The following is a 72,089-nucleotide window of genomic DNA, read 5'->3' as shown; positions in this document are numbered from 1 at the left end:
AAAGCTGAGTGCTTATAAAAGTGGCAGTTTGAGAGATAAATTACCAAAAAGGACAATGTATATATAAGGAAGTTTATTTCATACTTAAATCAATATTGTGAAATTATTTTTTTCTCACCAATATTAGCTAATAATAATAGAAAATTATTAGGTACTCCCGGAGTACCATAAATTGTACTCCCTCCTCTCACATAAATGGTGGGTCCCACCATGAATTTAATAAGGAGATCCACCATTTATGTGAGAGGAGGGAGTACGCATTTATGGTACTCCGAGAGTACACAATAATTTCCCAATAATAACCTATCACGTAAGATTTATTGTGAAAGTATTGTGATAATTTATACTGATTTTATTGTAAAAGTCTTGTGAAAATATTGTGATAAAAATTGATACTGATTTTAATTTGAACGTACTATTAAAATTATTTTTTTCTCTTTCTTAAAAAATTATTTTTTTCTCACTATTATTAGCTAATAATAACCTACCACTTAAAATTTATTGTGAAAATATTGTGATACCATTTCCTCATTCTTCTTCTTTTTTCCCTATTTTTTTATCCTCCACACACTACCGCATTTCTTTCTTCTTTTTTTCCTTCTTTTTTCCCCCTCTTTTTTTCTCCTCCACACATGTACCCTTACACTTTTCTTTTTTTACTTCTTTCCATTTTTTATCCCTACCACTTCCTCCAAACTCTAGAACGTTCCAGCTTTCCTTCTTCCTCTCTTCATTTTTTTTTTCTCTCAGCACTTCGTCTGCAACACCCATGCAATTCTTCACCCTGATCTTCTTGATTCTTTTCTTTTTCTCTAAATTCAACCACTTACAAACGGGATGATTCAGAGCAAAGCAGAGCAGATCGGGAAGATTGGATCGAAGCAAAGCAAATGCAAATGGGTACAAACTCCATTTGAAAGATTTTGCTATATTCTGATTTTTTTTTTTTTTTGTTTTGCATTTTGAGGAATTCTAATTTGCAAGGGATTGATTTTTTTTTTCCTTAGCTGATTTGGGAATTTATTATAGATTTTTTTGTATTTGGATTTGGAAATTTGTTATTGAGAGGAATATTTTGATGTTTTTTTTTTTGTTTTGCATTTTGAGGAATCCTAATTTGCAAGGGATTGATTTTTTTTTTTCCTTAGCTGATTTGGGAATTTGATATAGATTTTTTTGTATTTGGATTTGGAAATTTGTTATTGAGAGGAATGAGGAACTGTGTGTAGACGAAGACATGAGCATCCTTTATTCTTTGGGTTAATTTGGTAATTGCCCAACTCACCCAACGGATATATCAAAACGTGCATAGACTTTTGGCAAAAATGGAATTCTGAGACTCCAAAATGGAATTGTGCGTTCTCTTCACAAGTATAAAATGCAACTTTTTGGAAAAAGTTGCGTTTTATACTAACCAAATGCACTTAAAGGGCTGGCTTATTTCAAAATGTGACTTTTGGGCTGAAAAAGTTGAAACAAACGGGCATTTAAGCAGAAAGGCAACTTCTTGGAAGGTACACATAAAATACCATTCCATCCTTACTTTTATTATTTTATACCCAAAAAAAAAAATTTACTAAATTTGTTTCATTTATTTATTTCATCTTTCACTTGGGCTTTGGTTTCCAACTACCTCCCAATAGTGTTATTAGAATATTTGTGTTATGTGACTTTATCAGTTAGATCTACACAGTTTCCTTTTAAATTGGTATGGGCATATAATATACTACAAAGACTAAAGTAATACTTAGACGTGTATACTGTATAGATTTTTGTACATTGCTAATTCAATATTAATCACAAAATATTTTTTAAAAAAATGATAATTTAAAATTTTATTTATGCAGTTAGTTTTTTAGGCCAAAATTTATTATGTTCTTGATATCAATTAATTACTTTCTATAAAAAAATTGTAATTAACTATGAATATATATTTAAAATATTAAGTCATTTTCTTATGTCCTTTTATTTATTTTTTTTAGTTATACAGTGTTATTTATTACCTATTTATGATTACATTTTTTTTAAATGATTCCAACGCCTGTTGTGGATAGTTATAGCCATCGACCCATCTCCTCACAAGCATTCCATGCATCTATGCTACATTGCTAACTGTTTTTCTTTTTAAAGTCTTAATAGTAACTATATAAACTCAAATATAATGCTTTTTTTTTCCTTCCAAACTCATTCAGTAATTTAACCCATGCATCACACTGGTTAAATGACTAGTGTGTATATATATATGTGTGTGTGTGTGTGTGTGTGTTTCAAATAAAAATTACCTATTCTTTACAAGATATCCGGCAAGATCGGCCACATGACTCAAAACAGCTTTCCATGTTTCCATCTTCTCCTTGAAATGTTTTTCATGTTTGACAAGTGAAAAAGTTCCTATTTGTTTTCGCACATCAGATGGATCCACATTGTAAAAAATAGGGAAAACTGTTATTTCCTTTTTTGTCTCGCAGTCAATGATCTCTACAAGTACATCTAAGCACCAAGTGGAAAATGCATAATTTTCTGAGAGAATGACTATGGCAAATTTGGATTCTTTGATCGCTCTAAGGAGTTCTGGTTTAATAGTTTTTCCTTTCTCAAGTTTTTGATCGTCCTTAAAAGTGTTAATGCCCTTCTCTACTAATGCATAATATATAAAGTCCGTAGCAGTATTGCGAGTGTCCTCACCACTGAAACTCAGGAAAACATCATACGTCCATTTGCTAGTAGAAAAATAGAAGAACTTGGGAAAGATGATGAACTTGAAGCCATTGAATCAAGGAATAGATCTACATGGAAAAAAAAATCAATTAGAATTGAAGAAAAATTGAAAAGAAAATAAATTATGAAAGAAGAAAAACTATTTGATGCAATGGTTTGAATCTTTCCCTTTATCAGATGAGTCAAACATTACCCCTTTTTTTTGTTCCTTATGAGAAAGAGAAACCACAAATAAAGTCACACTGTTCAGAACTCAGGGGCAAGTGTTGGGTATGTAGGGCAAAGATGGTCTAGGTACAGATAATTTTTTTTCCCAAGCCAACAGCAGAGCAAAGTAGACATTGTTCATAAAACCATGGCTATAACAAAGGAACAAGACAGAGAAACTTCTAAAATAAAAAAAAAAATAAAAACAAAAAAAGTAGCATTAAAGCTATACTTGAGTAGAGAGTAAAAAAAGAGGCATAAATAAACAAGCATTCACAGCCAAGTGAGCCAAGGTCTCAGTAAACACAATACAAAAAATGGAGGAACATGGAAAAAACAAAAAATATCAAAATAAAACCCAACAAATGGAGGGGCTGATTTTGGGTCTCACTGGAAACAAAAATCGGTGAACGGAGCTGTGTATATCTTGGGCTGAAGGTGCTAATCAGCGGAATTGGAGCTCTGCTTCAGTTATTGAAGTGTGCTGTGGGTTTGGGAGAAGGAAAAGGGAAAGTGAGATGAAAGTAGTGAACAAGCATGGGTAGTTGAGGAAGTTCTTACAAAATATTCGTTAAAACCTTTTATATTATGTTTAGTTGCACTAGATGAGAGGAAGTAGAAAATGGGAAAATTGATAGAAGCTGGGGATTCCTCACATTTTTCCAAATTTTGTTTCTATCCGATTTGAAAGAAAAAAGAGAAATGATTAACCTTTTATACAAGATTACTCTTGTACCCTCGTAAAAGTATAAAAAAGTTATGAATATTTTTGTAAAATTACTTTTAATTCTTCCTAATGAATTATTCATTTATAATTTACAAAAAATAAAATAATAAAATAATTTTTTAGCATTATTTTTTCCTTGGGTTTTTTTTCTTTTTCAAATCTATTCCCTTAATTTTTTTTCCCTTTCTTTAAACATAGTGTTAATTTTAGAGACTAATTGAAAATTTCACACCCCCTTCGTAATATTGTATTGTGGTGGACCTCACACAGATTCACGAGTCTTATAACTGAATATTGCAAAAAATTGAGTTTATTGGTGATATAGGTACTGTTCAAAGTTATTTGGAAAAATGAGAAAAGAGAGTGAATTTCGGCAACGGTGTTGCCGAAATTGCAAGAAAAAGTATGAGAGAGAGTAAAGATAGGTGATGTGATGGAGGAGGGAGAAAAAATTGGATTTCGGTAATGAGATAACCGAAATTCTTGCTGCCCAAGTGAGTGTGAAGTGCCCGAAGTGCTAGTGCTATGTGGAGTGCCCAAAGGGAAACCAATTGTGGCAACCAAGTTGCCAAAATTGTAGGGAAGGGAGGAGAGAGAAAATATGAATTGTGGCAACCAAGTTGCTAAAAATGGGAGGGGGAAAAATAAAAAAGAATTGTGGCAACCAAGTTGCCGAAATCTTGGGGAGGAATTTTAAAAAAAAATTGTGGCAATTGATTTGTGACGATGGCATTGCCAAAATGGAGGGAAAAAAATTTGTGGTTGATTTGTGGCATTTTATATAACTAAAATTGATTCCCTAATTATTATAACACATAATAAATAATTAGGCGTAAATGCATTTTTAATCCCTACATTTTGATTTTTTTTTTACATTTTAGTCCCTACATTTTATTTTTACCACTTTTAATCTCTAAACCAATTAACGTGGGACATTTAAGTCCTTAAAGCACCATTCCGTTACTATCCAACTCACAAATTCTCCTCACACAAATGCATACGTGGAAGCCCTACTAAAAAACAAATTTGAATGACAATTGAAATCCACAACTTAGACGCAGAGTTTCCTTGTATGGATTGTGTTACAAAGGCCCTGTTTGGCAGGTGTGTTCTAACACACATTTTCACATTTTAAACAACATTACACACATTTTTATATACTTTTTCACCCGCACGTATATCAAAAACACTCAAACAACATTACTCAAACTCCTCTATACATTTGTTCACGCGCATTCTACTGTTTACATGCCTAAATTTACTGTTCAGGTCTGATGAAAAAAAAAAAAGAGAGAGAGAGAGACATGTGAAGCACAAAATGCCCTTCCCAAATGCTCACTTTACGTCACTTTGCTTCTTTTGTTAGCTTGCGTCAGCCAAATAAGATGGGTAGGTCAGGTCATAGGTGTAAGTAATTACTTGGTGTGAAAAGTTTTCTTTCTCATAAAAAAAAAAAAATCAATTGTCCCTTCAAAGCGTTAATGTCTCAAAAACACTCAAACAACATTACTCAAACTACTCTATACACTTGTTTACGCGCATTCCACCGTTCACATACCTAAATTTACTGTTTATTTCTCATGAAAAAATAAAAAAAAAGAGAAGAGAGACATGTGAAGCACAGAATGCGCTTCCCAAATGCTCACCTTATGTCACTTTGCTTCTTTTGTTAGCTTGCGTCAGCCAAATAAGATGGGTAGGTCAGGTCATAGGTGTAAGTAATTACTAGGTGTGAAAAGTTTTCTTTCTCAAAAAAAAAAAAAAAAGATCAATTGTCCCGTCAAAGCGTTAATGTCTCAAAGTCTCAGGCGACTCTTTTTAATCCATGAAATAGTGACTATGCAACTTTTCTATCATCTATGATATGTAGTGCAAAGTGACATAATGGGTCTCAAAATGCAAATTTCCTATAACGGATATTATTTTTACCTATTAAATTATTGTTTCCCAAACTAGGAAATGGCACTTTGGAATTTAGATGGACTCCACATGGTACTCATGATAGCATGTGATAGTTGATTGTATTAGGACCCAATATGTGACAAGTTTCACATCAACTTTTCTGCCCCATCAATATGTGGCATTAGCAAGAACAAAGAGCGAGGGAGAGGGAGAAAAGCTCAGATTTTTATAGAGAAGAGATAAGTATCAATAGAAAATGTCAGCAAAGGATAGAGATAAGATTCACTGAGATTTCAAGAGAGAGAGAGAGAGAAGATTATGTTATAATAAAAAATAGGCGAAAAACTCATTTTCGTCCCTACATTTTCACGCGATTTCCACTTTGATCTCTATTTTTTTTTTCCATTGCTTTTAATTCTTATCCTGAAAAATGCGTCTCGTTTTAGTCATTTCCATTAGTGCCCTAACGGCCCCGTCTTACGTGGTAGACAGAACTATTAAAATAATAATAATAAATTTTATTTTGACATTAAAAATGCCACATCAGCATTTAAATTAAAAAAATTAATTTATTAATTTTAATTAAATAAAAAAATAAAAAACAGAATTAAAAATAAGAAATCACATGAATTGATATCTAAGTGTGTCTTGAACGAGAACAACAAGAACATAATCCCAGATCTAAAAATACAAACCCAAAAATTAAAATCCAGAAATTAAAATCTTCAAAATCACCATTTTCTCAACCTAGCAAAATCATCAAATCCTAAAGCCCCAAAGTACCAAATCAATCCAAAAATACAACAAATCCAAACAAAAAAAAAAAAAATCTCAAACTCAGAAAAACCCATCAACCACCACGTCTGAAGCAAGCCATGAACCTAGGGACAATCACAGTGACCAAACCCACCAATAAATCACAAACCCATACATTCCGAGCAAGAATCAGAAGCACAAGCACTAGAAGAAGCAAAGGTTGAGACTTTAGCTGAGGATGAAGATGAAGAAGAGTCACTGTTTGGGACGCCTGGGGAAGACGAAGAGACAGTGACCCATGAAAGATTCAAACCCGAAGAAGAAGAAGACGACCCGAATACCCACGAGAAGGAGCCGGGTATGGAAGAGTCAAAGTTTCGAGAAAGTCAACAACGAAAGCCTGAGAGAGAAAGACAAAGCTCAGTGTTACTAGATTGCTTGGTTCTAATGATGTGTGAGCCAAAGATTTCCATGGAGGTATCCAAAGAAACCTGGGTTTGGTCACTGTGATTGTCCCTGGGTTCGTGGCTTGCTTCAGACGTGGTGGTTGATGGGTTTTTCTGAGACTTTTTTTGTTTAGATTTGTTGTGTTGTATTTTTGGATTTATTTGGTACTTTGGGTATTTAGGATTTGGTGATTTTGCTGGGTTTGAGAAAATGGTGGTTTTGAAATTTTTAATTTTTGGATTTTAATTTCTGGGTTTGTGTTCTTAGATCTAGGTTTGTGTTCTTGTTGTTCTTGTTCAAAACACACTTAGATCTCAAATTATATGATTTTTTATTTTTCATTCTGTTTTTATTTCTTTATTTAATTAAAATTAATAAATTAATTTTTTTAATTTAAATGCTGATGTGGCATTTTTTAATGCCAAAATAAAATTTTTTATTATTATTTTAATAGTTCCATCTGCCACATAGGACGGGGCCGTTAGGGCACTAACGGAAAGGACTAAAACGAGATGCGTTTTTCAAGATAAGGACTAAAGACGGTGGAAAAAAAAGATAGGGACCAAAATGGAAATTTCGTGAAAATGTAGAGACGAAAATGAGTTTTTTGCCTAAAAAATATTTAAATAATATGTTGGTCATAGACTCGCGGGTACAATGAGAAAAATGGAACAGGTGAAACAAGAAAGATTAAAAATATAAAATAAAGTTGGATTTTTGTTTTTATGATTTTTGTTTTAATGTTTTAGAAATCAGAGGTGTGGCTGTCGTTAGAGAACTTAATGGGCAGGCGGGCTAATGGGAAAAGAGAAAAATTAAAATTGATGGTCTGTACTTTGTTTGACCATGGTGAAATTTATTAAACATCAGAGGTTGAAAACTATCTCTAAAAAAAAGTTTATTGTGGTTTGTAAGATATGTTTATTTGACTTTTTGTTTTGGACTAACCTAATTTTTGTGAGGCATGTTGTGGATTCAACTATGTAGTTGGCACCCCTTTCTCTCTCCCTTGTGTGTGTGTTTGTTTCTCAAAAAAAGAAAAAAAAATTGGGTAGTTGGATGTATCCCTAGCATTATTCATAAGCTAATATTGATGATTTATTATTGCTAACCTCTAATGTTGATGTCATAATTTATAAAAATCTTAAAATTAAAATTTGAAAAATCACCAAAATTAGTATTAGTTTATTGCAAATCTCAAATTGCATCTACAGATATAAGATTACGATGCGAATAAATGTGATGAAATTTTATGAGCATTACGTTAAGCATTGTCCCCCTTTTTAGGTTTGTACCCTGACTCCGTCCCTGTGCATTGATACACAGTTCAAGATGTATTGTCGGATGCTAATGATTTTGTGTGGTACGCCAAGAGTTATTCGTTGAAAGTACAACAATTTAGTATTGTCGGATACCAAACCAAATGATCGTATCAAAACTTAAAAGCAAATCAAATTCACGAAGTGAGAAAGAAAATATTGTTAGATAAGAGAATTGAAACAAGATATACGGCTTGTTCATACTGAGGAGAGTCAGATTGGTTTTCAAAGTTGGGTCACTAATGCATGTGACCAGGTCACATCAACTCGAATGCGTGGCAAGCAATGAAAATGTTAGATGTTTGAATAAAAGACAATAAAGAAACCTTTCTAAACGTGGTGAGGCTTTTGATTAACCTTCACTATAGAAACTGGTGAAAAGTCTTTTGAAGAAAATTGAACTCTGAGCATAGGATAAACATTATAGTTTAAACCAGTACGTGCATGCCAAACTAGTATGGTATTAACATCATCCAAATTCTTAAGCACTAATCTTATGGGAAATTAACTTCAATAAAAGTTGCTATTGTCTATGGTTCACATGGATGCTCAGTTGTTCTGCTTGTGCAGTCAAAATGCTTGAAAATTAAAGGCTCTCTAGTCTAGTCTATGAAAATTGATTAGGGCTCCTTCATCCATGTAACCTTGTCTGAGAGGAATAAATACTTACATGGAAAAAGAAGGAAATAAAAAAGGACGAGATAAACTGAAAGATAAAAGAACAAATCATTTTCATGCAAAATTCAATCAGTTGTCACATCTACAAAGTAGAGAGAGAACATCAATCATATGGGACTCTTCTTTGTTCTTTGCATGGGAACCGAACCAATTGTCACCAACCACAGTACAAGAGTGTTGGATTTAAACCAAATCTACTCATTATTCAAGTCTTTAAGGGCAAATATGTAATTAAAGCCCTCATTATGAAAAGACGTTAACACCCTTCCTTCGCAAACCAATTTTCTATCTCATCAAACCAATTCGCCAAGCTCACCACTCACACGTTAGCATTTACAATAAGAATCTATATTTCTATCTCCTCACTCGTGTAAAATTTTTGGTATATTTTATAATAAGAATCTTTTTTTTTTTTTTACACGGAAATTTTTTCAAAAATGCCACATTAAATTATTTATTCTACAGTATATTTCAATAAAATATTTATTCGTTATTTATATTTTATTATTTTTTCTAATGGTTAGTGTGCTACATTGATGTATGAGTTAAAAAAAAAATATAGGATAACAATTGAATAATATAAATCATATGATAGAAAGATGAGGTATACACTATTACTATAACACACTTATACTTTTTATACAATTATGCAAAGATTGATGAAACAAACTTCATCAAACTTGCATATAGGTCAATTTTTGTAAATTTTTTCACTTTTTGTATTTTAGCTTCGTTGATGGAATTGCTTTCGCTGGGCACCTAAGCAGTGAAATCACACTTAATCTGTATTCACAACCAAAAAAAAACCAATTGTACCACTTAGCAAAAACAAAAATTGCTAATATTCAACTTGAGCATTGATTTTTTTTTTCCCAACTATGTTAGAAATTTCTTCATAGGAATACAATGGATTGAATAATGAATGTGGCCATGTGTGACTTGCAAGACTTGTCAATCCGTCAAGCACGTCACAAAGGAACGTTGAATGTGGCCATGTAGAAAAAAAAACAATTGATGACTATCTGAGACACTCTTCATTACGCTTTTCCAAGTAATTGTATTGGCGGGTTCATGATAGTGACAAGGGTCACTTGCATGTGGAGTGTGGACCTTGGTTACAAAGTCTAGCAATCGTTTAATTCACTCAATATCTATCTTAGACATAAAAATCAAATAAATATGAATAATGTTAGAGACACTTACAAATTGCTAATGTAATGAGTAATTATTGATAAAAGAAAAAAAAATGATATTAATAGTATGTCTAGATGAATACCAATAAGAGTTCCTCCAAAAAAAAGAGATGAATACCAATAAGAAATTAATCACATTAATATTTTGTAGAAATATTGTAAAATAGTTTATAACTGTAACATTACTCAATAAATATATCTCATGCAAAAACTTCGTTTATTTTAATATAAAATTTTATTTCTTTTTTGACCATTTTTCAAAAACATTCACATAATAATATATTTTTTATTTTTTTAAAATTTAAAAATTTTTTAATTATTTCTCTCTCATTTTGTACATCCATCAAACAGCATTCCACAACTAAAAATTAAAACCTTATCAACACCAATATTCTTAAACAATAACGTGGGTTTTGGTCTTTTGGGTGTAGATTACGAATTTATTAATCTTAAAAAAAAAAAAAATCTGTCCTTGCTGATAATAATCAATTGAATTAAGCATTAATTTCTTTTTTTCCTACTATGTTAAAAATTTCTTCATAGGAATAAGATGGATTGGACTATAGTTGGCAATGGAAATTTAGAAAAAAATGAATGTGGTCATGTAGAGACTGGAGACCCATGGCCGAATGGCCTTTCCTTTTATTTCACACTTTTTTCTTCTTTTCTTCCTTCCACACTCTTCACATCAAGTCACTATAAATGCAAGCACACAAGCTTTGACTTTGTACAGCCAACTTCTACTAGTACTGCTCCTAAATACAATTTGAGATTTCGGTTTAAGATCTCCAATGCAATAATTAGGACATCCCTTTGACTCAAGTTGAAAATTTGTAGTAATAATCCCAAGTTCAACGACAAATTAATAAGAGACTGTTTTACTGTTCATGCATAATCATGATACCTTTTGGATGCCATAGAATATCAGTTTGATGAACTGTCCAAAATGATCACTGTATGAGTCACATGCCTTCTTGATTTCTGGGTCATTGCGTTAAGCCATTCGGAGTGCCATGATTGTCATCACCCAACACATTAAATCTGTTACCAAACCCTCTGTTCCGAATGTAATAAATATGCATCCTTTTTTCCACCTCAATAGGGACCTCAATCCCCGTGCCATGATTGTCCCTCCTAAAAGATAAAATTCTTATTAAACCCATAGTTTTGACAATCTGATCGACCGGTCAAATTGGATTGGAATTAAGAATAGTATTAGATTATTAGCACAACAATTTCGCAAAAACACTTATTTTTTTGATGAACAACTTCGCAAAAAAAAAAAAAAACCTTAGTAAGTTGATATATGTATTATTTAAACAAAGTCACATAACTCGTTCAAAAAGTCATATGATCAAAACTATATGTGGATGGTTTTAATTGCCACAAAGTAGGTTAAAGGAATATAGCTCTAAACTAGTTTGGAACTGAATGTTTTCCATCATTAAAGTAATTGGTGGAGCATTGTTTGGTTATAGATTCTGATGACTAGTTCAAGTATATGATATCCCTCTTTTGGGTTTATTTATACATATTTATGTTTTTTTTAAATAAATTTTGTATAATATCTTTATGGGTTAGGTTTAAATTACACATGATATAACTGGATGTAATGTTACACAACTCCAAAACTTTTATTGCAAAAGCATTTTGATGAATCAATTGTTGGATTACAAGATCTCCTTATACCTTTTATGGTTGCAAAATATCGAGATTATCAAAGAATTATAACTATCTAATTATAAAGTGTTTAAATTTAAAGTTATGTTTTCTACATTTAAATTTATATACAAAACATGAATATGTGGATTAGATAGTTAACATATGATTAACACAAAATTTGAAATACGGAAAAATAGTAATGGAAACATGTAATCCAACTATCATATTTTTAAAATATTTTTATAAAAGTTATGGAATGTAATATCTCAAAGAATTACATTGGGTGTAATATCATCCCAAACCTATCAGTATTTACTATCTACACTTTATCACTATTTTCTATCTACCTTATAAAAGTTTTGAAAGTTGCTTACTTTTTAAAAATTTTATTATTTTAATTAATTATTAAATTAAGCATGACATCATCATATTTCAATCTTCGATCCAATCCCAGTCTAACCTTAAAACTTTTTTTTTTAACCCAACACTAGCCTCAAAACCTTGAAACTCTTCATTTTTTTATTCTTCTAACGGTTCAGTTTTCAAAACTGTATTCAAACCCTTCTAGGTTGAACACTTGAACATAAAAGAATAATGCTAGAGACAAAATTGTTTTCATCATTTTTTCAAAACTTGCTAAAATGACAAGTTGGAAGCAATGTCACTTATACACGAATCTACCATTAACATTGTTTCTTTTTTACCCAATTAACATCAATTTTATGATGCATCAATCATAATAATTAAGTCAATAGTTGTAAAAAAAAGCTATGAAAACATTTGTGTTCCTGAAGTCATTAATGGAACAAATATTTATCCTTTTCCATATTGCAAGGACCTCAATCCTTCTCCTTCCTAACAATTTGAAGAGAGTAGAATTAACATTTTTATTTAATTATAAATCTAACAAATCTTTATCCAAAAATTGATTTTCTCAATTTCAAAGTTAATGTTCGTGGTTCCTTTTTCATCCCCCATACATTGGATAATTATAAAGATGAATTTTTTAGGAGTGACCGCAAGGTGTTAGCTAAAAGATTTGAACTAAAACCTTATGAATGACACGGGATCTAAAACCACAAGACTAATTCCATGAAATTTCATAGTTTCTCTTTGTTCGAGGGAATAGGGTTTTTTTTTTTTTTCCAATGAATGGGCAAATTTTATTTCTACGAGATAAGTCATCTCCAAGGAAGGAAAACAAAGTCACCTAAATGATAGCAATCCACGCCAACTTACAAATAATTACTTTAAAACTTCTTTGTAAATATTAATATCCAATATAATTCTTCATTCCACTCATTATAATAAAGGTTTTTTTTTTTTTTTTTGGAAAATATTTTATTCATCAACTTTGGATTACATTAGAAATAAAATGTTCTCCAAAAAAGCTAGTGTGACTTCTTCAATCCACACCTCTGTTTCTTTCTTCTACCCATTTTTCACTCCTTGCTAGTCTACGTAGTGCCATATTCCCCTCTTTCAACATGAGAAAGCTTTCATAATCCATATTCTAAAAGCTCTCAAATCCAGCTTTGATTTGCTTTGCTTCATCAATAAGATACTCTCTAATAGGTTTTAAAATTTGTATATATTCACAATAGACTTCCAACTCACCCTAATAAATAAGCAATAAAAAAACTGACGATCTCAAGTGAATTATTGAGCCCACCCCAGGTAAAAAATTGTGATGATGATCACAAATGCGCAGTTACTAACCAAAAGCTTTTTTCCTCTATTTTCTCTTTGCTTGTTCCACTTCACATTTATCTTAGCATGACTAAAATTTACAGGATTCCCTGACTTGATTTTGACATTCCAAAGTTACAAATCGTACAATAACAGTAGTAATAAGATGATCTCAAGTGAATTATTGATCCCACCCCAAGTAAAACAGTGTGAAGATGACCACAAATGGGCGATTACTTAACCAGAAGTTTTCTCTCATTTGTTGTTTCACTTCAAATTTTATGTTTGCATGACTTCTGCTTTATGGTTAATGGATTCTATGACTTGATTAATTAATTCTGACATTCCAAGTTACCAATTGTACAATAACAATTGTAGTTAGCACCAGCCCAACCCAAGACCTGGTGAAATGTGGGCCCAATTTGCTCAACTTGATAAATAGATCAGGATTTGAGCAAGGTTAAAATAAAAACACACAAAATTTCATAATATTTTTAACAACTTGTTTGGAGAAAAGCTGTTATTTATGTTAACATAACTTTTATATAGGATTATCATTGACATCACAAAAAATTAATTTTATAATATTTTGAACAATTTGATGGGAAAAACAGTGATTTATGTTAACATGACTTTCATATGGGATTACCACTGACATCATATAAACCAATTACTATATGACAAACTTTAAAAACAAATTGTAAATCTTTTTTGTCACTAGATTATTATTTGAATTTCAAACCAGTCCCCATAATAAAGGTCTAGTTACTAACATTGTTATCAATCAAATTGTAATACCAGATCAGAATTACCACATGTAAATAAGTCCAGCGGTACATATGGAGGTAATGTTCAATTTGGAAAAATATCGTTTATATTTATTTGTCTGACAAACAACTAAACATGTTTAAATTTGGACTTGACAATTAAACAATTCAAAATTAAAATATAATAGTTTGTTTCTTAACACGCTTATAAATATGATCCTGATTTAAGATTGGGGTTATCTAAGTTTGCTAATAAATGTATAAGATATCAAAATATTACCTTTAATTTATTGATAGTATAAACCATCCATATTGTAGTAAAAATGACATGTGATTAACAACACACGGTTGATAAATATAATTTTTGTAAGTCATTATGAAAATCAATCTATTTAATTAACTAAAATAATATATCCTTAATTATAATTCAATTATTATAATTTTCATAAATTAGTGAAGGGGGTAAGAAATTTTATTCATGCTATTTCTTTTATAAGAGAAAAGAATGGCATAATTTTCCTCAAATCAAAAGATTATCAAGAGTAATTGTAGTGACATGACTTACTTAATAGTCATGTGTCTTACTTAAATAATTTTATCAATCATATGATTTAATATAGGTGAATGGTCTTATGAACCATAACGGATACTTTGAAAGAGACACCTCAAATCCATTTTGGAGGAAAACTTTATCCATAAATTAATAAGTTAACAAAGAAATTTCATAACAAGTTATTGTTCAACCAAAAACAAAAATCAAACCAAAAGATGTTATCTAATATCTAGTTTAATCAACTCTTGCTTGATATAAAGTTAAATTAACTAATCTTAATCTTATAATAGGTTTAACTTCTGCATACACTTATGTTGACAATGTGAAAATTACTCTTCAGTATTGCATATTTGCATATGTTTATTCGAACATTATATTTGTAAGAGAACTTAAGTTTTTAGCTTCAAGAAGTGGAAAACACAGCGGCCTTGTCATGTTACTTGGGTGATATTTATGGTGAAATCATCAATCCAAGGAAATAGCCCACAAAAGTTGAGAATAGATTTGCTTGTCTAAGAAATAATTGCTATTCTCATGAATGCTACATATACAAAAAATTTTACAACTATTAAGGTAACAAGTTGTTCTTAGTAGGTAAAAAAAAAAGTTAATAATAAACTCAAATGAGATACAATAAAAAATTTGTCAACTCAATTGTTAGAAAATATTGTTGTGAAAATTGTTATTTATAGCATTGCTGTTTTCTCGTAAAGATTTTGTCCTTGTGAAAAATTTCACTATTAATTAATGGGATGATTAGTTGTCATTTTGAATTTAAAGCCATCCATGGGATTTGAGGCATGTTTGTTGACTACATAGCCATAGTAACTGTAGGTTGTCTTTGTCTAATGGCGAAAATATTACCGAAGTAATTTCCTTTGTAAAAGTTTGGAAGAATATCACAGGTTTAGTTTCATTATTTCACAATGAACATGTCCAACATGTTTGACCAGCATGTTTTCCAATGTTGGGTGTGCTCATATTCACTTGTGTTAAGAGAGAGAGAGAGAGAGAGGGACTTATCATACGTTCATCTTTCTGCAAAGTTTTTAAAATTTTTTTTTTTTTTGGGGACTTTCCACCAACCTGTGGATACATATAGATGAAGAAGACAATATAGAACATTAGGGAATCAATAGGGCATAAGATATGCCTTGTAAGACAGTAATGTTATCTACTCTCCTTTATGAAGAGAACTGGGGTTTGAATTCCTCCCCTGTTGTTATAACTTATACTTATCAAATTAAAAAATAATAATAATAATAATAGTACATAAGATATTGCAAATAAACAGTGAATAACAAAAATTTCCATAAATATATTATGAAGTGCAGATCAAATATTTTATAAGTGTAGCAAATCATGGTGTTAAACAACACAATCTACACATTTTTCAGTTTCCCTCAAATAGGAATGATTTTTCAGTCAGGGAAGAAATAATCACACAAGACCACTTCCAATTGGAGCTAATGAATCCCAGCAGTAGTTTGAGAGACTAACATTCGGGAAAGTTTGACCAATCTGCAGAAAAATTACTAGAAAGAAATCCATACTCAACTAGAGTTTAGACCAGCTCTATAAAACAGGTGTCACCAGCATCATCACGAACTAAGCTGATGTTCCATCCATGAGATGGAAAATCATCATTGCAATCTCATTAGATGATCCTTTTCTAAATTTTTAACTAGCACTCCAAACCAATTTCCAACCCATTGCTGGTGGGGCTAATCCTGGAATATCCCGGATGTCCTTGTTGTTTGGGTTCACGAGCTGAAATAAAAAAAATAAACAAAATCATTTAACCAAATGGAAAGAAATGGGCAATGCACTCTTATAAAGCCAGCAGTTTCTCAAGTTATTAATGGCTTTTGACAGTCACATGAGACTTGCAAAACATGGAATGTTTTTGGTGACTTAAGAAACCCTCTCACTATACAAGGTTTAAGACATGTTGAAATGAATAACATAGAAGCAGTAAAAGGTTCTTAAATGATCTAAGAGGCCGTGAAACAAATTTTCTGGACAATGCAGTTATGAAAACAACCAAAAGATTCATCCTCAAACTCAAACTTATATGCAACTTAAGTAGTTAAGTTCCAAAAGAATCTGTAAGCTCCAACTTCTCCTCCCCCCCCCCCCCCCTGCGCCCCCCCCTCCCTTTTCTTCCTCTGTAAGTATAACCTGTTTTCAAATAAAAAAGATCACCAATTTTATGATCCAAGTCTGTAGAATCCATCAAACTATTCAAATGATATACAAAAATTCAAATTATTATTTCCCTCTATCTATTTGGTGGTAAAGCCATCTATTCAGAAAAGAAAGGGAATTGAGCTTCTCCTCAAGATGACATCAAGTTGCAATCAGCGCATTACCAATGGACATGAAAATGTGACAACTATTAGATTAACTCTTTTACTCACTCATGCACTTGTGTTTGTCTTCTTTTTTTAGTGAAGTTATTATTATTTAATAATAATAAAAATAAAAATAAAAGAAAAAAGAAAAAAAGAGGATATACTGAATTAGATTCTTTTATTTTTTATTAAGGTAAGCAAAAAATCACTAAGAATAACTATGTTTAACTACAACATTTGGCATTATAAAAGTATCTTCCTGCAACTTTTAAGCAAATAAGGGTTAACCAAACAAGGTCAATCTGAGATCAACTTATTTATAAAAGGTCCACTTAAAGCATAAAACAAGATTATGCAATACCATATACAGTTATATACATTTAAAAACAATAGGCCGGAGAAACTCCACAGCCAAAAGAAGAAGAAGAAGAAGAAAAAGGCCTAGTATTCATAATTTTGAAGCTACATCTATATAATAAAGGGATGTCAAGGATTTGGTTCCAATTTGTAATCAGATGGCAAAAGCAAAATCAAGTATTTAGAAAATTAAATTTTGTTAATGGCAAAGAAAATGGATGATAAGCTATCTTACCTTTACAATAATGATAGCTATGACTCCAATGGCAATAATTAGGAAGAGTAATGCCATAATACACCTATCAGTTGCAACCTAAAGAAATAAATGAGGTAAGTAAAACAATTAACAACTAATAGTCCATATATGACAAGAACAGGAGGAAGATAATTTCAGAGATTGACCTGCCTACCAAGTTCCTTCACAAGTTGAGAAGCTTTCTTGATCGAGAAATGGATAGTCCAGCTCATTAACACTTAACAGCCTGACTCATTTGTTCAGTCTAAACATAAATATAATTGATTTCTTTAGTTTCCATGCCATTGAAATTTTTTGAAAGATTAAACGAAACAAGAGAGAAACAGTAGGGGAGAGAGAGAGAGAGAGACAGAGAGAGACAGAGTTTTTAATTCAATGTGAAATATTAAACTGCTGTGAAATCCAATTTTTTAAAAGCTGACAAATTACACACCTGATCCTTGAGTGCAGCTGCAGTTTCTGTTCCAACGTTGATGGTGTCTTGAACAGTCTACCACAAACAAGGAGATACTAAATTTATTTTTCTTTTGCGATGATTCCATACTTTTTTGAACAGTAAAACTACTTTTATGTTCAGGTCTTGATACAAAATAGTGCAAGTGATACTCAAGGCAGAGCTAAAAAGACTAGTAAGTTTTAGACATACAAGATACAATTCCACCTATAACCTTCTACAAGGAAATAGAGAAGAATGAAAGGAAATAATGATCACACTTCAAAATAAACATTCCATAATTGTTCAGGTCTTGATGCAAACTAGTGCAAGTGATGTTCAAGGCAGAGCTAAAAAAAACTAGTACGTTTTAGAAATACAAGATACGATTCCACCTGTAACCTTCTATAAGGAAATAGAGAAGAATGAGAGGAAATAATGATCACACTTCAAAATAGCCTACGAAACTTATCCCTTTTCAACTCACCAAAATAAATAAAACTAATTTCCTCACAAAATGATCATGAGAGATAATCCAACCTTTTATGACCTCCAATGGCTTGATCAGTCTTGTCCATCATCCGGTTTCCACTATCTGTTAGCTGTTGATTTGTCATGGCAGCATGCATATAGCAACTGCCTTAGCATTAAATATACTTCATAACTGAGAAACATTTAACATAAAAACTATAAAGTACTTGAAACAACATATATTGATATGAAATATATCAAACATAGGGCATGATTCCAGATTAAACTTAAAGGTATGAATTGGTTACTTTAGAAGCAGCAATTTACAATTTCTGAACCATAAAAAAGGTAGATGTTAACAAAGATACTTTAGACACAATACTACTGTGACACTGATTTCACGATGTCAATGGGAGTGGTTTTTTCATATTATCATTTCTATCTTAACTTATCATGTGTGTGTTTATGCACTCGCTAAATTGCATAAAAGAATTCTCAAAAAGAAAAATTAAAAAAACTATAAAATCATCAAAATATCATTAAAGCCATCAATTTGGCTAAGTACTTAGGGTTTTAAAGAGTTACTTGCACCAGCAAATAGCAGCCATCCACGATAACTTCATCTGTAACATACATTACATCAAACACAACCACTAAAGTAGCTACCCAAACCAACTTCACTGTGAGGCATATGAAGCGGGCATCTTTTCAGCTGATACAGACTATTTTAACTATTTCTATTAGACAAAATTCCAGGACAAATCCACAACCAAATAGAAATGTCTTTATCAGGTATCCAAGAATTACGACAAAAATGCATGAGCCATAGGTTTGTATGACTATTTAATCCCATAATTAACTCTTATTTTAGCATGAAAGACAGCCAAGAGTAGTAGACACATTAGCGAAAACTAGCACATGGGTGAAAAACGTGTACACTTACACGATGCTAGCAAGACATTAAACACCCAAGGTTATAGGCAAATTTTAATTATATCTAGATCTTAACACTGCATAAGTCCTTAAGCATATTATTTACTGAGTTTTAAAGGATGTTCGGTATTGGAATTGGAAATAGCTTAAATGGGGTGTAGATCCAGAACCTCTGTCCTATATTATAATATATAACATCTATGTATAAGATTTAATGTCTCACTGTGAGTGACAGTGAATCTATAGTTGATACAACAAACATAAGCGAAACGCAATAGCTCACCTTTTAACAAGGCCTATTAAGAGTTAAAACCATATACCGCAAACATTTAAACTCTACTGAATTACAAGCCTCATGAGTCATGACATGTCATGACAGGTTAAGAAATATGTCTACCAGTGAGACAGTTGATCTGTCTGCAGGGTAGTTCACATTATGGATGCTGGTTGTGGGGTTGCTAGTTTCTGCATACTATCCGCTGGGATATACAAACACATGTCCTTTGCACCAAAAGATGATATGATGAAAACCCAAAGGAAGTGTTGGTGTGTGCTAAATACGGCATATTCATTGTACAAATTATAACACAATACCATTAAAAAATTGTAATATTTATTCACTTCTCATTCTTTGATTACCAAACAGAAAAAATGTTTTGCAAACATCAATTCACTTTTTCATTACTATTCTTTATCTAACTTCAATTACATGTAAGTGTGCAAATCATAGAGCAAAATCAACATCTAAGGAGCCGAGATAGGTGCCTTTTGTAAATCAACATGAATCATAGTCCCAAATGCCAGTAAGGAAAAAAGAAAACATTATTATATATGTCGGACTGTTGGAGAAAAAGAAAAACAAGAATTACAACAAACCGTTAACAGAGAAATAAGAAATCTCAATATGCATTTGTATAGTGGTAGAAGTTTAACAGAAAAAGAAATGTTAGTAAATGTCCAGGGAAAAAAAAAAAAAAAGGAAGGAAACAACTAGATTATATAATGGTAGGAAGAAGATGATAACTCACAGGTAAAAGAAGAGAAAAAAAAAAAAATCTCCTTGACTGGATTCCTCACATTCTATGTCTCTTTGATGTCTTGCTTGTTTAACAAACGGAACCCTACTGTCTCCACCTCAATGCTCCAGGTATTGCTATTGTGCACTCACTCCATTGCATACAAAGAATTCTCAAAAATAAAAAATTATAAAATCATCAATATAGCGTCCACAAAGATTAAAGCCATCAAATTGGCCAAGTTCTAAGGGTTTTGAATAGTTACTTGCGCCAACAGACAGCAGCCATCCACGGTAACTTCATCTGTCATATGCATTACATCAAACTCAATCACTAAAGTAGCTACCCAAACCAACTTCACTGGGATGTATATGAATCTGGTATCTTTTCATTATATACAGAAACTACTATAATATTTTCTATTAGACAAAATTCTTTGACAAATCCACAACCAAATAGACGTGTGTTTATCAGGTATCCTTAATCATCCAAGCATTACAACAAAAATGCATGAGCCATAAGGTTGTATGAAAATATAAACTCATAATTAACTCTAATTTTAGCATGAAAGGCTGACAAGAGTAGTAGACACATCAGTGAAAATTAGCACATTGGTGAAAAAGATGTAGCAAGGCATTATTTATATTCTTTGGTGCCCCCTTCAAAGAGATCGATTCTCTTGTTTTCAAAGAATTGATGCATTTCTGCATCCAATACAAATTGAAAGTAAATCCTAAGAAAAGAATAAGAAGCATTCAAGTAATTATTCAATGATGCAAAAGATTTGAAAACAAAGAAATGATATTATGACACACAAGAACTCAATGAGTTTCAGATGAATGTCATACAAAAATACAATTGTTATTTATAACTTCCAAATAAATATATGATCACTTCACAATTATCAACATTTTTCAGATTAGGCAACACTGACCAGAAGATAATCCAAGCATTGGTCCCAACCGATTGGGGCCAACTCCATTAATCCCCTTCTTTTTTTCTTTTCTCGTTTTTGGTAGCCTTCCTATATAGTTTGAAGTTTTGATGCACATAAGTGTTAAACAGAGAAGGTGATTCAAATTGAATTTACTTAAGGAGATGAGGAGCAGGACAGGTAAAAAAATGATGCTGTGGTTGACTACAATAAGAGAACCAAAAAAAAAAAAAATGCACAACTTCACCATTAAAATTCAGCTGAACCAGGCGTCTGAGGGAAAGGGATTGTGTCTCTTATATTCTCTATTCCTGTAGCAAATTGCACAAGCCTTTCAAAGCCCAATCCAAATCCCGCATGAGGAACTGACAAACAAGAGATAAAAGTACACCATTACAACAAAGCATAGAAGTAATTTCTTGGTTATCACATAGCTACCTTTTAAAAAGAAATAACATATATTCTTCTTTAACCATTTTTTAACCCTATAAAATTTAAGTCTGTCAACACAGTAATGAATAAGAGCTTTAACTACAATATTATTCTCACTCTTCAACTACACTAGTTAGTTGAGATTTCTTATGAAAAGAGCTCAGATTGTCTGCTCATGTGATCCAAATAAAAATGTACTTGCTTATATGGACTACATGAGGTGTATGTCTGTAGCAAAGTGACAAACATTATAAAAAGCAGCCTACTCGCGCTTCTCTTAATTTTCTATTGCAGTCAAAAAGTGAATTACAAGACTCATGAGTCATGATATGTGTTTGTATTTATTACTTTGAATTTTGTGTCAGGCTCAATGTTTTCTTGTTTTTAGTAACACAATTTAAACTTCACTTAATTTTGTGGTAAATTCAGGTTAAGAAGTATGACTACCAGTGAGACAGTTGATCTACGTTCTGCAGGGTAGTTCATGTTTTGGATGTTCGCTGTGGGGTTGCTAGTTTCCGCATACCATCCCTTGGCATATATAATATTTTGGGATAATATTAGCTCCTCACACGTGAATAGTATAAATATTGAATAGTTACCCATTTATTAACTTCTCATTCTTTGACTACCAAACAAGAAAAAAAATAAAATTTTTGCAAACTTCAATTCACTTTTTGATTACTTTTGTTTTTCTAACTTCAATTATACGTAGGTGTGCAAATCATAGAGCAAAATCAACATCTGAAGCAGGCAAGGTGTCTTTTGTAAATTTCTTCAGCATGAACCGCAGACCCAAATGTCTTTTGTAAATTGAATATTAGTTGAAGTTTAACAGAGCATTACACATATGCTTAGCCAAAAAAAAAAAAAAAGAAGAAGAAGAAAGTTGATAACTCACAGGTAAAAGAAGTGAAGAAAAGAATTCCCCATCATCCTCATCATGGGCTTCGCATATTTTGGTTGGGATCTTCAAACCCTAGATTTCATCACCAACTGAAGAAAGCATCTCAATTGGGATCTTCAATGTCTTGCTTTTATACCACACGAAGCCCAATTTTCTCCACCTCCATGCGCCCGGTCTCTATTCCACCTCAACTTCATGGAATCGCTTATTATCAATCTCTGTTGGAAGTAAACATTCCTTGGACAGACTATGCAGCCAAAGATGATGCGATTCCACTTTAACATATTCTGACGTATAATATGTACGAGACCATTCCCCTCCATATTCTGCCGTAATTTTAATAAAAAAAAGTAGGGTCTCCAAGTCCAAATGCGTAATAAGTCATTAGGCATTCATCCACTTCAAAGAGATAGTCCAGTTGGTAATCATGATGACGCTCCTCGGTGGGTTTAAAAACAATGCACAAAACAATTCCCCACCACTCATCACACCCTGACCCAGACCCAGGCAATTGTATCTTCACTTTTTTTATTATAGTGGGTCCCACAGATGAATAATAACGAGAGGCCACTAAAGTATCAGATATGTTTGCTTTTTCAAACCACTTCGGAATTTCCCTTCCAGGAATAATATAACCTTTTGGAACTTGTTGACTACTTTGTAACTGTGGGTCCCACAGATGAATAATAACGAGAGGCCACTAAAGTATCAGATATGTTTGCTTTTTCAAACCACTTCGGAATTTCCCTTCCAGGAATAATATAACCTTTTGGAACTTGTTGACTACTTTGTCCCTGAAATATACAAACCATGATCTTGGGGCTAAATAAATAAAACCCAACACATAGACAGAGACAGAGATAGGTGATATTTAGAAAACACACAGAGATTAGAGAGAGAGAGAGAGAGAGAGATACCTGAAACGTGTTACTTAAGTTTTGAATATTGTTAGCCAATTCGAAGCAGTTGAAACACTGGACAGTGAAATTCCTATAAGATGACCAGTGGAAATGATTTGGTGATCCTGGCAATCTCCCCAGTGAGGTACAATTGTCTAGGCATATAAATTCAACTTTGGATGGAATATTTGGTATTGATTGGAGGTCTTTGCATTTTAATAAAAAAAGTAGGGTCTCCAAGTCCAAATGCGTAATAAGTCATTAGGCATTCATCCACTTCAAAGAGATAGTCCAGTTGGTAATCATGATGACGCTCCTCGGTGGGTTTAAAAACAATGCACAAAACAATTCCCCACCACTCATCACACCCTGACCCAGACCCAGGCAATTGTATCTTCACTTTTTTTTATTATAGTGGGTCCCACAGATGAATAATAACGAGAGGCCACTAAAGTATCAGATATGTTTGCTTTTTCAAACCACTTCGGAATTTCCCTTCCAGGAATAATATAACCTTTTGGAACTTGTTGACTACTTTGTCCCTGAAATATACAAACCATGATCTTGGGGCTAAATAAATAAAACCCAACACATAGACAGAGACAGAGATAGGTGATATTTAGAAAACACACAGAGATTAGAGAGAGAGAGAGAGAGAGAGATACCTGAAACGTGTTACTTAAGTTTTGAATATTGTTAGCCAATTCGAAGCAGTTGAAACACTGGACAGTGAAATTCCTATAAGATGACCAGTGGAAATGATTTGGTGATCCTGGCAATCTCCCCAGTGAGGTACAATTGTCTAGGCATATAAATTCAACTTTGGATGGAATATTTGGTATTGATTGGAGGTCTTTGCAACCATCCAAGTAAAGATGTGTTAGCCTAGAGAATTGGGAGATGCTTTCAGGAAGGGAAATGAAATCATTTCCCCTTAGATATAACTCCGTCATAGAGATGCAGTCAATACCGCTTGGAATTTCCGAAAGCTGGCAGTCACTGAGATCTATCTCGCGACTTCTTGGCATAGAAGTCAATGAAGATGATGACAAATGACATCCTTTGAAAGATACTCTCCAGACCTTTTCAAGGTGAATGGTGGAGGAAGGTAACTCTTTTATAGGAGTTTCACCCAAAAAAAGCCACTTTAGGCTTTCCATATTCCCCAGGTTCTCTGGCAAGTTGGCAATTTTTGAGCATCCAATAAGATCAAGACACTCTACCTTCTTCAAATTACAAACGGTGCTTGGAAGAAACACAAGATTTTTGCAATCTTCTAGTTTTAAATACTTAAGGGCAGCCATACATTCAATAGATGATGGCAAAACTGCTATTGCTGTTCCTTGCAAACAAAGCCAATTCAGATGTTTGAGATTCCCTAAGTTCTTTGGCAAGTTGACAAATTTTGGGCATCCATCTAGATGCAATCTACCAAGGCCAATCAAAAATTCGATTGACAAAGGTAGCTCCGTTATAGCTGTTCCACTCAAATCAAGCATCTCTAGACTTACAACATTCCCCAAGTCCTTTGGCAATTTGTCAATTTTTTTGCAATCTCTTAGATGCAATGAAGTAAGGCCAATCAAGCATTCAATTGATGAAGGCAGCTCTTTTATAGTTGTTCCACTCAAATGAAGCTTCTTTAGACTTACGATATTCCCCAAGTCCTCTGGCAATTTGTCAAATTTTGAGCATCTAGAAAGATAAAGATTGTTAAGCGATGTCAAGCTACAAATGGTGTCAGGAATTTTCTTGACTTTTAAACAATGAGTAAGATTAAGAGTCACAAGAGATTCCATTTCAAACTTCTCTGGAAGACTAGTAAGTTCTAGGCACCCTTTTAGATCAAGAAGTTTAAGCTTTTTCAATTTGCCAATGGATGGATGAAGCCTGCGTAAATTTGAACATCGGGCAAGAATTAACTCCTCAAGATTTGGTACTCCATTGAAGTCAGGGCTGATAATTAGCTCCAAGGAGCCATCCATATTGATGGACTTTAAATTTTCAAAAATCTAATAAAAGAAAAGAAAAAATTTAGAATAATTAACTTTATAGTGTCTATTTATTGAAATTTAAAAGCAAATTTGTATGAAGATACTTATTAACAATCTTACCTTCATCCCTACCCAAAGTAGTTTAAGTTTGCTACGCAGCAAACGAAGTTCTCCAAGCCCAGCTGGCAAAGAATGCAATGATTTTAAAGGATAATCATTGCATTCCAAATAGCTTAAACCATTAGGTAAATGTGAAGTGTCAAGTTGCAACGAAACACTATGAATTCTCAGAAATTTAAGATTATACATCTTCAAAAAGGTGTTAGGGTCCCTAAGTAGCCCTTCTGGTTTTTTTGATGATGTGAAACCTTCCCAAGATAAGGTCCTTTGTACCCATCCCCAAAGAGTAACCAATAGAGCTAACCCTTGCCAAGATAGAGCGTTTAGGACCCACCCCTGAAGTGTCACCAATGGAGCTAACCCTTGTGGCCTCCAACATGCGTCTTTTTCTTCATGATAAATACTGTATCCTTGGCTCCCTTTATATCCATGGCTTGAACGTTTTTTGTTCCCTGATAATAAAAAAGGAATTTGTGAAATGCAAAATATATTATTAGCATAATTATTCATATTTCAACTTGCTAAATAAGAAGATATGGTATGAGCTCAAGTAAATAACCTCTTACCGTATTGTTTTTCAACACATGATCAATATCCTTATAAAGCCACAGTCTACTGCGCTCCCCAGGCTCAAGGGACTCTTGACGAACTATGTCCCTACCCATATTTTCTACTAAATCATGCATCCACAATTCATTATTTTTAGAAATTTTCAAGAGAGATTTGTCAATGAGATTGGATAATCCAAGATAGCGGCCAAGATGATTTTTTAGTATTTGTACTACATAATCTTCCTTCTCGTGATTAAGGAAGCATGCAGTATCTTTGAATATTTCTTGATCTTGCCTTTCAAGTCCATCATAACTTATTTTTAGTACTCGGATAACATCTAGCTTGGGTTGTTCTTTGAGCTTCTCAAACTCATTTTCCCATTCAACAGCACTTCTTTTATACAAAAATGAACCCAAAACTATAAGAGCTAAAGGATGACCGGCAACATAATTCAAAAAACCTTTGGACAGTTTTAAATATTCATCTGGGACAAGTTTGTTTTTAAAAGCTTTTGAACAAAAAAGATGAAGAGCATCTTCATTTTTCAATGCTTTAACTTCATACATTTGATCTATTAAATGTGTCAAGTGCTTATCTCTTGTTGTTATGATAATTCTACTACCCCGACCAAACCAATCACGCTTCCTAGCTAACTTTTGTAATTGGTTTAAATCATTTACATCATCAAGAACAAGAAGAATCCTTTTACCATGTAACATATTCTTGATCATGTGTTCTCCTTCACAATTATTTTTTATATTCAAATTTGTGTCATTTAATATTTGAGAAATAAGATTTTTCTACAATGATAGGTAACCTTTTTTTTCAGATTTTTCCCTAACATTATCAATAAAACAACTAACTTCAAATTCTTTAGAATACATCTTATAGGCAACTTCGGCGAGGGTTGTCTTCCCCATTCCCCCCATCGCCCAAATCCCTATAAAGCGAACTTCATTCTTTAACCAAAAAGCTAAATATGACTCCAATTCCAACAATGAAGACTCTATTCCAATCAAGCCCTCAGTAACTTCTGAGAATTCACGACACAATTTTCGTGATATTAGTCCCGCAATGCTTTTGATAGCTGTAGAGAGAGGACTGCAATGAAGAGAGAACAAGATATGATGACCAATTAATAGGTCCCATGAAAAATATGGTAGATATTAGGTGTTCGAATCTGCTGACTAAATAAAAATATTTAAATAGATAGGCTATGACAAAAATTAAATGAGATCTGATGAAGGTTTATTTATTTCAAAAAATAATAAATAAAAAAAGATATGTCAATTAAAGGTTTAAATGAAGTTAGATATATAAAAGTGGATTAGCTGAATATCTATATCTATATGATAAGTAGTAGTCGAAACATTTGACCTTTTGTTGACCTTATCTCATTGCGCCATGTGGCTACATAAATTTATGCCACACAACTACATTTAAAAACCAAATAATTGTGTCTTTTCGTTTTGCAAAATAAGACACTGAACAATTGTATCTTTTGGAATTTTAAATAACTAACCACAACCAAAAGAAACAAATCATTACACTGTATCATACTATTGTTTTCCCTCGGTACATATAAATATAACCGGACAGCAAAAAAACTGCAATTTGCAAGCACTTTTTCTTTTCCAACTGCACACCTGTGTCTTTAAAAAAAATCGTTGACAATCTCAACACCAATACAGCAAGTGATCAACATGTTCATGAAAATCACTGGCGCTTTCGAGTCATTACCACTAAGTAAACTGGAAGTGCATTTTCGTGGTCTGCCATTTTTGTCCTTATTTATCACTTCATTTTGATCTACCTTTGTTTTTCTACTATTTCTTTTATATTTTGGCAATTAATTATGTTGTTTTTCAAGGAGTACTCTTGAATCATTGTTGAAGAAAATGGAACAATTACCGTCGGCAGCGATGATGGTACACCACATTATTTATATTTATTAACCTCAAAATTGTCTAACACTAACAGAAGTTGACTTCTCTTTAAAAAATTGTATTGTTTCACTGGGTACAAGTACCACAAAATTGTAAAACAAAGACACAAAAAACATAGAAGAAAAAAAAAATAGAAAGGACAAAATAATAAAAGCTTAATTTCATGATCTGATGTGTCTCCCTACTTCTCAACTTTACAGGTCCAAACTCCACCAAACCCAACAGTTTCCCATTTTTCAACTTTTACAGCATTTGACAGAAGAAGAGGAAGAAGAAGATGAGAATGAAAGCAATGGATGATCTTATTGTGGGGGAAAAGAAACATAAATAAAATTAAAAATTAAAAACATAGGAGAGAGTTACAGAAGCACTATGAGAGAAAAAGAGATTAAAAAAAAAAAAGGAGACAAGGGAATGTCATAGAAAAGATAAGAATGAAGAGAATTAAGAAAGGGAAAGAAATAAAAAGATAAAGAAAAAGTGGCGTTGTAGAAGAGGAGATGATAGTCACGTGAGGGAGTTGAGTTTTGCTACTTCTAAGTTGTAGAGTTTGGTTCAACTTTTTGAAGTTGAGCTTTTTGAAAAAGTTGAATTTTCAAGAAGTGCATAATGAAAAAGTGTTTTTTCAAAAAACTAAGTGTTTGGTAAAAACTGTTAAAAAATGTTTTTTTTGAAAAAGCTGAGTGCTTATAAAAGTGGCAGTTTGAGAGATAAATTACCAAAAAGGACAATGTATATATAAGGAAGTTTATTTCATACTTAAATCAATATTGTGAAATTATTTTTTTCTCACCAATATTAGCTAATAATAATGGAAAATTATTAGGTACTCCCAGAGTACCATAAATTGTACTCCCTCCTCTCACATAAATGGTGGGTCCCACCATGAATTTAATTAGTGAGATCCACCATTTATGTGAGAGGAGAGAGTACGCATTTATGGTACTCCGAGAGTACACAATATTTTCCCAATAATAACCTATCACTTTAGATTTATTGTGATAAAAATTGATACTGATTTTAATTTGAACGTACTATTAAAATTATTTTTTTCTCTTTCTAAAAAAATTATTTTTTTCTCACTATTATTAGCTAATAATAACCTACCACTTAAAATTTATTGTGAAAATATTGTGATACCATTTCCTCATTCTTCTTCTTTTTTCCCTATTTTTTTATCCTCCACACACTACCGCATTTCTTTCTTCTTTTTTTTCCTTCTTTTTTCCCCCTCTTTTTTTCTTCTCCACACATGTACCCTTACACTTTTCTTTTTTTACTTCTTTCCATTTTTTATCCCTACCACTTCCTCCAAACTCTAGAACGTTCCAGCTTTCCTTCTTCCTCTCTTCATTTTTTTTTTCTCTCAGCACTTCGTCTGCAACACCCATGCAATTCTTCACCCTGATCTTCTTGATTCTTTTCTTTTTCTCTAAATTCAACCACTTACAAACGGGATGATTCAGAGCAAAGCAGAGCAGATCGGGAAGATTGGATCAAAGCAAAGCAAACGCAAATGGGTACAAACTCCATTTGAAAGATTTTGCTATATTCTGATTTTTTTTTTTTTTGTTTTGCATTTTGAGGAATTCTAATTTGCAAGGGATTGATTTTTTTTTCCTTAGCTGATTTGGGAATTTATTATAGATTTTTTAGTATTTGGATTTGGAAATTTGTTATTGAGAGGAATATTTTGATGTTTTTTTTTTTGTTTTGCATTTTGAGGAATCCTAATTTGCAAGGGATTGATTTTTTTTTTTCCTTAGCTGATTTGGGAATTTGTTATAGATTTTTTTGTGTTTGGATTTGGAAATTTGTTATTGAGAGGAATGAGGAACTGTGCGTAGACGAAGACATGAGCATCCTTTATTCTTTGGGTTAATTTGGTAATTGCCCAACTCACCCAACGGATATATCAAAACGTGCATAGACTTTTGGCAAAAATGAAATTCTGAGACTCCAAAATGGAATTGTGCGTTCTCTTCACAAGTATAAAATGCAACTTTTTGGAAAAAGTTGCGTTTTATACTAACCAAATGCACTTAAAGGGCTGGCTTATTTCAAAATGTGACTTTTGGGCTGAAAAAGTTGAAACAAACGGGCATTTAAGCAGAAAGGAAACTTCTTGGAAGGTACACATAAAATACCATTCCATCCTTACTTTTATTATTTTATACCCAAAAAAAAAAATTTACTAAATTTGTTTCATTTATTTATTTCATCTTTCACTTGGGCTTTGGTTTCCAACTACCTCCCAATAGTGTTATTAGAATATTTGTGTTACGTGACTCTATCAGTTAGATCTACACAGTTTCCTTTTAAATTGGTATGGGCATATAATATACTACAAAGACTAAAGTAATACTTAGATGTGTATACTGTATAGATTTTTGTACATTGCTAATTCAATATTAATCACAAAATATTTTTAAAAAAATGATAATTTAAAATTTTATTTATGCAGTTAGTTTTTTAGGCCTAAATTTATTATGTTCTTGATATCAATTAATTACTTTCTATAAAAAAATTCTAATTAACTATGAATATATATTTAAAATATTAAGTCATTTTCTTATGTCCTTTTATTTATTTTTTTTAGTTATACAGTGTTATTTATTACCTATTTATGATTACATTTTTTTTAAATGATTCCAATGCCTGTTGTGGATAGTTATAGCCATCGACCCATCTCCTCACAAGCATTCCATGCATCTATGCTACGTTGCTAACTATTTTTCTTTTTAAAGTCTTAATAGTAACTATATAAACTCAAATATAATGCTTTTTTTTTCCTTCCAAACTCATTCAGTAATTTAACCCATGCATCACACTGGTTAAATGACTAGTGTGTATATATATATGTGTGTGTGTGTGTGTGTGTGTGTGTTTCAAATAAAAATTACCTATTCTTTACATGATATCCGGCAAGATCGGCCACATGACTCAAAGCAGCTTTCCATGTTTCCACCTTCTCCTTGAAATGTTTTTCATGTTTAACAAGTGAAAAAGTTCCTATTTGTTTTCGCACATCAGATGGATCCACATTGTAAAAAATAGGGAAAACTGTTATTTCCTTTTTTGTCTCGCAGTCAATGATCTCTACAAGTTCATCTAAGCACCAAGTGGAAAATGCATAATTTTCTGAGAGAATGACTATGGCAAATTTGGATTCTTTGATCGCTCTAAGGAGTTCTGGTTTAATAGTTTTTCCTTTCTCAAGTTTTTGATCGTCCTTAAAAGTGTTAATGCCCTTCTCTACTAATGCATAATATATAAAGTCCGTAGCAGTATTGCGAGTGTCCTCACCACTGAAACTCAGGAAAACATCATACGTCCATTTGCTAGTAGAAGAAATAGAAGAACTTGGGAAAGATGATGAACTTGAAGCCATTGAATCAAGGAATAGATCTGCATGGAAAAAAAAAATCAATTAGAACTGAAGAAAAATTGAAAAGAAAATAAATTATGAAAGAAGAAAAACTATTTGATGCAATGGTTTGAATCTTTCCCTTCATCAGATGAGTCAAACATTACCCCTTTTTTTGTTCCTTATGAGAAAGAGAAACCACAAATAAAGTCACACTGTTCAGAACTCAGGGGCAAGTGTTGGGTATGTACGGCAAAGATGGTCTAGGTACAGATAATTTTTTTTCCCAAGCCAACAGCAGAGCAAAGTAGACATTGTTCATAAAACCATGGCTATAACAAAGGAACAAGACAGAGAAACTTCTAAAATAAAAAAAAATAAAAAAAAATAAAAACAAAAAAAGTAGCATTAAAGCTATACTTGAGTAGAGAGTAAAAAAAGAGGCATAAATAAACAAGCATTCACAGCCAAGTGAGCCAAGGTCTCAGTAAACACAATACAAAAAATGGAGGAACATGGAAAAAACAAAAAATATCAAAATAAAACCCAACAAATGGAGGGGCTGATTTTGGGTCTCACCGGAAACAAAAATCGGTGAACGGAGCTGTGTATATCTCGGGCTGAAGGTGCTAATCAGCGGAATTGGAGCTCTGCTTCAGTTATTGAAGTGTGCTGTGGGTTTGGGAGAAGGAAAAGGGAAAGTGAGATGAAAGTAGTGAACAAGCATGGGTAGTTGAGGAAGTTCTTACAAAATATTCGTTAAAACCTTTTATATTATGTTTAGTTGCACTGGATGAGAGGAAGTAGAAAATGGGAAAATTGATAGAAGCTGGGGATTCCTCACATTTTTCCAAATTTTGTTTCTGTCCGATTTGAAAGAAAAAAGAGAAATGATTAACCTTTTATACAAGATTACTCTTGTACCCTCGTAAAAGTATAAAAAAGTTATGAATATTTTTGTAAAATTACTTTTAATTCTTCCTAATGAATTATTCATTTATAATTTACAAAAAATAAAAAAAATAAAATAATTTTTTAGCATTATTTTTTCCTTGGGTTTTTTTTTTTTTTTCCAAATCTATTCCCTTAATTTTTTTTTCCCTTTCTTTAAACATAGTGTTAATTTTAGAGAGTAATTGAAAATTTCACACCCCCTTCGTAATATTGTATTGTGATGGACCTCACACAGATTCACGAGTCTTATAGCTGAATATTGCAAAAAATTGAGTTTATTGGTGATATAGGTACTGTTCAAAGTTATTTTGAAAAATGAGAAAAGAGAGTGAATTTCGGCAACGGTGTTGCCGAAATTGCAAGAAAAAGTATGAGAGAGAGTAAAGATAAGTGATGTGATGGAGGAGGGAGAAAAAATTGGATTTCGGTAATGAGATAACCGAAATTCTTGCTGCCCAAGTGAGTGTGAAGTGCCCGAAGTGCTAGTGCTATGTGGAGTGCCCAAAGGGAAACCAATTGTGGCAACCAAGTTGCCAAAATTGTAGGGAAGGGAGGAGAGAGAAAATATGAATTGTGGCAACCAAGTTGCTAAAAATGGGAGGGGGAAAAAAAAAAAAAAGAATTGTGGCAACCAACTTGCCGAAATCTTGGGGAGGAATTTAAAAAAAAAATTATGGCAATTGATTTGTGACGATGGCATTGCCAAAATGGAGGGAAAAAAATTTGTGGTTGATTTGTGGCATTTTATATAACTAAAATTGATTCCCTAATTATTATAACACATAATAAATAATTAGGCGTAAATGCATTTTTAATCCCTACATTTTGATTTTTTTTTTTCCATTTTAGTCCCTACATTTTATTTTTACCACTTTTAATCTCTAAACCAATTAACGTGGGACATTTAAGTCCTTAAAGCACCATTCCGTTACTATCCAACTCACAAATTCTCCTCACACAAATGCATACGTGGAAGCCCTACTAAAAAACAAATTTGAATGACAATTGAAATCCACAACTTAGGCGCAGAGTTTCCTTGTATGGATTGTGTTACAAAGGCCCTGTTTGGCAGGTGTGTTCTAACACACATTTTCACATTTTAAACAACATTACACACATTTTTATATACTTTTTCACCCACACGTATATAAAAAACACTCAAACAACATTACTCAAACTCCTCTATACATTTGTTCACGCGCATTCTACTGTTTACATGCCTAAATTTACTGTTCAGGTCTGATGAAAAAAAGAGAGAGAGAGAGAGAGACATGTGAAGCACAAAATGCCCTTCCTAAATGCTCACTTTACGTCACTTTGCTTCTTTTGTTAGCTTGCGTCAGCCAAATAAGATGGGTAGGTCAGGTCATAGGTGTAAGTAATTACTTGGTGTGAAAAGTTTTCTTTCTCATAAAAAAAAAAAAATCAATTGTCCCTTCAAAGCGTTAATGTCTCAAAAACACTCAAACAACATTACTCAAACTACTCTATACACTTGTTTACGCGCATTCCACCGTTCACATACCTAAATTTACTGTTTATGTCTCATGAAAAAATAAAAAAAAAAAGAGAAGAGAGACATGTGAAGCACAGAATGCGCTTCCCAAATGCTCACCTTATGTCATTTTGCTTCTTTTGTTAGCTTGCGTCAGCCAAATAAGATGGGTAGGTCAGGTCATAGGTGTAAGTAATTACTAGGTGTGAAAAGTTTTCTTTCTCAAAAAAAAAAAAAAAAAGATCAATTGTCCCGTCAAAGCGTTAATGTCTCAAAGTCTCAAACGACTCTTTTTAATCCATGAAATAGTGACTATGCAACTTTTCTATCATCTATGATATGTAGTGCAAAGTGACATAATGGGTCTCAAAATGCAAATTTCCTATAACGGATATTATTTTTACCTATTAAATTATTGTTTCCCAAACTAGGAAATGGCACTTTGGAATTTAGATGGACTCCACATGGTACTCATGATAGCATGTGATAGTTGATTGTATTAGGACCCAATATGTGACAAGTTTCACATCAACTTTTCTGCCCCATCAATATGTGGCATTAGCAAGAACAAAGAGCGAGGGAGAGGGAGAAAAGCTCAGATTTTTATAGAGAAGAGATAAGTATCAATAGAAAATGTCAGCAAAGGATAGAGATAAGATTCACTGAGATTTCAAGAGAGAGAGAGAGAGAAGATTATGTTACAATAAAAAATAGGCGAAAAACTCATTTTCGTCCCTACATTTTCACGCGATTTCCACTTTGATCTCTGTTTTTTTTTTCCATTGCTTTTAATTCTTATCCTGAAAAATGCGTCTCGTTTTAGTCATTTCCATTAGTGCCCTAACGGCCCCATCTTACGTGGTAGATAGAACTATTAAAATAATAATAATAAATTTTATTTTGACATTAAAAATGCCACATCAGCATTTAAATTAAAAAAATTAATTTATTAATTTTAATTAAATAAAAAAATAAAAAACAGAATTAAAAATAAAAAATCACATGAATTGATATCTAAGTGTGTCTTGAACGAGAACAAGAAGAACATAATCCCAGATCTAAAAATACAAACCCAAAAATTAAAATCCAGAAATTAAAATTTTCAAAATCACAATTTTCTCAACCCAGCAAAATCATCAAATCCTAAAGCCCCAAAGTACCAAATCAATCCAAAAATATAACAAATCCAAACAAAAAAAAAAATCTCAAACTCAGAAAAACCCATCAACCATCACGTCTGAAGCAAGCCATGAACCTAGGGACAATCACAGTGACCAAACCCACCAAAAAATCACAAACCCATACATTCCGAGCAAGAATCAGAAGCGCAAGCACTAGAAGAAGCAAAGGTTGAGGCTTTAGCTGAGGATGAAGATGAAGAAGAGTCACTGTCTGGGACGCCTTGGGAAGACGAAGAGATAGTGACCCATGAAAGATTCGAACCCGAAGAAGAAGAAGACGACCCGAATACCCACGAGAAGGAGCCGGGTATGGAAGAGTCAAAGTTCCGAGAAAGTCAACAACGAAAGCCTGAGAGAGAAAGAGAAAGCTCAGTGTTACTAGATTGCTTGCTTCTAATGATGTGTGAGCCAAAGATTTCCATGGAGGTATCCAAAGAAACCTGGGTTTGGTCACTGTGATTGTTCCTGGGTTCGTGGCTTGCTTCAGATGTGGTGGTTGATGGGTTTTTCTGAGACTTTCTTTGTTTAGATTTGTTGTGTTGTATTTTTGGATTGATTTGGTACTTTGGGTATTTAGGATTTGATGATTTTGCTGGGTTTGAGAAAATGGTGGTTTTGAAATTTTTAATTTTTGGATTTTAATTTCTGGGTTTGTGTTCTTAGATCTAGGTTTGTATTCTTATTGTTCTTGTTCAAAACACACTTAAATCTCAAACTATATGATTTTTTATTTTTAATTCTGTTTTTATTTTTTATTTAATTAAAATTAATAAATTAATTTTTTTAATTTAAATGTTGATGTGGCATTTTTTAATGCCAAAATAAAATTTATTATTATTATTTTAATAGTTCCATCTGCCACATAGGACGGGGCCGTTAGGGCACTGACGGAAAGGAATAAAACGAGATGCATTTTTCAAGATAAGGACTAAAAACGGTGGAAAAAAAATATAGGAACCAAAATGAAAATTGCGTGAAAATGCAGAGACGAAAATGGGTTTTTTGCCTAAAAAATATTTAAATAATATGTTGGTCATAGACTCACGAGTACAATGAGAAAAATGGAACATGTGAAACAAGAAATATTAAAAATATAAAATAAAGTTGGATTTTTGTTTTTATGATTTTTGTTTTAATGTTTTAGAAATCAGATGTGTGGCTGTCGTTAGAGAACTTAATGGGCAGGCGGGCTAATGGGAAAAGAGAAAAATTAAAATTGATGGTCTGTACTTTGTTTGACCATGGTGAAATTTATTAAACATCAGCGGTTGAAAACTATCTCTAAAAAAAAGTTTGTTGTGGTTTGTAAGATATGTTTATTCGGCTTTTTGTTTAGGACTAACCTAATTTTTGTGAGGCATGTTGTGGATTCAACTATGTAGTTGGCACCCCTTTCCCTCTCCCTTGTGTGTGTGTTTGTTTCTCAAAAAAAGAAAAAAAAAAATTGTGTAGTTGGATGTATCCCTAGCATTATTCATAAGCTAATATTGATGATTTATTGTTGCTAACCTCTAAAGTTGATGTCATAATTTATAAAAATCTTAAAATTAAAATTTGAAAAATCACCAAAATTAGTATTAGTTTATTGCAAATCTCAAATTGCATCTACAGATATAAGATTACGATGCGAATAAATGTGATGAAATTTTATGAGCTTTACGTTAAGCATTGTCCCCCGACTCCGTCCCTGTGCATTGATACACAGTCCAAGATGTATTGTCGGATGCTAATGATTTGTGTGGTACGCCAAGAGTTATTCGTTGAAAGTACAATAATTTAGTATTGTCGGATACCAAACCAAATGATCATATCAAAACTTAAATGCAAATCAAATTCAAGAAGTGAGAAAGAAAATATTGTTAGATAAGAGAATTGAAACAAGATATACGGCTTGTTCATACTGAGGAGAGTCAGATTGGTTTTCAAAGTTGGGTCACTAATGCACGTGACCAGGTCACATCAGCTTGAATGCGTGGCAAGCAATGAAAATGTTAGATGTTTGAATAAAAGACAATAAAGAAACCTTGCTAAACGTGGTGAGGCTTTTGATTAACCTTCACTATATAAACTGGTGAAAAGTCTTTTGAAGAAAATCGAACTCTGAGCATATGATAAACATTATAGTTTAAACCAGTACGTGCATGCCAAACTAGTATGGTATTAACATCATCCAAATTCTTAAGCACTAATCTTATGGGAAATTAACTTCAATAAAAGTTGCTATGGTCTATGGATCACATGGATGCTCAGTTGTTCTGCTTGTGCAGTCAAAATGCTTGAAAATTAAAGGCTCACTAGTCCAGTCTATGAAAATTGATTAAGGCTCCTTCATCCATGTAACCTTGTCTGAGAGGAATAAGAACTTACATGGAAAAAGAAGGAAATAAAAAAGGACGAGATAAATTGAAAGATAAAAGAACAAGTCATTTAATTTCATGCAAAATTAGATAAGAGAATTGAAACAAGATATACGGCTTGTTCATACTGAGGAGAGTCAGATTGGTTTTCAACGTTGGGTCACTGATGCATGTGACCAGGTCATATCAGCTCGAATGCGTGGCAAGCAATGAAAATGTTAGATGTTTCAATAAAAGACAATAAAGAAACCTTGCTAAACATGGTGAGGCTTTTGATTAACCTTCACTATATAAACTGGTGAAAAGTCTTTTGAAGAAAATTGAACTCTGAGCATATGGTAAACATTATAGTTTAAACCAGTACGTGCATGCCAAACTAGTACGGTATTAACATCATCCAAATTCCTAACCCTTTTAAGCCCTAATCTTATGGGAAATTAACTTCAATAAAGTTGCTATTGTCTATAGATCACATGGATGCTCAGTTGTTCTACTTGTGCAGTCAAAATGCTTGAAAATTAAAGGCTCTCTAGTCTAGTCTATGAAAATTGATTAAGGCTCCTTCATCCATGTAACCTTGTCTGAGAGGAATAAGTACTTACATGGAAAAAGAAGGAAATAAAAAAGGATGAGATAAACTGAAAGATAAAAGAACAAATCATTTTCATGCAAAATTCAATCAGTTGTCACATCTACAAAGTAGAGAGAGTACATCAATCATATGGGACTCTTGTTTGTTCTTTGCATGGGAACCGAACCAATTTTCACCAACCACAGTACGAGAGTGTTGGATTTGAACCAAATCTACTCATTATTCAAGTCTTTAAGGGCAAATATGTAATTAAAGCCCTCATTATGAAAAGACGTTAACACCCTTCCTTTGCAAACCAATTTTCTATCTCATCAAACCAATTCGCCAAGCTCACCACTCACACGTTAGCATTTACAATAAGAATCTATATTTCTATCTTCTCACTCGTGTAAAATTTTTGGTATATTTTATAATAAGAATCCTTTTTTTTTTACACGGAAATTTTTTCAAAAATTCCACATTAAATTATTTATTCTACAATATATTTCAATAAAATATTTATTCGTTATTTATATTTTATTATTTTTTCTAATGGTTAGTGTGCTACATTGATTTATGAGTTAAAAAAAAATATAGGATAACAATTGAATAATATAAATCATATGATAGAAAGATGAGGTATACACTATTACTATAACACTTATACTTTTTATACAATTATGCAAAGACTGATGAAACAAACTTCATCAAACTTGCATATAGGTCAATTTTTGTAAATTTTTTCACTTTTTGTATTTTAGCTTCATTGATGGAATTGCTTTCGCTGGGCACCTAAGCAGTGAAATCAAACTTAGTCTGTATTCACAACCAAAAAAAACCAATTGTACCACTTAGCAAAAACAAAAATTGCTAATATTCAACTTGAGCATTGATTTTTTTTTCCCAACTATGTTAGAAATTTCTTCATAGGAATACGATGGATTGAATAATGAATGTGGCCATGTGTGACTTGCAAGACCTATCAATCCGTCAAGCACATCACAAAGGAACGTTGAATGTGGCCATGTAGAAAAAAACCAATTGATGACTATCTGAGACACTCTTCATTATGCTTTTCCAAGTAATTGTATTGGTGGGATCATGATAGTGACAAGGGTCACTTGCACGTGGAGTGTGGACCTTGGTTACAAAGTCTAGCAATCGTTTAATTCACTCAATATCTATCTTAGACATAAAAATCAAATAAATATGAATAATGTTAGAGACACTTACAAATTGCTAATGTAATGAGTAATTATTGATAAAAGAAAAAAAATGATATTAATAGTATGTTTAGATGAATACCAATAAGAGTTCCTCCAAAAAAAAGAGATGAATACCAATAAGAAATTGATCACATTAATATTTTGTAGAAATATTGTAAAATAGTTTATAACTGTAACATTACTCAATAAATATATCTCTTGCAAAAATTTCGTTTATTTTAATATAAAATTTTATTTCTTTTTTGACCATTTTTCAAAAACATTCACATAATAATATATTTTTTATTTTTTTAAAATTTAAAATTTATTTAATTATTTCTCTCTCATTTCGTACATCCATCAAACAACATTCCACAACTAAAAATTAAAACCTTATCAACACCAATATTCTTTAACAATAACGTGGGTTTTGGTCTTTTGGGTGTAGATTACGAATTTATTAATCTTAAAAAAAAAAAAAATTGTCCTAGCTGATAATGATCAATTGAAGCATTAATTTTTTTTTCCTACTATATTAAAAATTTCTTCATAGGAATAAGATGGATTGGACTATAGTTGGCAATGGAAATTTAGAAAAAAATGAATGTGGTCATGTAGAAACTGGAGACCCATGGCCGAATGGCCTTTCCTTTTATTTCACACATTTTTCTTCTTTTCTTCCTTCCACACTCTTCACATCAAGTCACTATAAATGCAAGCACACAAGCTTTGACTTTGTACAACCAACTTCTACTAGTACTGCTCCTAAATACAATTTGAGATTTCGGATTAAGATCTCCAATGCAATAATTAGGACATCCCTTTGACTCAAGTTGAACATTTGTAGTAATAATCCCAAGTTCAACGACAAATTAATAAGAGACTGTTTTGCTGTTCATGCATAATCATGATACCTTTTGGATGCCATAGAATATCAGTTTGAAGAACTGTCCAAAATGATCACTGTATGAGTCACATGCCTTCTTGATTTCTGGGTCATTGCGTTAAGTCATTCGGAGTGCCATGATTGTCATCACCCAACACATTAAATCTGTTACCAAACCCTCTGTTCCGAATGTAATAAATATGCATCCTTTTTTCCACCTCAATAGGGACCTCAATCCCCGTGCCATGATTGTCCCTCCTAAAGATAAAATTCTTATTAAACCCAATCTGATCGACCGGTCAAATTGGATTGGAATTAAGAATAGTATTAGATTATTAGCACAACAATTTCGCAAAAACACTTATTTTTTTGATGAACAACTTCGCAAAAATAAAAAAAAAAACCTTAGTAAGTTGATATATGTATTATTTAAACAAAGTCACATAACTCGTTCAAAAAGTCATATGATCAAAACTATATGTGGATGGTTTTAATTGCCACAAAGTAGGTTAAAGGAATATAGCTCTAAACTAGTTTGGAACTGAATGTTTTCCATCATTAAAGTAATTGGTGGAGCATTGTTTGGTTATAGATTCTAATGACTAGTTCAAGTATATGATATCCCTCTCTTGGGTTTATTTATACATATTTATGTTTTTTTAAAATAAATTTTGTATAATATCTTTATGGGTTAGGTTTAAATTACACATGATATAACTGGATGTAATGTTATACAACTCCAAAACTTTTATTGCAAAAGCATTTTGATGAATCAATTGTTGGATTACAAGATCTCCTTATACCTTTTATGGTTGCAAAATATCGAGATTATCAAAGAATTATAACTATCTAATTATAAAGTGTTTAAATTTAAAGTTATGTTTTCTACATTTAAACTTATATACAAAACATGAATATGTGGATTAGATAGTTAACATATGATTAACACAAAATTTGAAATACGGAAAAATAGTAATGGAAACATCAAGTTGCAATCAGCGCATTACCAATGGACATGAAAATGTGACAACTATTAGATTAACTCTTTTACTCACTCATGCACTTGTGTTTGTCTTCTTTTTTTATTTTTCTTTTTTTAGTGAAGTTATTATTATTTAATAATAATAAAAAAAGAAAAAAAAAAGAAAAAAAGAGGATATACTGAATTAGATTCTTTTATTTTTTATTAAGGTAAGCAAAAAATCACTAAGAATCACTACGTTTAACTACAACATTTGGCATTATAAAAGTATCTTCCTGCAACTTTTAAGCAAATAAGGGTTAACCAAACAAGGTCAATCTGAGATCAACTTATTTATAAAAGGTCCACTTAAAGCATAAAACAAGATTATGCAATACCATATACAGTTATATACATTTAAAAACAATAGGCCTGAGAAACTCCACAGCCAAAAGAAGAAGAAGAAGAAGAAGAAGAAAAAGGCCTAGTATTCATAATTTTGAAGCTACATCTGTATAATAAAGGGATGTCAAGGATTTGGTTCCAATTTGTAATCAGATGGCAAAAGCAAAATCAAGTATTTAGAAAATTAAATTTTGTTAATGGCAAAGAAAATGGATGATAAGCTATCTTACCTTTACAATAATGATAGCTATGACTCCAATGGCAATAATTAGGAAGAGTAATGCCATAATACACCTATCAGTTGCAACCTAAAGAAATAAATGAGGTAAGTAAAACAATTAACAACTAATAGTCAATATATGACAAGAACAGGAGGAAGATAATTTCAGAGATTGACCTGCCTACCAAGTTCCTTCACAAGTTGAGAAGCTTTCTTGATCGAGAAATGGATAGTCCAGCTCATTAACACTTAACAGCCTGACTCATTTGTTCAGTCTAAACATAAATATAATTGATTTCTTTAGTTTCCATGCCATTGAAATTTTTTGAAAGATTAAACGAAACAAGAGAGAAACAGTAGGGGAGAGAGAGAGAGAGAGACAGAGAGAGACAGAGTTTTTAATTCAATGTGAAATATTAAACTGCTGTGAAATCCAATTTTTTAAAAGCTGACAAATTACACACCTGATCCTTGAGTGCAGCTGCAGTTTCTGTTCCAACGTTGATGGTGTCTTGAACAGTCTACCACAAACAAGGAGATACTAAATTTATTTTTCTTTTGCGATGATTCCATACTTTTTTGAACAGTAAAACTACTTTTATGTTCAGGTCTTGATACAAAATAGTGCAAGTGATACTCAAGGCAGAGCTAAAAAGACTAGTAAGTTTTAGACATACAAGATACAATTCCACCTATAACCTTCTACAAGGAAATAGAGAAGAATGAAAGGAAATAATGATCACACTTCAAAATAAACATTCCATAATTGTTCAGGTCTTGATGCAAACTAGTGCAAGTGATGTTCAAGGCAGAGCTAAAAAAAACTAGTACGTTTTAGAAATACAAGATACGATTCCACCTGTAACCTTCTATAAGGAAATAGAGAAGAATGAGAGGAAATAATGATCACACTTCAAAATAGCCTACGAAACTTATCCCTTTTCAACTCACCAAAATAAATAAAACTAATTTCCTCACAAAATGATCATGAGAGATAATCCAACCTTTTATGACCTCCAATGGCTTGATCAGTCTTGTCCATCATCCGGTTTCCACTATCTGTTAGCTGTTGATTTGTCATGGCAGCATGCATATAGCAACTGCCTTAGCATTAAATATACTTCATAACTGAGAAACATTTAACATAAAAACTATAAAGTACTTGAAGCAACATATATTGATATGAAATATATCAAACATAGGGCATGATTCCAGATTAAACTTAAAGGTATGAATTGGTTACTTTAGAAGCAGCAATTTACAATTTCTGAACCATAAAAAAGGTAGATGTTAACAAAGATACTTTAGACACAATACTACTGTGACACTGATTTCACGATGTCAATGAGAGTGGTTTTTTCATATTATCATTTCTATCTTAACTTATCATGTGTGTGTTTGTGCACTCGCTAAATTGCATAAAAGAATTCTCAAAAATAAAAATTAAAAAAACTATAAAATCATCAAAATATCATTAAAGCCATCAATTTGGCTAAGTACTTAGGGTTTTAAAGAGTTACTTGCACCAGCAAATAGCAGCCATCCACGATAACTTCATCTGTAACATACATTACATCAAACACAACCACTAAAGTAGCTACCCAAACCAACTTCACTGTGAGGCATATGAAGCGGGCATCTTTTCAGCTGATACAGACTATTTTAACTATTTCTATTAGACAAAATTCCAGGACAAATCCACAACCAAATAGAAATGTCTTTATCAGGTATCCAAGAATTACGACAAAAATGCATGAGCCATAGGTTTGTATGACTATTTAATCCCATAATTAACTCTTATTTTAGCATGAAAGACAGCCAAGAGTAGTAGACACATTAGCGAAAACTAGCACATGGGTGAAAAACGTGTACACTTACACGATGCTAGCAAGACATTAAACACCCAAGGTTATAGGCAAATTTTAATTATATCTAGATCTTAACACTGCATAAGTCCTTAAGCATATTATTTACTGAGTTTTAAAGGATGTTCGGTATTGGAATTGGAAATAGCTTAAATGGGGTGTAGATCCAGAACCTCTGTCCTATATTATAATATATAACATCTATGTATAAGATTTAATGTCTCACTATGAGTGACAGTGAATCTATAGTTGATACAACAAACATAAGCGAAACGCAATAGCTCACCTTTTAACAAGGCCTATTAAGAGTTAAAACCATATACCGCAAACATTTAAACTCTACTGAATTACAAGCCTCATGAGTCATGACAGGTTAAGAAATATGTCTACCAGTGAGACAGTTGATTTGTCTGCAGGGTAGTTCACATTATGGATGCTGGTTGTGGGGTTGCTAGTTTCTGCATACTATCCGCTGGGATATACAAACACATGTCCTTTGCACCAAAAGATGATATGATGAAAACCCAAAGGAAGTGTTGGTGTGTGCTAAATACGGCATATTCATTGTACAAATTATAACACAATACCATTAAAAAATTGTAATATTTATTCACTTCTCATTCTTTGATTACCAAACAGAAAAAATGTTTTGCAAACATCAATTCACTTTTTCATTACTATTCTTTATCTAACTTCAATTACATGTAAGTGTGCAAATCATAGAGCAAAATCAACATCTAAGGAGCCGAGATAGGTGCCTTTTGTAAATCAACATGAATCATAGTCCCAAATGCCAGTAAGGAAAAAAGAAAACATTATTATATATGTCGGACTGTTGGAGAAAAAGAAAAACAAGAATTACAACAAACCGTTAACAGAGAAATAAGAAATCTCAATATGCATTTGTATAGTGGTAGAAGTTTAACAGAAAAAGAAATGTTAGTAAATGTCCAGGGAAAAAAAAAAAAAAAGGAAGGAAACAACTAGATTATATAATGGTAGGAAGAAGATGATAACTCACAGGTAAAAGAAGAGAAAAAAAAAAAAATCTCCTTGACTGGATTCCTCACATTCTATGTCTCTTTGATGTCTTGCTTGTTTAACAAACGGAACCCTACTGTCTCCACCTCAATGCTCCAGGTATTGCTATTGTGCACTCACTCCATTGCATACAAAGAATTCTCAAAAATAAAAAATTATAAAATCATCAATATAGCGTCCACAAAGATTAAAGCCATCAAATTGGCCAAGTTCTAAGGGTTTTGAATAGTTACTTGCGCCAACAGACAGCAGCCATCCACGGTAACTTCATCTGTCATATGCATTACATCAAACTCAATCACTAAAGTAGCTACCCAAACCAACTTCACTGGGATGTATATGAATCCGGTATCTTTTCATTATATACAGAAACTACTATAATATTTTCTATTAGACAAAATTCTTTGACAAATCCACAACCAAATAGACGTGTGTTTATCAGGTATCCTTAATCATCCAAGCATTACAACAAAAATGCATGAGCCATAAGGTTGTATGAAAATATAAACTCATAATTAACTCTAATTTTAGCATGAAAGGCTGACAAGAGTAGTAGACACATCAGTGAAAACTAGCACATTGGTGAAAAAGATGTAGTAAGGCATCATCCTCATCCTCATCATGGGCTTCGCATATTTTGGTTGGGATCTTCAAACCCTAGATTTCATCACCAACTGAAGAAAGCATCTCAATTGGGATCTTCAATGTCTTGCTTTTATACCACACGAAGCCCAATTTTCTCCACCTCCATGCACCCGGTCTCTATTTCAAGCTCAACTTCATGGAATCGCTTATTATTAATCTCTGTTGGAAGTAAACATTCCTTGGACAGACTATGCAGCCAAAGATGAGGCGATTCCACTTTAACATATTCTGACGTATAATATGTACGAGACCATTCCCCTCCATATTCTGCCGTAATTTTAATCAAAAAAGTAGGGTCTCCAAGTCCAAATGCGTAATAAGTCATTAGGCATTCATCCACTTCAAAGAGATAGTCCAGTTGGTAATCATGATGACCCTCCTCGGTGGGTTTAAAAACAATGCACAAAACAATTCCCCACCACTCATCACACCCTGACCCAGACCCAGGCAATTGTATCTTCACTTTTTTTATTATAGTGGGTCCCACAGATGAATAATAACGAGAGGCCACTAAAGTATCAGATATGTTTGCTTTTTCAAACCACTTCGGAATTTCTCTTCCAGGAATAATATAACCTTTTGGAACTTGTTGACTACTCTATCCCTGAAATATACAAACCATGATCTTGGGGCTAAATAAATAAAACCCAACACATAGACAGAGACAGAGATAGGTGATATTTAGAAAACACACTGAGATTAGAGAGAGAGAGAGATACCTGAAACGTGTTACTGAAGTTTTGAATATTGTTAGCCAATTCGAAGCAGTTGAAACACTGGACAGTGAAATTCCAATAAGATGACCAGTGGAAATGATTTGGTGATCCTGGCAATCTCCCCAGTGAGGTACAATTGTCTAGGCATATAAATTCAACTTTGGATGGAATATTTGGTATTGATTGGAGATCTTTGCAACCATCCAAGTAAAGATGTGTTAGCCTAGAGAATTGGGAGATGCTTTCAGGAAGGGAAATGAAATCATTTCCCCTTAGATATAACTCCGTCATAGAGATGCAGTCAATACCGCTTGGAATTTCCGAAAGCTGGCAGTCATTGAGATCTATCTTGCGACTTCTTGGCATAGAAGTCAATGAAGATGATGACAAATGACATCCTTTGAAAGATACTCTCCAGACCTTTTCAAGGTGAATGGTGGAGGAAGGTAACTCTTTTATAGCAGTTTCACCCAAAAAAAACCACTTTAGGCTTTCCATATTCCCCAGGTTCTCCGGCAAGTTGGCAATTTTTGAGCATCCAATAAGATCAAGACACTCTACCTTCTTCAAATTACAAATGGTGCTTGGAAGAAACACAAGATTTTTGCGATCTTCTAGTTTTAAATACTTAAGGGCAGCCATACATTCAATAGATGATGGCAAAACTGCTATTGCTGTTCCTTGCAAACAAAGCCAATTCAGATGTTTGAGATTCCCTAAGTTCTTTGGCAAGTTGACAAATTTTGGGCATCCATCTAGATGCAATCTACCAAGGCCAATCAAAAATTCGATTGACAAAGGTAGCTCCGTTATAGCTGTTCCACTCAAATCAAGCATCTCTAGACTTACAACATTCCCCAAGTCCTTTGGCAATTTGTCAATTTTTTTGCAATCTCTTAGATGCAATGAAGTAAGGCCAATCAAGCATTCAATTGATGAAGGCAGCTCTTTTATAGTTGTTCCACTCAAATGAAGCTTCTTTAGACTTACGATATTCCCCAAGTCCTCTGGCAATTTGTCAAATTTTGAGCATCTAGAAAGATAAAGATTGTTAAGCGATGTCAAGCTACAAATGGTGTCAGGAATTTTCTTGACTTTTAAACAATGAGTAAGATTAAGAGTCACAAGAGATTCCATTTCAAACTTCTCTGGAAGACTAGTAAGTTCTAGGCACCCTTTTAGATCAAGAAGTTTAAGCTTTTTCAATTTGCCAATGGATGGATGAAGCCTGCGTAAATTTGAACATCGGGCAAGAATTAACTCCTCAAGATTTGGTACTCCATTGAAGTCAGGGCTGATAATTAGCTCCAAGGAGCCATCCATATTGATGGACTTTAAATTTTCAAAAATCTAATAAAAGAAAAGAAAAAATTTAGAATAATTAACTTTATAGTGTCTATTTATTGAAATTTAAAAGCAAATTTGTATGAAGATACTTATTAACAATCTTACCTTCATCCCTACCCAAAGTAGTTTAAGTTTGCTACGCAGCAAACGAAGTTCTCCAAGCCCAGCTGGCAAAGAATGCAATGATTTTAAAGGATAATCATTGCATTCCAAATAGCTTAAACCATTAGGTAAATGTGAAGTGTCAAGTTGCAACGAAACACTATGAATTCTCAGAAATTTAAGATTATACATCTTCAAAAAGGTGTTAGGGTCCCTAAGTAGCCCTTCTGGTTTTTTTGATGATGTGAAACCTTCCCAAGATAAGGTCCTTTGTACCCATCCCCAAAGAGTAACCAATAGAGCTAACCCTTGCCAAGATAGAGCGTTTAGGACCCACCCCTGAAGTGTCACCAATGGAGCTAACCCTTGTGGCCTCCAACATGCGTCTTTTTCTTCATGATAAATACTGTATCCTTGGCTCCCTTTATATCCATGGCTTGAACGTTTTTTGTTCCCTGATAATAAAAAAGGAATTTGTGAAATGCAAAATATATTATTAGCATAATTATTCATATTTCAACTTGCTAAATAAGAAGATATGGTATGAGCTCAAGTAAATAACCTCTTACCGTATTGTTTTTCAACACATGATCAATATCCTTATAAAGCCACAGTCTACTGCGCTCCCCAGGCTCAAGGGACTCTTGACGAACTATGTCCCTACCCATATTTTCTACTAAATCATGCATCCACAATTCATTATTTTTAGAAATTTTCAAGAGAGATTTGTCAATGAGATTGGATAATCCAAGATAGCGGCCAAGATGATTTTTTAGTATTTGTACTACATAATCTTCCTTCTCGTGATTAAGGAAGCATGCAGTATCTTTGAATATTTCTTGATCTTGCCTTTCAAGTCCATCATAACTTATTTTTAGTACTCGGATAACATCTAGCTTGGGTTGTTCTTTGAGCTTCTCAAACTCATTTTCCCATTCAACAGCACTTCTTTTATACAAAAATGAACCCAAAACTATAAGAGCTAAAGGATGACCGGCAACATAATTCAAAAAACCTTTGGACAGTTTTAAATATTCATCTGGGACAAGTTTGTTTTTAAAAGCTTTTGAACAAAAAAGATGAAGAGCATCTTCATTTTTCAATGCTTTAACTTCATACATTTGATCTATTAAATGTGTCTCTAACAAGTGCTTATCTCTTGTTGTTATGATAATTCTACTACCCCGACCAAACCAATCACGCTTCCTAGCTAACTTTTGTAATTGGTTTAAATCATTTACATCATCAAGAACAAGAAGAATCCTTTTACCATGTAACATATTCTTGATCATGTGTTCTCCTTCACAATTATTTTTTATATTCAAATTTGTGTCATTTAATATTTGAGAAATAAGATTTTTCTGCAATGATAGGTAACCTTTTTTTTCAGATTTTTCCCTAACATTATCAATAAAACAACTAACTTCAAATTCTTTAGAATACATCTTATAGGCAACTTCGGCGAGGGTTGTCTTCCCCATTCCCCCCATCGCCCAAATCCCTATAAAGCGAACTTCATTCTTTAACCAAAAAGCTAAATATGACTCCAATTCCAACAATGAAGACTCTATTCCAATCAAGCCCTCAGTAACTTCTGAGAATTCACGACACAATTTTCGTGATATTAGTCCCGCAATGCTTTTGATAGCTGTAGAGAGAGGACTGCAATGAAGAGAGAACAAGATATGATGACCAATTAATAGGTCCCATGAAAAATATGGTAGATATTAGGTGTTCGAATCTGCTGACTAAATAAAAATATTTAAATAGATAGGCTATGACAAAAATTAAATGAGATCTGATGAAGGTTTATTTATTTCAAAAAATAATAAATAAAAAAAGATATGTCAATTAAAGGTTTAAATGAAGTTAGATATATAAAAGTGGATTAGCTGAATATCTATATCTATATGATAAGTAGTAGTCGAAACATTTGACCTTTTGTTGACCTTATCTCATTGCGCCATGTGGCTACATAAATTTATGCCTTTAAAAAACCAAACAATTGTGTCTTTTCGTTTTGCAAAATAAGACACTGAACAATTGTATCTTTTGGAATTTTAAATAACTAACCACAACCAAAAGAAACAAATCATTACACTGTATCATACTATTATTTTCCCTCGGTACATATAAATATAACCGGACTGCAAAAAAACTGCAATTTGCAAGCACTTTTTCTTTTCCAACTGCACACCTGTGTCTTTAAAAAAAATCATTGACAATCTCAACGCCAATACAGCAAGTGATCAACATGTTCATGAAAATCACTGGCGCTTCCGAGTCATTACCACTAAGTAAACTGGAGGTGCATTTTCGTGGTCTGCCATTTTTGTCCTTATTTATCACTTCATTCTGATCTACCTTTGTTTTTCTACTATTTCTTTTATATTTTGGCAACTAATTATGTTGTTTTTCAAGGAGTACTCTTGAATCATTGTTGAAGAAAATGGAACAATTACCGTCGGCAGCGATGATGGTACACCACATTATTTATATTTATTAACCTCAAAATTGTCTAACACTAACAGAAGTTGACTTCTCTTTAAAAAATTGTATTGTTTCACTGGATACAAGTACCATGCAATTGTAAAACAAAGACACAAAAAACATAGAAGAAAAAAAAAATAGAAAGGCCAAAATAATAAAATCTTAATTTCATGATCTGATGTGTCTCTCTACTTCTCAACTTTACAAGTCCAAACTCCACCAAACCCAATAGTTTCCCATTTTTCAACTTTTACAGCATTTGACAGAAGAAGAGGAAGAAGAAGATGAGAATGAAAGCAATGGATGATCTTATTGTGGGGGAAAAGAAACATAAATAAAATTAAAAATTAAAAACATAGGAGAGAGTTACAGAAGCACTATGAGAGAAAAAGAGATTAAAAAAAAAAAAAAAAGGAGACGAGGGAATGTCATAGAAAAGATAAGAATGAAGAGAATTAAGAAAGGGAAAGAATTAAAAAGATAACGAAAAAGTGGCGTTGTAGAAGAGGAGATGATAGTCACGTGAGGGAGTTGAGTTTTGCTACTTCTAAGTTGTTGAGTTTGGTTCAACTTTTTGAAGTTGAGCTTTTTGAAAAAGTTGAATTTTCAAAAAGTGCATAATGAAAAAGTGTTTTTTCAAAAAACTAAGTGTTTGGTAAAAACTGTTAAAAAATGTTTTTTTGAAAAAGCTGAGTGCATAGCTAGCACTTATAAAAGTGGTAGTTTGAGGGGTAAATTACCAAAAAGGACAATGTATATATAAGGAAGTTTATTTCATACTTAAATCAATATTGTGAAATTATTTTTTTCTCACCAATATTAGCTAATAATAATGGAAAATTACTAGGTACTCCTGGAGTTCCATAAATGCGTACTCCCTCCTCTCACATAAATGGTGGGTCCCACTATGAATTTAATTAGTGGGATCCACCATTCATGTGAGAGGAGAGAGTACGCATTTATGATACTCCGAGAGTACACAATAATTTCTCAATAATAACCTATCACGTAAGATTTATTGTGAAAGTATTGTGATAATTTATACTGATTTTAATTTGAACGTACTATTAAAATTATTTTTTTCTCTTTCTAAAAAAATTATTTTTTCCTCGCCAATATTAGCTAATGATAACTTACCACTTAAGATTTATTGTAAAAGTCTTGTGAAAATATTGTGATAAAAATTGATACTGATTTTAATTTGAACGTACTATTAAAATTATTTTTTTCTCTTTCTAAAAAAATTATTTTTTTCTCACTATTATTAGCTAATAATAACCTACCACTTAAAATTTATTGTGAAAATATTGTGATACCATTTCCTCATTCTTCTTCTTTTTTCCCTATTTTTTTATCCTCCACACACTACCGCATTTCTTTCTTCTTCTTTTTCCTTCTTTTTTCCCCCTCTTTTTTTCTCCTCCACACATGTACCCTTACACTTTTCTTTTTTTACTTCTTTCCATTTTTTATCCCTACCACTTCCTCCAAACTCTAGAACGTTCCAGCTTTCCTTCTTCCTCTCTTCATTTTTTTTTTTCTCTCAGCACTTCGTCTGCAACACCCATGCAATTCTTCACCCTAATCTTCTTGATTCTTTTCTTTTTCTCTAAATTCAACCACTTACAAACGGGATGATTCAGAGCAAAGCAGAGCAGATCGGGAAGATTGGATCAAAGCAAAGCAAACGCAAATGGGTACAAACTCCATTTGAAAGATTTTGCTATATTCTGATTTTTTTTTTTGTTTTGCATTTTGAGGAATTCTAATTTGCAAGGGATTGATTTTTTTTTTTTTTTCCTTAGCTGATTTGGGAATTTATTATAGATTTTTTTGTATTTGGATTTGGAAATTTGTTATTGAGAGGAATATTTTGATGTTTTTTTTTTTTTGTTTTGCATTTTGAGGAATCCTAATTTGCAAGGGATTGACTTTTTTTTTTCCCTTAGCTGATTTGGGAATTTGTTATAGATTTTTTTGTGTTTGGATTTGGAAATTTGTTATTGAGAGGAATGAGGAACTGTGCGTAGACGAAGACATGAGCATCCTTTATTCTTTGGGTTAATTTGGTAATTGCCCAACTCACCCAACGGATATATCAAAACGCACATAGACTTTTGGCAAAAATGGACCTCTGAGACTCCAAAATGGAATTGTGCGTTCTCTTCACAAGTATAAAATGCAACTTTTTGGAAAAAGTTGCGATTTATACTAACCAAATGCACTTAAAGGGTTGGCTTTTTTCAAAATGTGACTTTTGGGCTAAAAAAGTTGAAACAAATGGGCATTTAAGCAGAAAGGCAACTTCTTGGAAGGTACACATAAAATACCATTCCATCCTTACTTTTATTATTTTATACCCAAAAATTTTTTTTACTAAATTTGTTTCATTTATTTATTTCATCTTTCACTTGGGCTTTGGTTTCCAACTATCTCCCAATAGTGTTATTAGAATATTTGTGTTACGTGACTCTATCAGTTAGATTTACACAGTTTCCTTTAAAATTGGTATGGGCATATAATATACTACAAAGACTAAAGTAATACTTAGACGTGTATACTGTATAGATTTTTGTACATTGCTAATTCAATATTAATCACAAAATATTTTTTAAAAAATGATAATTTAAAATTTTATTAATGCAGTTAGTCTTTTAGGCCTAAATTTATTATGTTCTTGATATCAATTAATTGCTTTCTATGAAAAAAATTCTAATTAACTATGAATATATATTGAAAATATTAAGTCATTTTCTTATGTCCTTTTTTTTTTAGTTATACAGTGTTATTTATTACCTATTTATGATTACATTTTTTTTTAAAATGATTCCAATGCCTGTTGTGGATAGTTATAGCCATCAACCCATCTCCTCACAAGCATTCCATCCATCTATGCTACGTTGCTAACTATTTTTCTTTTTAAAGTCTTAATAGTAACTATATAAACTCAAATATAATGCTTTTTTTTTCCTTCCAAACTCATTCAGTAATTTAACCCATGCATCACACTGGTTAAATGACGTGTGTATATATATATATGTGTGTGTGTGTGTGTGCGTATGTGTGTTTCAAATAAAAATTACCTATTCTTTACATGATATCCGGCAAGATCGGCCACATGACTCAAAGCAGCTTTCCATGTTTCCACCTTCTCCTTGAAATGTTTTTCATGTTTAACAAGTGAAAAAGTTCCTATTTGTTTTCGCACATCAGATGGATCCACATTGTAAAAAATAGGGAAAACTGTTATTTCCTTTTTTGTCTCGCAGTCAATGATCTCTACAAGTTCATCTAAGCACCAAGTGGAAAATGCATAATTTTCTGAGAGAATGACTATGGCAAATTTGGATTCTTTGATAGCTCTGAGGAGTTTTGGTTTAATAGTTTTTCCTTTCTCAAGTTTTTGATTGTCCTTAAAAGTGTTAATGCCCTTCTCTACTAATGCATAATATATAAAGTCCGTAGCAGTATTGCGAGTGTCCTCACCACTGAAACTCAGGAAAACATCATACGTCCATTTGCTGGTAGAAGAAATAGAAGAACTTGGGAAAGATGATGAACTTGAAGCCATTGAATCAAGGAATAGATCTGCATGGAAAAAAAAATCAATTAGAACTGAAGAAAAATTGAAAAGAAAATAAATTATGAAAGAAGAAAAACTATTTGATGCAATGGTTTGAATCTTTCCCTTCATCAGATGAGTCAAACATTACCCCTTTTTTTTGTTCCTTATGAGAAAGAGAAACCACAAATAAAGTCACACTGTTCAGAACTCAGGGGCAAGTGTTGGGTATGTAGGGCAAAGATGGTCTAGGTACAGATAATTTTTTTTTCCCAAGCCAACAGCAGAGCAAAGTAGACATTGTTCATAAAACCATGGCTATAACAAAGGAACAAGACAGAGAAACTTCTAAAATAAAAAAAATAAAAACAAAAAAAGAAGCATTAAAGCTATACTTGAGTAGAGAGTAAAAAAAGAGGCATAAATAAACAAGCATTCACAGCCAAGTGAGCCAATGTCTCAGTAAACACAACACAAAAAATGGAGGAACATGGAAAAAACAAAAAATATCAAAATAAAACCCAACAAATGGAGGGGCTGATTTTGGGTCTCACCGGAAACAAAAATCAGTGAACGAAGTTGTGTATATCTCAGGCTGAAGGTGCTAATCGGCGGAATTGGAGCTCTGCTTCAGTTATTGAAGTGTGCTGTGGGTTTGGGAGAAGGAAAAGGGAAAGTGAGATGAAAGTAGTGAGGAAGCATGGACAGTTGAGGAAGTTCTTACAAAATATTCGTTAAAACCTTTTATATTATGTTTAGTTGCACTGGATGAGAGGAAGTAGAAAATGGGAAAATTGATAGAAGCTGGGGATTCCACACATTTTTCCAAATTTTGTTTTTGTCCGATTTGAAAGAAAAAAGAGAAATGATTAACTTTTTATACAAGATTAATCTTGTACCCTTGTAAAAGTATAAAAAAGTTATGAATATTTTTGTAAAATTACTTTTAATTCTTCCTAATGAATTATTCATTTATAATTTACAAAAAATAAAAAATAAAATAATTTTTTAGCATTATTTTTTCCTTGGGGGTTTTTTTTTTTTCAAATCTATTCCCTTAATTTTTTTTCCCTTTCTTTAAACATAGTGTTAATTTTAGAGAGTAATTGAAAATTTCACACCCCCTTCGTAATATTGTATTGTGGTGGACCTCACACAGATTCACGAGTCTTTTAGCTGAATATTGCAAAAAATTGAGTTTATTGGTGATATAGGTACTGTTCAAAGTTATTTGGAAAAATGAGGAAAGAGAGTGAATTTCGGCAACGATGTTGCTGAAATTGCAAGAAAAAGTATGAGAGAGAGTAAAGATAAGTGATGTGATGGAGGAGGGAGAAAAAATTGAATTTCGGTAATGAGATTACCGAAATTCTTGCTGCCCAAGTGGGTGTGAAGTGCCCGAAGTGTTAGTGCTATGTGGAGTGCCCAAAGGGAAACCAATTGTGGCAACCAAGTTGCCAAAATTGTAGGGAAGGGAGGAGAGAGAAAATATGAATTGTGGCAACTAAGTTGCTGAAAATGGGAGGGAAGAAAAAAAAAAGAAGAATTGTGGCAACCAAGTTGCCGAAATCTTGGGGAGGAATTTAAAAAAAAAAATTGTGGCAATTGATTTGTAACGATGGCATTGCCAAAATGGAGGGAAAAAAAATTTGTGGTTGATTTGTGGCATTTTATATAACTAAAATTGATTCCCTAATTATTATAACACATAATAAATAATTAGGCGTAAATGCATTTTTAATCCCTAAATTTTGATTTTCTTTCCATTTTAGTCCCTACATTTTATTTTTACCACTTTTAATCCCTAAACCAATTAACGCGAGACATTTAAGTCTTTAAAGCACCATTCCGTTACTATCCAACTCACAAATTCTCCTCACACAAATGCATACGTGGAAGCCCTACTAAAAAACAAATTTGAATGACAATTGAAATCCACAACTCAGACGCAGAGTTTCCTTGTATGGATTGTGTTACAAAGGCCTTGTTTGGTAGGTGTGTTCTAACACACATTTTCACATTTTAAACAACATTACACACATTTTTATATACTTTTTCACCTACACGTATATCAAAAATACTCAAACAACATTACTCAAACTCCTCTATACACTTGTTCACGCGCATTCTACTGTTCACATGCCTAAATTTACTGTTCATGTCCTATAAACACAAAAAAAAAAAAAGAAAAGAAAAAGAAAAAGAGAGAGACATGTGAAGCACAAAATGCCCTTCCCAAATGCTCACTTTATGTCACTTTGCTTCTTTTGTTGGCTTGCGTCAGCCAAATAAGATGGGTAGGTCAGGTCATAGGTGTAAGTAATTACTAGGTAGGTGTGAAAAGTTTTCTTTCTCAAAAGAAAAAAGAAAAAAGAAAAGATCAATTGTCCCATCAAAGTGTTAATGTCTCAAAAACACTTAAACAACATTACTCAAACTATTCTATACACTTGTTTGCGCGCATTTTACTGTTTACATACCTAAATTTACTGTTTATATCTCATGAAAAAATAAAAAAGAGACATGTGAAGCACAAAATGCGCTTTTATTAGCTTGCGTCAGCCAAATAACAAAATGCGCTTTTGTTATGTCACTTTGCTTCTTTTGTTAGCTTGCGTCAGCCAAATAAGATGGGTAGGTGAGGTCATAGGTGTAGGTAATTACTAGGTGTGAAAAGTTTTCTTTCTCAAAAAAAAAAAAAAAAAAGATCAATTGTCCCGTCAAAGCGTCAAAGTCTCAGGCGACTCTTTTTAATCCATGAAATAGTGACTATGCAACTTTTCTATCATCTATGATATGTAGTGCAAGGTGACATAATGGGTCTCAAAATGCAAATTTCCTATAACGGATATTATTTTTACCTATTAAATTATTGTTTCCCAAACTAGGAAATGGCACTTTGGAATTTAGATGGACTCCACATGGTACTCATGATAGCATGTGATGGTTGATTGTATTAGGACCCAATATGTGACAAGTTTCACATCAACTTTTCTGCCCCATCAATATGTGGCATTAGCAAGAACAAAGAGCGAGGGAGAGGGAGAAAAGCTCCGATTTTTATAGAGAAGAGATAAGTATCAATAGAAAATGTCAGCAAAGGATAGAGATAAAATTCACTGAGATTTCAAGAGAGAGAGAGAGAGAAGATTATGTTACAATAAAAAATAGGCGAAAAACTCATTTTCGTCCTTCCATTTTCACGCGATTCCCACATTGATCTCTATTTTTTTTTCCGCTACTTTTAATTCTTATCCTGAAAAATGCGTCTCGTTTTAGTCATTTCCATTAGTGCCCTAACGGCCCCGTCCTACGTGGTAGACAGAACTATTAAAATAATAATAATAAATTTTATTTTGACATTAAAAATGCCACATCAGCATTTAAATTAAAAAAATTAATCTATTAATTTTAATTAAATAAAAAAATTAAAAACAGAATTAAAAATAAAAAATCACATGAATTGGTATCTAAGTGTGTCTTGAACGAGAACAACAAGAACATAATCCCAGATCTAAAAATACAAACCCAAAAATTAAAATCCAGAAATTAAAATTTTCAAAATCACCATTTTCTCAACTCAGCAAAATCATCAAATCCTAAAGCCCCAAAGTACCAAATCAATCCAAAAATACAACAAATCCAGACAAAAAAAAAATCTCGAACTCAGAAAAACCCATCAACCACCACGTCTGAAGCAAGCCATGAACCTAGGGACAATTACAGTGACCAAACCCACCAATAAATCACAAACCCATACATTCCGAGCAAGAATCAGAAGCACAAGCACTAGAAGAAGCAAAGGTTGAGACTTTAGCTAAGGATGAAGATGAAGAAGAGTCACTGTCTGGGATGCCTGGGGAAGACGAAGAGACAGTGACCCATGAAAGATTCGAACCCGAAGAAGAAGAAGACGACCCGAATACCCACGAGAAGGATCCGAGTATGGAAGAGTCAAAGTTCCGAGAAAGTCAACAACGAAAGCCTGAGAGAGAAAGAGAAAGCTTAGTGTTACTAGATTGCTTGCTTCTAATGATGTGTGAGCCAAAGCTTTCCATGGAGGTATCCAAAGAAACCTGGGTTTGGTCACTGTGATTGTCCCTGGGTTCGTGGCTTGCTTCAGATGTTGTGGTTGATGGGTTTTTCTGAGATTTTTTTTGTTTAGATTTGTTGTGTTGTATTTTTGGATTTATTTGGTACTTTGGGTATTTAGGATTTGATGATTTTGCTGGGTTTGAGAAAATGGTGGTTTTGAAATTTTTAATTTTTGGATTTTAATTTCTGGGTTTGTGTTCTTAGATCTAGGTTTGTGTTCTTGTTGTTCTTGTTCAAAACACACTTAGATCTCAAATTATATGATTTTTTTATTTTTAATTCTGTTTTTATTTTTTTATTTAATTAAAATTAATAAATTAATTTTTTTAATTTAAATGCTGATGTGGCATTTTTTAATGCCAAAATAAAATTTTTTATTATTATTTTAATAGTTCCATCTGCCACATAGGACGGGGCCGTTAGGGCACTAACGGAAAGGACTAAAACGAGATGCGTTTTTCAAGATAAGGACTAAAAACGGTGGAAAAAAAAAGATAGGGACCAAAATGGAAATTTCGTGAAAATGTAGAGACGAAAATGAGTTTTTTGCCTAAAAAATATTTAAATAATATGTTGGTCATAGACTCGCGGGTACAATGAGAAAAATGGAACAGGTGAAACAAGAAAGATTAAAAATATAAAATAAAGTTGGATTTTTGTTTTTATGATTTTTGTTTTAATGTTTTAGAAATCAGAGGTGTGGCTGTCGTTAGAGAACTTAATGGGCAGGCGGGCTAATGGGAAAAGAGAAAAATTAAAATAGATGGTTGTACTTTGTTTGACCATGGTGAAATTTATTAAACATCAGAGGTTGAAAACTATCTCTAAAAAAAAGTTTGTTGTGGTTTGTAAGATATGTTTATTCGGCTTTTTGTTTAGGACTAACCTAATTTTTGTGAGGCATGTTGTGGATTCAACTATGTAGTTGGCACCCCTTTCTCTCTCCCTTGTGTGTGTGTTTGTTTCTCAAAAAAAGAAAAAAAAAAAGGGTAGTTGGATGTATCCCTAGCATTATTCATAAGCTAATATTGATGATTTATTATTGCTAACCTCTAATGTTGATGTCATGATTTATAAACATCTTAAAATTAAAATTTGAAAAATCACCAAAATTAGTATTAGTTTATTGCAAATCTCAAATTGCATCTACAGATATAAGATTACGATGCGAATAAATGTGATGAAATTTTATGAGCTTTACGTTAAGCATTGTCCCCCTTTTAGGTTTGTACCCTGACTCCGTCCCTGTGCATTGATACACAGTTCAAGATGTATTGTTGGATGCTAATGATTTTGTGTGGTACGCCAAGAGTTATTCGTTGAAAGTACAATAATTTAGTATTGTCGGATACCAAACCAAATGATCGTATCAAAACTTAAAAGCAAATCAAATTCACGAAGTGAGAAAGAAAATATTGTTAGATAAGAGAATTGAAACAAGATATACGGCTTGTTCATACTGAGGAGAGTCAGATTGGTTTTCAAAGTTGGGTCACTAATGCACGTGACCAGGTCACATCAGCTCGAATGCGTGGCAAGCAATGAAAATGTTAGATGTTTGAATAAAAGACAATAAAGAAACCTTGCTAAACGTGGTGAGGCTTTTGATTAACCTTCACCAGGTCTGTTTGGATATAACTTATTTTGATAAAATTGAAAACTGAAAACTGAAAACACTGTAGCAAAATAATTTTTAAATGTGTGAATAGTACTATGAGACCCATTTTTAATGAAAAAGTCGATAAAAAGTGGAGTTTGTGGGACCCATGAACAGTGCATAAGTGCACTGTTCACAGAAGAACGGGTAAACCATTGCAGCTAAAAAGAAAAATAAAATAAAATAAAAACTGAGGAAACGCAGACGCAGCACTAATAAGTGCTATCCAAACGAGCACAATATAAACTGGTGAAAAGTCTTTTGAAGAAAATCAAACTCTGAGCATATGATAAACATTATAGTTTAAACCAATACGTGCATGCCAAAGCAGTACGGTATTAACATCATCCAAATTCCTAACACTTTTAAGCCCTAATCTTATGGGAAATTAACTTCAATAAAAGTTGCTATGGTCTATTTTAACATGGATGCTCAGTTGTTCTGCTTGTGCAGTCAAAATGCTGGAAAATTAAAGGCTCTCTAGTCTAGTCTATGAAAATTGATTAAGGCTCCTTCATCCATGTAACCTTGTCTGAGAGGAATAAGAACTTACATGGAAAAAGAAGGAAATAAAAAAGGACGAGATAAATTGAAAGATAAAAGAACAAGTCATTTTCATGCAAAATTAGATAAGAGAATTGAAACAAGATATACGGCTTGTTCATACTGAGGAGAGTCAGATTGGTTTTCAAAGTTGGGTCACTAATGCATGTGACCAGGTCACATCAGCTCGAATGCGTGGCAAGCAATGAAAATGTTAGATGTTTGAATAAAAGACAATAAAGAAACCTTGCTAAACGTGGTGAGGCTTTTGATTAACCTTCACTATATAAACTGGTGAAAAGTCTTTTGAAGAAAATTGAACTCTGAGCATAGGATAAACATTATAGTTTAAACCAGTACGTGCATGCCAAACTAGTATGGTATTAACATCATCCAAATTCTTAAGCACTAATCTTATGGGAAATTAACTTCAATAAAAGTTGCTATTGTCTATGGTTCACATGGATGCTCAGTTGTTCTGCTTGTGCAGTCAAAATGCTTGAAAATTAAAGGCTCTCTAGTCTAGTCTATGAAAATTGATTAGGGCTCCTTCATCCATGTAACCTTGTCTGAGAGGAATAAATACTTACATGGAAAAAGAAGGAAATAAAAAAGGACGAGATAAACTGAAAGATAAAAGAACAAATCATTTTCATGCAAAATTCAATCAGTTGTCACATCTACAAAGTAGAGAGAGTACATCAATCATATGGGACTCTTGTTTGTTCTTTGCATGGGAACCGAACCAATTGTCACCAACCACAGTACGAGAGTGTTGGATTTAAACCAAATCTACTCATTATTCAAGTCTTTAAGGGCAAATATGTAATTAAAGCCCTCATTATGAAAAGACGTTAACACCCTTCCTTCGCAAACCAATTTTCTATCTCATCAAACCAATTCGCCAAGCTCACCACTCACACGTTAGCATTTACAATAAGAATCTATATTTCTATCTCCTCACTCGTGTAAAATTTTTGGTATATTTTATAATAAGAATCTTTTTTTTTTTACACGGAAATTTTTTCAAAAATTCCACATTAAATTATTTATTCTACAGTATATTTCAATAAAATATTTATTCGTTATTTATATTTTATTATTTTTTCTAATGGTTAGTGTGCTACATTGATGTATGAGTTAAAAAAAAATATAGGATAACAATTGAATAATATAAATCATATGATAGAAAGATGAGGTATACACTATTACTATAACACACTTATACTTTTTATACAATTATGCAAAGATTGATGAAACAAACTTCATCAAACTTGCATATAGGTCAATTTTTGTAAATTTTTTCACTTTTTGTATTTTAGCTTCATTGATGGAATTGCTTTCGCTGGGCACCTAAGCAGTGAAATCAAACTTAGTCTGTATTCACAACCAAAAAAAAACCAATTGTACCACTTAGCAAAAACAAAAATTGCTAATATTCAACTTGAGCATTGATTTTTTTTTTTCCCAACTATGTTAGAAATTTCTTCATAGGAATACAATGGATTGAATAATGAATGTGGCCATGTGTGACTTGCAAGACTTGTCAATCCGTCAAGCACGTCACAAAGGAACGTTGAATGTGGCCATGTAGAAAAAAAAACAATTGATGACTATCTGAGACACTCTTCATTACGCTTTTCCAAGTAATTGTATTGGCGGGTTCATGATAGTGACAAGGGTCACTTGCATGTGGAGTGTGGACCTTGGTTACAAAGTCTAGCAATCGTTTAATTCACTCAATATCTATCTTAGACATAAAAATCAAATAAATATGAATAATGTTAGAGACACTTACAAATTGCTAATGTAATGAGTAATTATTGATAAAAGAAAAAAAATGATATTAATAGTATGTCTAGATGAATACCAATAAGAGTTCCTCCAAAAAAAAGAGATGAATACCAATAAGAAATTGATCACATTAATATTTTGTAGAAATATTATAAAATAGTTTATAACTGTAACATTACTCAATAAACATATCTCATGCAAAAATTTCGTTCATTTTAATATAAAATTTTATTTCTTTTTTGACCATTTTTCAAAAACATTCACATAATAATATATTTTTTATTTTTTTAAAATTTAAAATTTTTTTAATTATTTCTCTCTCATTTTGTACATCCATCAAACAGCATTCCACAACTAAAAATTAAAACCTTATCAACACCAATATTCTTAAACAATAACGTGGGTTTTGGTCTTTTGGGTGTAGATTACGAATTTATTAATCTTAAAAAAAAATATATATGGTAGATATTAGGTGTTCGAATCTGCTGACTAAATAAAAATATGTAAATAGATAGGCTATGACAAAAATTAAATGAGATCTGATGAAGGTTTATTTATTTCAAAAAATAATAAATAAAAAAAGATATGTCAATTAAAGGTTTAAATGAAGTTAGATATATAAAAGTGGATTAGCTGAATATCTATATCTATATAATAAGTAATAGCCAAAACATTTGAGCTTTTGTTGACCTTATCTCATTGCGCCATGTGGCTACATAAATTTATGCCACACAACTACATTTAAAAACCAAATAATTGTGTCTTTTCGTTTTGCAAAATAAGACACTGAACAATTGTATCTTTTGGAATTTTAAATAACTAACCACAACCAAAAGAAACAAATCATTACACTGTATCATACTATTATTTTCCCTCGGTACATATAAATATAACCGGACAGCAAAAAAACTGCAATTTGCAAGCACTTTTTCTTTTCCAACTGCACACCTGTGTCTTTAAAAAAAATCGTTGACAATCTCAACGCCAATACAGCAAGTGATCAACATGTTCATGAAAATCACTGGCGCTTCCGAGTCATTACCACTAAGTAAACTGGAAGTGCATTTTCGTGGTCTGCCATTTTTGTCCTTATTTATCACTTCATTTTGATCTACCTTTGTTTTTCTACTATTTCTTTTATATTTTGGCAATTAATTATGTTGTTTTTCAAGGAGTACTCTTGAATCATTTTTGAAGAAAATGGAACAATTACCGTCGGCAGCGATGATGGTACACCACATTATTTATATTTATTAACCTCAAAATTGTCTAACACTAACAGAAGTTGACTTCTCTTTAAAAAATTGTATTGTTTCACTGGATACAAGTACCACAAAATTGTAAAACAAAGACACAAAAAACATAGAAGAAAAAAAAATAGAAAGGACAAAATAATAAAAGCTTAATTTCATGATCTGATGTGTCTCTCTACTTCTCAACTTTACAGGTCCAAACTCCACCAAACCCAACAGTTTCCCATTTTTCAACTTTTACAGCATTTGACAGAAGAAGAGGAAGAAGAAGATGAGAATGAAAGCAATGGATGATCTTATTGTGGGGGAAAAGAAACATAAATAAAATTAAAAATTAAAAACATAGGAGAGAGTTACAGAAGCACTATGAGAGAAAAAGAGATTAAAAAAAAAAAAGGAGACGAGGGAATGTCATAGAAAAGATAAGAATGAAGAGAATTAAGAAAGGGAAAGAAATAAAAAGATAAAGAAAAAGTGGCGTTGTAGAAGAGGAGATGATAGTCACGTGAGGGAGTTGAGTTTTGCTACTTCTAAGTTGTTGAGTTTGGTTCAACTTTTTGAAGTTGAGCTTTTTGAAAAAGTTGAATTTTCAAAAAGTGCATAATGAAAAAGTGTTTTTTCAAAAAACTAAGTGTTTGGTAAAAACTGTTAAAAAATGTTTTTTTGAAAAAGCTGAGTGCTTATAAAAGTGGCAGTTTGAGAGATAAATTACCAAAAAGGACAATGTATATATAAGGAAGTTTATTTCATACTTAAATCAATATTGTGAAATTATTTTTTTCTCACCAATATTAGCTAATAATAATGGAAAATTATTAGGTACTCCCGGAGTACCATAAATTGTACTCCCTCCTCTCACATAAATGGTGGGTCCCACCATGAATTTAATTAGTGAGATCCACCATTTATGTGAGAGGAGGGAGTATGCATTTATGGTACTCCGAGAGTACACAATAATTTCCCAATAATAACCTATCACTTTAGATTTATTGTGAAAGTATTGTGATAATTTATACTGATTTTATTGTAAAAGTATTGTGAAAATATTGTGATAAAAATTGATACTGATTTTAATTTGAACGTACTATTAAAATTATTTTTTTCTCTTTCTAAAAAAATTATTTTTTTCTCACTATTATTAGCTAATAATAACCTACCACTTAAAATTTATTGTGAAAATATTGTGATACCATTTCCTCATTCTTCTTCTTTTTTCCCTATTTTTTTATCCTCCACACACTACCGCATTTCTTTCTTCTTTTTTTTCCTTCTTTTTTCCCCCTCTTTTTTTCTCCTCCACACATGTACCCTTACACTTTTCTTTTTTTACTTCTTTCCATTTTTTATCCCTACCACTTCCTCCAAACTCTAGAACGTTCCAGCTTTCCTTCTTCCTCTCTTCATTTTTTTTTTCTCTCAGCACTTCGTCTGCAACACCCATGCAATTCTTCACCCTGATCTTCTTGATTCTTTTCTTTTTCTCTAAATTCAACCACTTACAAACGGGATGATTCAGAGCAAAGCAGAGCAGATCGGGAAGATTGGATCAAAGCAAAGCAAACGCAAATGGGTACAAACTCCATTTGAAAGATTTTGCTATATTCTGATTTTTTTTTTTTTTGTTTTGCATTTTGAGGAATTCTAATTTGCAAGGGATTGATTTTTTTTTCCTTAGCTGATTTGGGAATTTATTATAGATTTTTTTGTATTTGGATTTGGAAATTTGTTATTGAGAGGAATGAGGAACTGTGCGTAGACGAAGACATGAGCATCCTTTATTCTTTGGGTTAATTTGGTAATTGCCCAACTCACCCAACGGATATATCAAAACGTGCATAGACTTTTGGCAAAAATGGAATTCTGAGACTCCAAAATGGAATTGTGCGTTCTCTTCACAAGTATAAAATGCAACTTTTTGGAAAAAGTTGCGTTTTATACTAACCAAATGCACTTAAAGGGCTGGCTTATTTCAAAATGTGACTTTTGGGCTGAAAAAGTTGAAACAAACGGGCATTTAAGCAGAAAGGAAACTTCTTGGAAGGTACACATAAAATACCATTCCATCCTTACTTTTATTATTTTATACCCAAAAAAAAAAATTTACTAAATTTGTTTCATTTATTTATTTCATCTTTCACTTGGGCTTTGGTTTCCAACTACCTCCCAATAGTGTTATTAGAATATTTGTGTTACGTGACTCTATCAGTTAGATCTACACAGTTTCCTTTTAAATTGGTATGGGCATATAATATACTACAAAGACTAAAGTAATACTTAGATGTGTATACTGTATAGATTTTTGTACATTGCTAATTCAATATTAATCACAAAATATTTTTAAAAAAATGATAATTTAAAATTTTATTTATGCAGTTAGTTTTTTAGGCCTAAATTTATTATGTTCTTGATATCAATTAATTACTTTCTATAAAAAAATTCTAATTAACTATGAATATATATTTAAAATATTAAGTCATTTTCTTATGTCCTTTTATTTATTTTTTTTAGTTATACAGTGTTATTTATTACCTATTTATGATTACATTTTTTTTAAATGATTCCAATGCCTGTTGTGGATAGTTATAGCCATCGACCCATCTCCTCACAAGCATTCCATGCATCTATGCTACGTTGCTAACTATTTTTCTTTTTAAAGTCTTAATAGTAACTATATAAACTCAAATATAATGCTTTTTTTTTCCTTCCAAACTCATTCAGTAATTTAACCCATGCATCACACTGGTTAAATGACTAGTGTGTATATATATATGTGTGTGTGTGTGTGTGTGTGTGTTTCAAATAAAAATTACCTATTCTTTACATGATATCCGGCAAGATCGGCCACATGACTCAAAGCAGCTTTCCATGTTTCCACCTTCTCCTTGAAATGTTTTTCATGTTTAACAAGTGAAAAAGTTCCTATTTGTTTTCGCACATCAGATGGATCCACATTGTAAAAAATAGGGAAAACTGTTATTTCCTTTTTTGTCTCGCAGTCAATGATCTCTACAAGTTCATCTAAGCACCAAGTGGAAAATGCATAATTTTCTGAGAGAATGACTATGGCAAATTTGGATTCTTTGATCGCTCTAAGGAGTTCTGGTTTAATAGTTTTTCCTTTCTCAAGTTTTTGATCGTCCTTAAAAGTGTTAATGCCCTTCTCTACTAATGCATAATATATAAAGTCCGTAGCAGTATTGCGAGTGTCCTCACCACTGAAACTCAGGAAAACATCATACGTCCATTTGCTAGTAGAAGAAATAGAAGAACTTGGGAAAGATGATGAACTTGAAGCCATTGAATCAAGGAATAGATCTGCATGGAAAAAAAAATCAATTAGAACTGAAGAAAAATTGAAAAGAAAATAAATTATGAAAGAAGAAAAACTATTTGATGCAATGGTTTGAATCTTTCCCTTCATCAGATGAGTCAAACATTACCCCTTTTTTTTGTTCCTTATGAGAAAGAGAAACCACAAATAAAGTCACACTGTTCAGAACTCAGGGGCAAGTGTTGGGTATGTACGGCAAAGATGGTCTAGGTACAGATAATTTTTTTTCCCAAGCCAACAGCAGAGCAAAGTAGACATTGTTCATAAAACCATGGCTATAACAAAGGAACAAGACAGAGAAACTTCTAAAATAAAAAAAAATAAAAATAAAAACAAAAAAAGTAGCATTAAAGCTATACTTGAGTAGAGAGTAAAAAAAGAGGCATAAATAAACAAGCATTCACAGCCAAGTGAGCCAAGGTCTCAGTAAACACAATACAAAAAATGGAGGAACATGGAAAAAACAAAAAATATCAAAATAAAACCCAACAAATGGAGGGGCTGATTTTGGGTCTCACTGGAAACAAAAATCGGTGAACGGAGCTGTGTATATCTCGGGCTGAAGGTGCTAATCAGCGGAATTGGAGCTCTGCTTCAGTTATTGAAGTGTGCTGTGGGTTTGGGAGAAGGAAAAGGGAAAGTGAGATGAAAGTAGTGAACAAGCATGGGTAGTTGAGGAAGTTCTTACAAAATATTCGTTAAAACCTTTTATATTATGTTTAGTTGCACTAGATGAGAGGAAGTAGAAAATGGGAAAATTGATAGAAGCTGGGGATTCCTCACATTTTTCCAAATTTTGTTTCTGTCCGATTTGAAAGAAAAAAGAGAAATGATTAACCTTTTATACAAGATTACTCTTGTACCCTCGTAAAAGTATAAAAAAGTTATGAATATTTTTGTAAAATTACTTTTAATTCTTCCTAATGAATTATTCATTTATAATTTACAAAAAATAAAATAATAAAATAATTTTTTAGCATTATTTTTTCCTTGGGTTTTTTTTTTTTTCAAATCTATTCCCTTAATTTTTTTTCCCTTTCTTTAAACATAGTGTTAATTTTAGAGAGTAATTGAAAATTTCACACCCCCTTCGTAATATTGTATTGTGGTGGACCTCACACAGATTCACGAGTCTTATAGCTGAATATTGCAAAAAATTGAGTTTATTGGTGATATAGGTACTGTTCAAAGTTATTTGGAAAAATGAGAAAAGAGAGTGAATTTCGGCAACGGTGTTGCCGAAATTGCAAGAAAAAGTATGAGAGAGAGTAAAGATAAGTGATGTGATGGAGGAGGGAGAAAAAATTGGATTTCGGTAATGAGATAACCGAAATTCTTGCTGCCCAAGTGAGTGTGAAGTGCCCGAAGTGCTAGTGCTATGTGGAGTGCCCAAAGGGAAACCAATTGTGGCAACCAAGTTGCCAAAATTGTAGGGAAGGGAGGAGAGAGAAAATATGAATTGTGGCAACCAAGTTGCTAAAAATGGGAGGGGGAAAAATAAAAAAAGAATTGTGGCAACCAAGTTGCCGAAATCTTGGGGAGGAATTTAAAAAAAAAATTGTGGCAATTGATTTGTGACGATGGCATTGCCAAAATGGAGGGAAAAAAATTTGTGGTTGATTTGTGGCATTTTATATAACTAAAATTGATTCCCTAATTATTATAACACATAATAAATAATTAGGCGTAAATGCATTTTTAATCCCTACATTTTGATTTTTTTTTTACCATTTTAGTCCCTACATTTTATTTTTACCACTTTTAATCTCTAAACCAATTAACGTGGGACATTTAAGTCCTTAAAGCACCATTCCGTTACTATCCAACTCACAAATTCTCCTCACACAAATGCATACGTGGAAGCCCTACTAAAAAACAAATTTGAATGACAATTGAAATCCACAACTTAGACGCAGAGTTTCCTTGTATGGATTGTGTTACAAAGGCCCTGTTTGGCAGGTGTGTTCTAACACACATTTTCACATTTTAAACAACATTACACACATTTTTATATACTTTTTCACCCACACGTATATCAAAAACACTCAAACAACATTACTCAAACTCCTCTATACATTTGTTCACGCGCATTCTACTGTTTACATGCCTAAATTTACTGTTCAGGTCTGATGAAAAAAAAAAAAGAGAGAGAGAGAGACATGTGAAGCACAAAATGCCCTTCCCAAATGCTCACTTTACGTCACTTTGCTTCTTTTGTTAGCTTGCGTCAGCCAAATAAGATGGGTAGGTCAGGTCATAGGTGTAAGTAATTACTTGGTGTGAAAAGTTTTCTTTCTCATAAAAAAAAAAAAATCAATTGTCCCTTCAAAGCGTTAATGTCTCAAAAACACTCAAACAACATTACTCAAACTACTCTATACACTTGTTTACGCGCATTCCACCGTTCACATACCTAAATTTACTGTTTATTTCTCATGAAAAAATAAAAAAAAAGAGAAGAGAGACATGTGAAGCACAGAATGCGCTTCCCAAATGCTCACCTTATGTCACTTTGCTTCTTTTGTTAGCTTGCGTCAGCCAAATAAGATGGGTAGGTCAGGTCATAGGTGTAAGTAATTACTAGGTGTGAAAAGTTTTCTTTCTCAAAAAAAAAAAAAAAAGATCAATTGTCCCGTCAAAGCGTTAATGTCTCAAAGTCTCAGGCGACTCTTTTTAATCCATGAAATAGTGACTATGCAACTTTTCTATCATCTATGATATGTAGTGCAAAGTGACATAATGGGTCTCAAAATGCAAATTTCCTATAACGGATATTATTTTTACCTATTAAATTATTGTTTCCCAAACTAGGAAACGGCACTTTGGAATTTAGATGGACTCCACATGGTACTCATGATAGCATGTGATAGTTGATTGTATTAGGACCCAATATGTGACAAGTTTCACATCAACTTTTCTGCCCCATCAATATGTGGCATTAGCAAGAACAAAGAGCGAGGGAGAGGGAGAAAAGCTCAGATTTTTATAGAGAAGAGATAAATATCAATAGAAAATGTCAGCAAAGGATAGAGATAAGATTCACTGAGATTTCAAGAGAGAGAGAGAGAAGATTATGTTACAATAAAAAATAGGCGAAAAACTCATTTTCGTCCCTACATTTTCACGCGATTTCCACTTTGATCTCTATTTTTTTTTCCATTGCTTTTAATTCTTATCCTGAAAAATGCGTCTCGTTTTAGTCATTTCCATTAGTGCCCTAACGGCCCCATCTTACGTGGTAGACAGAACTATTAAAATAATAATAATAAATTTTATTTTGACATTAAAAATGCCACATCAGCATTTAAATTAAAAAAATTAATTTATTAATTTTAATTAAATAAAAAAATAAAAAACAGAATTAAAAATAAAAAATCACATGAATTGATATCTAAGTGTGTCTTGAACGAGAACAACAAGAACATAATCCCAGATCTAAAAATACAAACCCAAAAATTAAAATCCAGAAATTAAAATTTTCAAAATCACAATTTTCTCAACCCAGCAAAATCATCAAATCCTAAAACCCCAAAGTACCAAATCAATCCAAAAATATAACAAATCCAAACAAAAAAAAAATCTCAAACTCAGAAAAACCCATCAACCATCACGTCTGAAGCAAGCCATGAACCTAGGGACAATCACAGTGACCAAACCCACCAATAAATCACAAACCCATACATTCCGAGCAAGAATCAGAAGCGCAAGCACTAGAAGAAGCAAAGGTTGAGGCTTTAGCTGAGGATGAAGATGAAGAAGAGTCACTGTCTGGGACGCCTTGGGAAGACGAAGAGACAGTGACCCATGAAAGATTCGAACCCGAAGAAGAAGAAGACGACCCGAATACCCACGAGAAGGAGCCGGGTATGGAAGAGTCAAAGTTCCGAGAAAGTCAACAACGAAAGCCTGAGAGAGAAAGAGAAAGCTCAGTGTTACTAGATTGCTTGCTTCTAATGATGTGTGAGCCAAAGATTTCCATGGAGGTATCCAAAGAAACCTGGGTTTGGTCACTGTGATTGTCCCTGGGTTCGTGGCTTGCTTCAGATGTGGTGGTTGATGGGTTTTTCTGAGACTTTCTTTGTTTAGATTTGTTGTGTTGTATTTTTGGATTGATTTGGTACTTTGGGTATTTAGGATTTGATGATTTTGCTGGGTTTGAGAAAATGGTGGTTTTGAAATTTTTAATTTTTGGATTTTAATTTCTGGGTTTGTGTTCTTAGATCTAGGTTTGTATTCTTAGATCTAGGTTTGTATTCTTATTGTTCTTGTTCAAAACACACTTAAATCTCAAATTATATGATTTTTTATTTTTAATTCTGTTTTTATTTTTTATTTAATTAAAATTAATAAATTAATTTTTTTAATTTAAATGTTGATGTGGCATTTTTTAATGCCAAAATAAAATTTATTATTATTATTTTAATAGTTCCATCTGCCACATAGGACGGGGCCGTTAGGGCACTGACGGAAAGGAATAAAACGAGATGCATTTTTCAAGATAAGGACTAAAAACGGTGGAAAAAAAAGATAGGAACCAAAATGAAAATTGCGTGAAAATGCAGAGACGAAAATGGGTTTTTTGCCTAAAAAATATTTAAATAATATGTTGGTCATAGACTCACGAGTACAATGAGAAAAATGGAACATGTGAAACAAGAAAGATTAAAAATATAAAATAAAGTTGGATTTTTGTTTTTATGATTTTTGTTTTAATGTTTTAGAAATCAGATGTGTGGCTGTCGTTAGAGAACTTAATGGGCAGGCGGGCTAATGGGAAAAGAGAAAAATTAAAATTGATGGTCTGTACTTTGTTTGACCATGGTGAAATTTATTAAACATCAGCGGTTGAAAACTATCTCTAAAAAAAAGTTTGTTGTGGTTTGTAAGATATGTTTATTCGGCTTTTTGTTTAGGACTAACCTAATTTTTGTGAGGCATGTTGTGGATTCAACTATGTAGTTGGCACCCCTTTCCCTCTCCCTTGTGTGTGTGTTTGTTTCTCAAAAAAAGAAAAAAAAATTGTGTAGTTGGATGTATCCCTAGCATTATTCATAAGCTAATATTGATGATTTATTGTTGCTAACCTCTAAAGTTGATGTCATAATTTATAAAAATCTTAAAATTAAAATTTGAAAAATCACCAAAATTAGTATTAGTTTATTGCAAATCTCAAATTGCATCTACAGATATAAGATTACGATGCGAATAAATGTGATGAAATTTTATGAGCTTTACGTTAAGCATTGTCCCCCTTTTAGGTTTGTACCCCGACTCCGTCCCTGTGCATTGATACACAGTCCAAGATGTATTGTCGGATGCTAATGATTTGTGTGGTACGCCAAGAGTTATTCGTTGAAAGTACAATAATTTAGTATTGTCGGATACCAAACCAAATGATCATATCAAAACTTAAAAGCAAATCAAATTCAAGAAGTGAGAAAGAAAATATTGTTAGATAAGAGAATTGAAACAAGATATACGGCTTGTTCATACTGAGGAGAGTCAGATTGGTTTTCAAAGTTGGGTCACTAATGCACGTGACCAGGTCACATCAGCTCGAATGCGTGGCAAGCAATGAAAATGTTAGATGTTTGAATAAAAGACAATAAAGAAACCTTGCTAAACGTGGTGAGGCTTTTGATTAACCTTCACTATATAAACTGGTGAAAAGTCTTTTGAAGAAAATCGAACTCTGAGCATATGATAAACATTATAGTTTAAACCAGTACGTGCATGCCAAACTAGTATGGTATTAACATCATCCAAATTCTTAAGCACTAATCTTATGGGAAATTAACTTCAATAAAAGTTGCTATGGTCTATG

General features: G+C 32.5%; 4 protein-coding genes, 2 long non-coding RNA genes and 1 pseudogene across 12 annotated transcripts; all 7 read right to left on the bottom strand.

Moving 5' to 3' along the window:
• Positions 1-15,905: 15,905 nt before the first annotated feature.
• On the bottom strand, positions 15,906-19,125 carry LOC115973222 (annotated as a pseudogene).
• A 5,613-nt stretch (positions 19,126-24,738) lies between these two features.
• On the bottom strand, positions 24,739-26,103 carry LOC115973221 (disease resistance protein TAO1-like). Its single transcript, XM_031093467.1, has 4 exons — positions 25,973-26,103; positions 25,725-25,881; positions 24,901-25,622; positions 24,739-24,784 (listed from the first exon to the last, which is right to left on the bottom strand). The coding sequence occupies exons 1-4, from the start codon at positions 26,101-26,103 to the stop codon at positions 24,739-24,741; spliced, it is 1,056 nt and encodes a 351-aa protein (XP_030949327.1).
• Positions 26,104-26,877: 774 nt separating this feature from the next.
• Positions 26,878-46,169, bottom strand: LOC115973226. Its single transcript, XR_004087655.1, has 3 exons — positions 46,158-46,169; positions 34,572-34,575; positions 26,878-27,076 (listed from the first exon to the last, which is right to left on the bottom strand). It is a non-coding gene; the product is annotated as an uncharacterized LOC115973226 (long non-coding RNA).
• On the bottom strand, positions 39,942-45,329 carry LOC115973224. 7 transcript variants are annotated; one of them, XR_004087648.1, is made up of 7 exons: positions 44,711-45,329; positions 42,829-42,952; positions 42,289-42,345; positions 42,002-42,099; positions 41,835-41,912; positions 40,267-40,496; positions 39,942-40,117 (listed from the first exon to the last, which is right to left on the bottom strand). It is a non-coding gene; the product is annotated as an uncharacterized LOC115973224 (long non-coding RNA). The 7 variants fall into 7 exon arrangements; XR_004087651.1 differs by lacking the exon at positions 39,942-40,117 and having other exon boundaries at positions 40,454-40,496; positions 44,711-44,870; positions 44,964-45,329; XR_004087650.1 differs by lacking the exon at positions 39,942-40,117 and having other exon boundaries at positions 40,454-40,496; positions 42,829-42,924.
• Positions 46,170-46,309: 140 nt separating the features above from the next.
• LOC115973220 (disease resistance protein TAO1-like) lies at positions 46,310-47,922 on the bottom strand. The gene is made up of 4 exons (XM_031093466.1): positions 47,792-47,922; positions 47,544-47,700; positions 46,400-47,441; positions 46,310-46,314 (listed from the first exon to the last, which is right to left on the bottom strand). Exons 1-4 carry the CDS (start codon positions 47,920-47,922, stop codon positions 46,310-46,312), a joined length of 1,335 nt encoding a protein of 444 aa, XP_030949326.1.
• A 5,187-nt stretch (positions 47,923-53,109) lies between these two features.
• On the bottom strand, positions 53,110-53,601 carry LOC115973219 (TMV resistance protein N-like). Its single transcript, XM_031093464.1, has one exon. The coding sequence runs from the start codon at positions 53,599-53,601 to the stop codon at positions 53,110-53,112; it is 492 nt and encodes a 163-aa protein (XP_030949324.1).
• A 12,139-nt stretch (positions 53,602-65,740) lies between these two features.
• LOC115973217 (TMV resistance protein N-like) lies at positions 65,741-66,232 on the bottom strand. Its single transcript, XM_031093463.1, has one exon. The coding sequence runs from the start codon at positions 66,230-66,232 to the stop codon at positions 65,741-65,743; it is 492 nt and encodes a 163-aa protein (XP_030949323.1).
• Positions 66,233-72,089: the final 5,857 nt, after the last annotated feature.

This window comes from Quercus lobata, unplaced genomic scaffold (genome assembly GCF_001633185.2).
Source record: "Quercus lobata isolate SW786 unplaced genomic scaffold, ValleyOak3.0 Primary Assembly Scq3eQI_7, whole genome shotgun sequence".
In the NCBI taxonomy this organism is placed as follows: Eukaryota; Viridiplantae; Streptophyta; class Magnoliopsida; order Fagales; family Fagaceae; genus Quercus; species Quercus lobata.
The sequence above is the reverse complement of the archived record's forward strand: the minus strand, read 5'-3'. Positions and strand labels throughout refer to the sequence as shown.

Bases quoted from the DNA above. Each gene is read 5' to 3' on its own strand.
- LOC115973220 (XM_031093466.1), bottom strand. From the start codon at position 47,922: ATGTTGGAGGCCACAAGGGTTAGCTCCATTGGTGACACTTCAGGGGTG. The intron at 47,701-47,791 runs GTTTCACATCAT...GAGAATTCATAG, and splicing joins AAGGACCTTATCTTGGGAAG to TGTTTCGTTGCAACTTGACA. The intron at 47,442-47,543 runs GTAAGATTGTTA...TTCTTTTATTAG, and splicing joins TACTTTGGGTAGGGATGAAG to ATTTTTGAAAATTTAAAGTC.
- LOC115973219 (XM_031093464.1), bottom strand. From the start codon at position 53,601: ATGGCTTCAAGTTCATCATCTTTCCCAAGTTCTTCTATTTCTTCTACC.
- LOC115973221 (XM_031093467.1), bottom strand. From the start codon at position 26,103: ATGTTGGAGGCCACAAGGGTTAGCTCCATTGGTGACACTTCAGGGGTG. The intron at 25,882-25,972 runs GTTTCACATCAT...GAGAATTCATAG, and splicing joins AAGGACCTTATCTTGGGAAG to TGTTTCGTTGCAACTTGACA. The intron at 25,623-25,724 runs GTAAGATTGTTA...TTCTTTTATTAG, and splicing joins TACTTTGGGTAGGGATGAAG to ATTTTTGAAAATTTAAAGTC.
- LOC115973217 (XM_031093463.1), bottom strand. From the start codon at position 66,232: ATGGCTTCAAGTTCATCATCTTTCCCAAGTTCTTCTATTTCTTCTACT.